At 44.1% G+C, this 60,948-nt stretch overlaps 4 protein-coding genes across 8 annotated transcripts; 2 read left to right on the top strand and 2 right to left on the bottom strand.

Annotated features, from left to right (window-relative positions):
* The first annotated feature begins 449 nt into the window (after nt 1-449).
* Nucleotides 450-7,448, top strand: haspin (histone H3 associated protein kinase). Its single transcript, XM_011612605.2, has 15 exons — nt 450-943; nt 1,200-1,349; nt 1,568-1,678; nt 1,758-3,582; nt 3,700-3,844; nt 3,978-4,129; nt 4,216-4,404; nt 5,018-5,103; nt 5,214-5,276; nt 5,365-5,456; nt 5,665-5,744; nt 6,151-6,239; nt 6,493-6,635; nt 6,718-6,820; nt 7,032-7,448. Exons 1-15 carry the CDS (start codon nt 786-788, stop codon nt 7,231-7,233), a joined length of 3,588 nt encoding a protein of 1,195 aa, XP_011610907.2. The 5' UTR covers nt 450-785; the 3' UTR covers nt 7,234-7,448.
* Nucleotides 7,449-7,893: 445 nt separating this feature from the next.
* Nucleotides 7,894-28,270, bottom strand: fam184b (family with sequence similarity 184 member B). Of its 4 annotated transcripts, none has more exons than XM_029851451.1 (19): nt 27,354-28,264; nt 23,134-23,322; nt 21,895-22,566; nt 21,022-21,157; nt 20,601-20,752; nt 19,299-19,844; nt 15,709-15,816; nt 15,331-15,629; nt 14,834-14,984; nt 13,722-13,841; nt 13,477-13,609; nt 13,073-13,203; nt 12,441-12,556; nt 12,311-12,361; nt 11,787-12,164; nt 11,599-11,713; nt 10,523-10,630; nt 9,540-9,895; nt 7,894-8,228 (listed from the first exon to the last, which is right to left on the bottom strand). In XM_029851451.1, the coding sequence occupies exons 1-19, from the start codon at nt 27,507-27,509 to the stop codon at nt 8,156-8,158; spliced, it is 3,990 nt and encodes a 1,329-aa protein (XP_029707311.1). In that variant the 5' UTR covers nt 27,510-28,264; the 3' UTR covers nt 7,894-8,155. The 4 variants fall into 4 exon arrangements, with proteins under 4 accessions (XP_029707311.1, XP_011610920.2, XP_029707312.1 ...); XM_011612618.2 differs by having other exon boundaries at nt 11,787-12,143; nt 27,354-28,261; XM_029851452.1 differs by lacking the exon at nt 23,134-23,322 and having other exon boundaries at nt 27,354-28,266.
* Nucleotides 28,271-30,565: 2,295 nt separating this feature from the next.
* Nucleotides 30,566-36,778, top strand: ncapg (non-SMC condensin I complex, subunit G). Its single transcript, XM_011612602.2, has 22 exons — nt 30,566-30,667; nt 30,858-30,970; nt 31,140-31,373; nt 31,528-31,756; nt 31,888-32,033; nt 32,125-32,209; nt 32,374-32,566; nt 32,654-32,803; nt 32,924-33,064; nt 33,152-33,275; nt 33,340-33,429; nt 33,692-33,880; nt 33,962-34,072; nt 34,201-34,320; nt 34,660-34,896; nt 34,972-35,153; nt 35,254-35,419; nt 35,556-35,723; nt 36,107-36,230; nt 36,303-36,350; nt 36,422-36,491; nt 36,562-36,778. Exons 2-22 carry the CDS (start codon nt 30,863-30,865, stop codon nt 36,686-36,688), a joined length of 3,042 nt encoding a protein of 1,013 aa, XP_011610904.1. The 5' UTR covers nt 30,566-30,667; nt 30,858-30,862; the 3' UTR covers nt 36,689-36,778.
* Nucleotides 36,779-36,846: 68 nt separating this feature from the next.
* On the bottom strand, nt 36,847-53,200 carry lcorl (ligand dependent nuclear receptor corepressor-like). 2 transcript variants are annotated; one of them, XM_011612603.2, is made up of 8 exons: nt 53,005-53,190; nt 52,199-52,264; nt 50,799-50,887; nt 49,977-50,103; nt 49,631-49,852; nt 49,446-49,518; nt 38,254-43,295; nt 36,847-38,173 (listed from the first exon to the last, which is right to left on the bottom strand). In XM_011612603.2, the coding sequence occupies exons 1-8, from the start codon at nt 53,096-53,098 to the stop codon at nt 38,166-38,168; spliced, it is 5,721 nt and encodes a 1,906-aa protein (XP_011610905.2). In that variant the 5' UTR covers nt 53,099-53,190; the 3' UTR covers nt 36,847-38,165. The 2 variants fall into 2 exon arrangements, with proteins under 2 accessions (XP_011610905.2, XP_011610906.2); XM_011612604.2 differs by lacking the exons at nt 36,847-38,173; nt 38,254-43,295 and adding an exon at nt 44,923-48,568 and having other exon boundaries at nt 53,005-53,200.
* Nucleotides 53,201-60,948: the final 7,748 nt, after the last annotated feature.

The raw sequence follows: 60,948 nt of genomic DNA, 5'->3' as shown, positions 1-60,948 counted from the left end.
ACAAGCACAAGTTAATGGAAAAGGGACAAAAGCAGTGGGAGAAAGACAGGATAAGGAGGCGGTATTATGGAAACCAGAGGAAGGTAGAGCAAAATGAGGAGTACAGGGAGAGACAGGAGGGAGGAGGAGGTGATCACAAGCATCAGGTTCGGGCATACAGGGTTAAATACAATATAGTTTAATACAGGTGATCCAAGGAACTCAGAAAGTGAAGAAATTAGAGCTGTATTAAAATCTCTGGGAGCAACTAACTTGATTGAGAGAACACATTCGTTTTTGTTGTTGAGGGGTATAGCCATTCCGATCCACACTCCTAAACAGCTGGTGGCGGTAATTTACCGAAACACTGTTGGTCAACCTTGACAAACGGAAGACAGAAGAAAATCGAAATTTATCGTGCAGTTACATCACAGACCACACGGTGGCGATCATGCACCATCATAGTCTGTTACCGCCGTAGAATCTCAAAGAAGAAGAACTTTTTGAATAAGGAGCGGTTCGAAGAAGTCAGGTTCAACTTAGACAACAATGACTAAAAAAAATTAGATATCATTTTTTAACCGAAATTACATTAAGTAGAATTCCAATGTTTGATCGAATGTTGATCTCGAGTTAAATTGACCTTGATATCTTAGAATAGTTTTAAGAATTTTGAGCTAACAGGCTAATCGGATGGATGCTACCGTTCCTATTCTAGAAGTTCGTGCTGAATATTTCTGATCTCATATGAAGCTGCTGATTTAGACTACGCTTAATAAGACGGTTATAGATTTTTTAATTGAAGAATGAAGCCATCCAAACCGCTGTTTATGAAGACCTACGGGAAGCAGATGCGCAAGATTTCAGCTTGGCTCTCCCCTGAAAACCGTAAACAGGTCTTCGATAGTTCATTCTCAACAGATGGTGATATCCCCGTCTTAGAAACATCGAATCGTTTGAAAAGGTATGTTCGAGCCGTCCAAAGCCTGTCACGGTCCTCCTCTGTTCAGTTCAGTGTATTATTGTCATTTACTTCAAAATTTTGCTGCATTAGTTCTATGTATAAGTTACTGCATATTCACCATGTTGTCAAATACTGTTGTTTTTTTTAAATGCAGGTTAAGAGACATAGATATAAGGTTGAACGTAAAGATATCCTAAATCGCCCTTCTCCTCTGTGACGTAATTTCCGTTCAGTCTCTTTCTTTCTCTGTTTACAGACAGAAAAGGTTGAAGGTGTCTGATGTCACAAATCCAGTTGGACGTCTTTCAAAGAGAAAGGCCATGCTTTGCCTGGTGGAAAAGAGCTCAAATGAAAACAGTTCCTCCTCGTCCAGTTTTGAATCTACTCAAAAAAGCAAAACCATCAGGTCTGTAAACAAATGTGCATCATAATCTCAATTATTTTTTTTAGAACAAACTGTCAAAATTGGGAGATAAAATATATCTGAAGTTATTTGCATCAAAGTTATTTGCATCCATAGATGTGCTTTCTTTGCTGAGTCACTCTTGAGACCACAAACAATTAGCTTGGTTTGATGTTGTCATGTTGTACTACTGGTGAAATGAGCTGTGGTGCCATTATTAGACATGACTGTCCACGAAAAAAGAAAGCCAAGGTTTATAAATCAAAGACCAGCAGTGATGACAGCGTTAGGAGCCCCCCAACTCTTCAAACAGCTCATCCCAGAAAGACCAGGTCTGTGCACTCCATAATTTGCTGTCAATTAATGGGGGGAAAAGCTGTTATTGGTAAATTAAAAAATCTTTTTTTTCAGTGATCATCTTCCATCTGTGGCGCGCTTTGTAACTCGACGCAGGCGCATTGCCACTGCAAAATCCAAAAATCCTAAAGCATCATTCAACTTGGTGAATTCTTCTGATGATTTTGCTTCTGAAGTCTTAGGCTGCAGGAGCATTCTCAGACCTTCTAGGAGGAGGAATGTCCCCCCAGCATTTCTTGCATCGAGCACCGAGAACTTGAATATTTCAGGGATTTCCAGTGTTGCGGCCAACACCTTGAAAGAAATTCCCTTCAATGTGCTGCCACACCAAACCCTTAGATCTCACTCAAGGAAACCCATCTTTTGCTCGACACCATCAGCAGGACATTTCGCTAACAAGCCATCTCTTAAATCCATAGCCGTCAAGGATACAAGTGATCAAATGGGTTCTCCTCAATGTCTGTCTGTAAGTTGTATTGGTGTTCCAAACCCATTTCACAGGGAGCTTGATTCACTGGGGCAGTCTCCACCACTTCCTGCACCTAACCTTCATTCTGATGAAAAATTATGCCTGAGCTTTGGAGAGCAGGAACCTTCAGGTGACTTATTTGTGAAGACCAAAAGTTCCAACGAGACAAGAAGCTGTAGCGAGGAAGCCAAAAACCATAGTGTTAACACAGAAATCCAGAATGGAGAGAATTCATTACGTGTAAATCTGGTCTCACCCAAAGACCTTGAAAGCAACATTCAGATTCTGTCAGCAACTGGAGAGCAGGAGTTGCTCATGGAGGCATTAAAGGAGAGATGTGTGCGTGTACCCTCCACTGTGCAGCTTGAGAGATTATACAGCCCCACAGTGAGTCAGCTCCGCAGCCAAACAACCTATTCGTCCTGTTTGGGACATTCAATCATGAGCAACAGCTGCCAGCCCTTGGGGTCATTTAATTTACAATTATCTGTCACTGGGAATAAAACCAATGCTTCCATACGGTCAGTAGATACTTCTAGTCAGTCACCATCAGTACAATATGTTAACACTTCCCACAATGTTGATGGCAGGAATGGGTTTCTAATGGATGGACAATTACCAGCAAACAGTCACCAACATGCTGTTGGTGAAGCTCACACTTCACAAATAAAGAGAAGATGCTTAATGATGAACTGCTCAGTCAAGATGACAAAACAGTCTGTTGCTCAAATGAATCAACAATCCAAAGACTCTAAAAAAGAACATTCAAACAAGGTTGTTGGCCTGGAAGATCACACACATTCTGGAGACAACAGTGATATAATGTCTACTTCAAAGACAGTTATTGGCCCAGAAACGGAAAACAGTCGACCACTCGCAATTAGGTTGAAGGAGGACTGTTTGACCAACAACATCATCGTTAAAATAAAGAGATTAAGTTTATCGCAGCTGAAGGGATTACAGAGTAGACACGGAAGTATTACTAAAAACCCAGAGGTGTTGGACTCATTCAGCAATGACCAGATCAAAGATCACCTCCAGACTGATGACGACAGCCACAGTAATGAGGACACTTGTGCTCCAAGAGCTGCTTTGAAAAAAATTAGTTTAACTAGTCCAGAAGACGTAATTATGTGGGACCAAGACAAAATATTGCTAAAGGATTCTAAAAAGGTTACACACAACAGAAAAAAGACATCGATAGCTGTTAGAGACAAGAAAAGGACTACGTCCACAGACCGACCTGGGACGGTCAGAAAGGCGCATGTGAGTGGCCTAAGTGTGAATCGCTGGAAAAACAAAGACGCCTCCAAGTTCCAAGTCAAAAACACAACTGCACATGCTGGGAGTACCAGTTCTGTAGACTGTAGCATCAGTGAAATGATCCCTGCAAAATCCAACCAGACCAAGGTCAGAACCATACACACTTAACCCAAGTAGACGTGCTTCATTACCAAATTGCTATTTTTGTAATTACTTGGAGAAATAACCCTGATTACAACTATAAAATATGTTTTCCGTATCTAGGAGCTGTTGGGATCAACCATTCATTTTTCCACACCTTTGAGAGTGAGTCGGCTCAACCTCTCCTCTCTGTTGGCCGACTTCACTCCAAACACACACACCTGGAGTCGCATCAAAGCTGTTCTATCTGTTCATCGCAAGGGCATGGGTAACGTAACATCCAGAACACTCTCTTGTTGCAGCATCGGTTATTTAAGAATATAAAATCTATATAAACTTTATAATCTTGTATCTTATTTCTCCTGTTGTTCATCATTTTTTTTACCCTTTGTCCTTTTAAGTGGTGCAAACCCCACCAAGTTCCTGTCAATGGACTCTGGACACTCCTAGGAGAGCGACACTGGCTAAAGTCAGCCAGGATCTTTTTGCAACACCTTCTCGTGCATCAACTGCCAAACGCCTTCCGTCGCAGCTGCTTCTCAACAGTCCGCTGGTAGAGAAGAAAGTCGGCACAGGAACAAACAGACTCATCTATTTCCTAACCTAACCTCCTTCTGCGTCTATTTCCTGCTGTTATAGGTCGAGTGTGCCAAAGGCAATCTGTCAGATGCAGAGAAAGTGTATGCCGAGTGTGGCCAGCGGTGTGCTCTACCCTGGGAGGAGTGTATTCACCCTCAGCGTATGAAAGAGTGCCTGAAAATAGGCGAGGGGACGTTTGGTGAAGTCTTCTCTGTCACCAGTGCCTCAGGAGAAACTGTAGCCCTCAAAGTACGTATGACATGACCAAACCAGTGATGGTTTTAATTCAACATGGATGATGGTACCAAACAGGTCATAAGCCCTCATAATTAAGGTACTTGTAAAGGTGATCATTAGCGTTTTGGCTCACAGGCTGAATACGGCAACATATTTTTATGCTAATTTTCTTTGGAAGGTAGTTGTTGTTTTTTTTATTCTGCATCTAAAAGGCAATCAGTGATCTGTAAGTTTTAGCTGTAATCATTTCCACAGTTTTAAAATAATCTCTGGAAGCATTGTTCTGTTGAGACAGTTGAGAAATTACGGTAGTCTTTTAAGATTTTCAGTCTGATCAGTGGATCTGTTTGATCTACAGCCACATTTGCCCTTGTAGTCAAGTTACAAACATCACTGTTATCTATTATTATCTTTCTCAAGATACCAGCAAAGCATCTTGGCTATTTTAGCATGGCTTTGTGAACAGTTGACAAAAGAAATCTTGTTTTATAGCTCCTGTGAAAATTTAGGTCATTCCAGCAGTATGAAATATTCATCAATTTGTTATTACTCCATTAAGGGATAAAGCACAGTAGATGATGGAGGGATGGATGGAAAGGTGTGACAGAAGTTGTTTTCCTAACAGGTTATTCCAGTAGAGGGCAGGGAGCAGGTGAATGGTGAAGACCAGAAGACATTTGGGGAGATCCTGCATGAGATTATTATTTCAAAGTAAGTCATAACATCACCTAATTGTTAAAACTCACACTGCTGAAGTCACTGAGATATATTATATCTTATATTAGCTGTACATGTGATCTTTTTGTTTTTCTCTTTTATAGGGAGCTCAGTGACCTGAAGGAGAAGGAGCAGAACCAGACTAATGGATTTATTGGACTCAATGAGTAGATGTTTTTTTCTAAACTGAATCATTCTGTTTATTTGTCTTCTTTCATTTTAAATAATGATTTACTTGTACTTACACCTTGTCAGCCTCCATTGTGTCCAAGGCTGCTACCCTCCTGAATTCATGGAAGCCTGGGACACTTTTGACCTGGAGAAATGTTCAGAGAACGACAGACCAGGTCAGTGAGAGCCAAGCTCCATCTGTTTAATGTCTGTTTGAGTTTTAAATTAATGTTCAGAACCTGTTTCAGTGCTTCAAACTCTGCTCACGTCAAAGGGATGATGCTGAATGTCCTAACAATTCACTTTTTGTAAAGCCAAAACCACATTTTTGAAGGTGACTGTGATATGTTTCAGGTTAACAAGTAGGTTTTCTTCTTTTGACAGATTTCTTTGAAAACGATCAAATATTCATAATCCTGGAGTTTGAGTTTGGAGGCGCTGACCTGGAGAACAGTAATGGAACAGTAAGCAAAGCCATGAGTGAATTTTCTGTAGGGGTACTCTCATCCATTAAAGCTGAGTCTAGTTACTATTTTGGCTCATCGGTGTGGTGGCTCATCTAATAACATATTTGCATATATTCATGTGTTGCTACATAACTTTACTTTGTTACATTTGCACAATCACCATATAAAGCACATTTCCTCAAACATTAATGGTGAAGAGGCTTACATTAAAATACTCATTACAAGTTAATGATAAAAGGAGGCTGCAGAAGCTGCTCGGCATTCATTTTATAAGTGCCAGGATCCTGCATTTATTAATGGAACCATGTTCTTTCTAAAGTAGCCTGGGTTAGTTTAGGGTTAGATTATGGATCCACTGTGTTGTATTTCGCTGCACATTCAACCATCTTTCCCTTTTGTCAAGCTGTCATCTGTAGGAGTGGCAAAAAGCATTCTTCATCAGGTCACTGCTGCCCTGGCTGTGGCTGAGCAGGAGCTGCATTTCGAACACAGGTTCTGTCTGTCTGTCTCTGCAAACTATTAACTTAAAAAATGTGTGCCTGTGCTGGCTTTCCTGGGAGTGGTTGTGTGTACCGTATATAGTTTTTTCCCCCCAGTGAACTGGAGTGTCACATCGTTCCTGAATCATTTAGAATCAAACGTGTTGAATTGCTGCTAATGTGCTCACAGAATGATGAATGTGGGATTTTTAAGGGGTGCGGTGTCATGTAACAGCAACTTTATTCCCTGGTTCTGTTTTTTGCAGGGACCTCCACTGGGGCAACGTGCTGGTCAAACCAACCAAGCAAAAGAAGGGGAGCTTCCTTCTAAATGGAATAGAACACTCTGTAGAAACCATGGGGGTGCTGGTCCGCATCATTGACTACTCTCTGTCCAGACTGGAAATAGGTCAGGCTTTTTAATTTAGTTTGAAATGTTGTCTTGGAAACGCAACACATAAGTACTGATGACAGTTCTCTGCTGCCCACAGATGACCTGACGGTATCCTGCGACATCTCAAATGATGAGGAGATTTTCATGGGCCAGGGGGATTATCAATTTGATATCTACAGACTGATGAGAATAGAGAACGGGTCAGTGTTTTCATTCGGTATCACTTCATGTTCCCGATAAAGAAAAGGAATCAACCAACACAGATTTATATTTTTTCAGTCAAACAGTGTCAGTTTTATTTAGTTTTCTAAGAATATTGTCAAAAATGTCATATTACACCAGTATGTGAAACTGGACCTTGCATCCGGTATGTTGTTTTGAGTGACACTGTTCCTTATTGTGTGATGTCAGGAACAACTGGTCTGACTACCACCCCCACACCAACGTGCTTTGGCTCCACTATCTGTGCTCCAAGCTGCTTTTAATGAAGTACCGCAGCTCACGAGGGAAGGGTGTCAAAAGGATGAAAGAGGCGCTCACCCATTTCAGCAACAACGTCCTCCAGTACAGTTCTGCCACAGAGGTGCTGCAGAACTGCCCCATGTTTCAGTAGTACAAGAGCACTGTGCACACCCTGTTTGCTCTGCTGTTCATGCTCATGCTGAATTAGGTGGTGATCTGTTAATATTGATGACTTCTGACACATAATGTTATTTTTGATGACCTCTATTGGCAGTCATTGATCTACTTGTCTGGGCAGTTATTAAGGTCACTTATGTACATTCATACTGTCTTTAAGTTTATTAAAACAACCAGTTTCAAATTATGTTTTCAAGCATCTTAGCATTTGTGATGATTTTTCTTTCTTGTCATAGTTTTATAATTGGATCCATTTGTCAGTTTATCAGCTCACAGAAGAGATGCTGATGCTGGGGAAACAACCAATATGGAAAGAGATTAACCTAAAAACACACAGTCCTGGGATCTTCATGACTGGACATATAATTACATGTTTCACATATAAGAAGCTTTAGTACACTGATATACAAAAACAAAATATTTTATTCAGTATTTTAAGATTATCATACAACTTTTTAAAACAAGCTTCGTTTTGGTCTGGTGAGTTATGTCTGTCCATAGTAATGAGGATCTTGGTTGAATATGTGGAATGCTTCCAAACTTGAAGGGACACATTTTTAAAAAAAATGTATGTTGGCAAGTAATCATATAATGGCAAGTTCAGAGGAAGAGATGCATTTTTGTTTTTAAAAGGAAGACCACTTGAAAATGGAGACATTTCAAACTATACAAACAAGATCCGGCAGGCTGCGGTTTTGAGAAGAGGTCAGGCATTTTTCTGAGAAGCACTTTTTGGTTGAGCTTTGAGGCAATGCTTGAGATGGCCTTGCTGGTGATGAGCCCATAACTGTGTGTGTGAGTGTGTGTGTGTGTGAGTGAGTGAGAAGCATACAGATGTGTACAAGAAGCACTGAAAAAGGATTAAATGTAGTTTGGAATTCTTTTGTTTCTTGTGCTCAGAAGGAGAAGTATTTGGTGAACCACTCCTGTTTTAACCCCTCCATCCCCTTCTGCTCCAAACATGGAGTCCTGCAAGAGAAGAAAATCAATTAATTATTAAAACTAATGAATAATACATTTTCATGTTGAGATTCAGAGCATCATGTCAGATTAGAAACCAGGGAGAGGGGTATTTAAGACAGCAGTCATAGGTAAGAGTTGTGGAAGAACGTGGGAATAAAGCTAAAAGATTAATGTAATAGTTCTGTTTTTTGACATATTGTCAGTCACATCCAATTATGATCAATGAAATGCACATATCTTATTCTGAATAGCGTAATTCTGTCTTATGGTTTCCATTTAGCTTTACTGTATATTTAAAGATTTTCTCTGATTGATTGAGACCTTAAGAGATTCAGATGTGTGAAACAGCAACAACTAAAACCAAATTAAGTTTAAATTAAAGCGAACCAAGGACGATGGTGCCACATCCATGGATCAGTGTTCTGATGTGCCTCCTCTTTGCTACTGTCTCCAGGCTAAGTTGGCTCTGACCACAGAACCTGCCATCTTGATGAACGTCTTCAGCCTGTCTTCTCCCGTCACCACCCTAAATGACCTCAGCTGCTCTTATCTTTCTAGTCCAGTTTGTGGTTGAGGTGCCGGCCCAGGTAGTTGCAACAGTCTCAACCTCCTTCCTTGAGATGGTGATTGGTCTCCTCCTCTGCCAGTAGTCAACCACCATCACCTCAGTTTTGTTAATGTCACAACACATCACAAAGCGTTCCACCTGGTTACGGTCCTCCTTACCTCCTCACCATCAATGCAGCTCACACTTGGCAATTGTTTGTGTTGTGTTGGAAATCAGAGGTGTAGACAGGGAAAAGAAAAGGTGACAGAATATTCCCTGAGGAGCTCTGGTGCTGCATATCACAACATGTGACAGCGATAATGGGATCTGATCTCCTGGGTCTGTAGATGATGGTTCCAAGGATCCAGAAGGATCCTTCCCCACTTTTCGCCTCAGCAATGGCCTCTGGATGTTTTTCTGAAGTGAATGCATCCTTCACACCCTCCTTGTGTCCAAACAGCAGTGGATCTTGGATTTGAGATGCTTCAGGAACAATCTCTCCAGGATTTTCAGTGTTAAAAATAGCCTTCCCAACCACAGCTACATGTATGTGCTCCACATTTTAGTTAATTTACTAACTCAGGCGTTTTTAGAATAGGACTAGATAATTGAAATGAATCCTATTACAACATTCGTGGTAACCACAAATTATCGTAGCTCATTTTTTAAAACCCACCGACATTTAAATAAACATATTTTCCATTTGAATACTTGTTGTTTTCTGTTTCCTATTTATGGTTTTAGATTTCAGAATCAAATCTTATTCTCACCTGACTGACTGGGCCTGCAGGTGCGCGTATGGCTCATGGCTGGAAGGTGACACATAACGGATGCCTGTAACCGAAGACGGGCAGACGGGGAGCGGGGCCGTGGGTGCTGGGGTGAGGGGGGTGCAGGAGGTCCGAGATCTAGAGGAGCGCAGGATGGAGGGGGAGTACTGCTGGTTGAGGGAGAGGGAGGTGTGCTTGTGTGGAAGAGAGGAGGTGGAGTAATGAGGGGATGTGTGAGGATGGGAGCTGGAGTGGTGGGGCAGGGTGGATGAGGAGTGCTGATGGGTGGAGGTGGTGTGTGGCAGAAAGACTCCAGTAGCAGCACTGGAACCAGGAGGGGAGTCCATCTGCTTCCTCTATCAGTGACAAAACAATATGGAGTCAGTCAGTCTGCACTGATCAAGAATTCTACCACAGAAGAGTTGAAAACCCAACAAATGACATTGAAACACAACTGACTGCAGGTGCTGTTGGGTTGTTCTCAGAAACGACGGCAATTGTGTGAAATGCTTATTTGTATAGTTATAATGCATCAATGAGAAGGTTTATGGTCATCATAAAGACAAAATGCATTGTTCAACTAGAGATATGAACAGAGTTTTAATATAATTGCAATGAGAAACAGGATGTGCTGGATTTAAATGTGGAAACGTCATGTTTATGTCATTACATCGGGAGGTTTTTGAGCCATTTTTGCTGTCTGCACAGTGTTTAAAGAATAATGTTCACTTCCTCTGCTGCTGCTTCACTCTACAATTTAAATGTTTTCAGTTTCCATGTTATGAAACAAGGTAAAAATTATTTGTTTCATCTTTCAATCATGTACTGTATGTTAGGCTGTCTTGGCTGACCGTGTGAGGGACACAGACGGATGCAGTCTGTTAGGAGAGAAGTCTGGCTCTGGCCCAATGAGCACGTCTGGCTGGAGGGAATCTGGGTTTTGATGAACGCTTCATGTGCCCCAGAAACACAGGCAAACTCACCCTCATAGTTGGCGTAATGCTCCCAGGGCGGGACTTGCTGTCACGGGACCTGAGGGTGCCGTTGTCCCCAGAAACAGGAGGGTGGAGCTGCAGCTGATGCCTCTCTTCCTGGAGGGGAGAAGGATGAAGGAAGGCTTTGATTGGCTTTTCTTCGTGGTCGGTGCTGCTGCATTAGCATGCAGACAGCGCTGACAGGAGGACACGCGCGTGTTTATACATCAGCGCTGACAAAGTTTTCAAATGAGTAAAGACACTACATTAAAATAGAGAAGAACATAAAGGTCAGTGCAGTGATCAGAACTGTCACGTCACAGCAAAAGATCCAGAGTTCCAAGGGGCTTTTTTGTGTGCATGTTCTTCCATGTCTAGTTTCTCCTGGGTAGGTTCTCCTTGGGAGGTTCTTCTGGGGAGGTTCTCCTGGGTAAGTGTTCCTGTGTATGTTCTCCTGGTCAGATTCTCCTCCATAGTTTGTCCTGGGCAGGTTCTCCTGGTTAGTTTCTCCTGGGTAGGTTCTCCACATACAATTCAAATGGTCAATTATTGACACTTAGATTGGGATGACTAGGCGTTAAACTGTAGCTCTACACAAGGACAAGAGACTTGCTACTTCAAACCTCGCTAATGCACATTTATTTCAATTCCTGACCATGGATTATTGAAACAAATGGTTGTACTTTGAAGGAATCTGAAATGTCAATTTTTGCCTTCAGGAATAACTCCTTCAACCCGAAAAACACTTCTGCAGAATCTGTTCAGAGGACTTTACACTTCCATTGAGGGCAGATGTTTCTGATTTTTCTGTTTCTTCATGTTTCAGTGTATTTATGGGTCTGTCACTAAGTTGTTATATGTAAGTTGTTGTGTTGCACATTTGTCTGAAACGAGTACAAAAAATAGGTTTCAATATCAGCTTCATTTTTACATTTGTGTGCATGTTGCATTTTGAAACAACAGTGGCCAACCCAATACATGTCCTTGTGAAAAGACTGATTATACTTCTAATCACCTTAAAGTGGAATGAGAGCAGGGAGTGCTGTAACAGCCTACAGCACCAGCAGGGCGGCGACAGTTCTTACCAATAATCGTTTAATGAGCTGGTCTCTCTCGCTCAGTCGCTCCTGAAGCCTCCCCAGCTGCTGCTCCTCAGACCAAGGCTCCCTCCTCCTGCAGCGCTCCTCCCGCTCACGCAATCTGCAGGAACACACAAACACACTTTTCTCTAACACGTCTGCCACGCCAACCACTACAATCATTTGGCACTCACTCGCTCTCCAAGGCTACGATGCGAGCCTGCAGGTGGGTCTGGGCACTGCTGTATTCGGACACCAAACTCTGCATCTCCTTTTTGTGCTCCCTCTTTATCTCCTCCACCTCCACCCTCCTCCTTTCCTCTTCCTCATTCTCCTTCCTCTTATTTTCATCCACCTCCTCGTGTTTTACTTCCTCCTCTTTCCTCTCCTCCCAGTGCTTCTGGGACTCCTCCAGTTTCTCCATCTCTACCCTCAGTTTCTCCACTTCCTCCTTTAGACGTTGTGCTTCTTCCTCCAGCTGTGCATCTCTCTTCTGCAGTTCTGTGCTTTCCTCCTCTTTCTCTTTAAGATTTTGGCTCTTTTGGGCTGATCTGTGGCAGTGAAGCAGACAACTAGAACAACCAAATGAAGACCTTTCAAATTTGTTTTTTGTTAATTCCCCATAATTTATTGTGAATTGTGAGTAATAGTTCTACAGTATAAAAGGTCTTTCAAGCACTGTAAAACTATCAATAACCTGTTATCTATTAACTCTTACTGTGGTGGATCATCAGAGATGTTTTCTGTGCTTCTTTCAATCCTATTGGAGCTAAAATCAAGAGTCAAATAAGGATAAACTGAAAACTCTGGCAACTATATTTACTGATGAACAATAAATATATTTATACTTTTCCTTCAGCTGCTTCTTCAGTGCTGCATTTTCTCTTTGCAGCTCCATGATGGAACAGCGACTCTCGTCCAGCTGCCGCTCAAACACCTGATACTGGTTCTGCTGCTTCAGATCCTACACACCCACACAAACACACACACATTAATCTTAACATTACTGAACACCAAGCACAACTCCTCCTGCACTCAGCTAGCCCATAAACATTATTTTCAGCCCAAAAGTTCAAAGCATTGAGTTGATCCACAAGTTTCAAAAAGACGATGTCGCAACATCTAAAGTTAGTAGTCATGTGAAAATTTAACATCAACTTTAACAAAGCTAATCAAATAAGGCATGATAAATCTATAACTAGTAACACATAAGTACAAGTGTTTATGTGAAGAAGTTTTTGTGAAGTGAGAGGCCTTTCTTTGGTCCTCACAACTTTAAAGTTCTCTCTGTTGGCTCACACCTGGTTTTATGGTTCATGATATAATCGGGTTCATGCTAAAGGGGTAGTGTAAAATGGATTATTTTCAATAAAAGCCCTCTCAAAGATAGTAAAAAAAAATGTGATTTGTGATTGTTTACAAGTGTAGTATTTAACCCCAACCCTGTGTGTGTTTGTGTGTGTGTATGTGTGTGTGTTACCTGTTGTAGAGCCATCATCTGTGTGTGCGCTTGTAGTTGATCCTGTAGGTCTTCAATTTGTTTCATGTGTCGCTGTGTCATCTGTTTGCTCCATTCTGTGTGCTGTTGGGTCAACTCTGCTCGCTGTTTATCTGATGTCACACACACACACACACACACACACACACACACAGGAAACAAAATTAATCTGCCTTACTGTTACATGTAGTCTTCTGCTGTTGCCATGGTGAAGTGTATCCATGGCAATAGCAACTTCAGGGTTGAATTTATAATCTGTGTGTATATTGCATGTGTCTGTATGCTCGTGTGGTAATGCAGGAATATGTGTGTTACATTACCATCAGTTTTTATGCTTTTGTTCAAGGAAATGTGTGTCTGTGTGTGTCCGTGTGTCCGTGTGTTACCCAGCTCTAGCTGGAGCATTGTCTGCAGTCTGTTCCTCTCTGACAACACATCCTCCTTTGCCTGCCTCTCCAACACCTGCAGAGCCACAGTGTGATTGTGTCTCTCTGCAGATAAAGACTGGTTTTGGGGCTCCTGACACACAAAGATTTGCTGTTAAACTAGTTGAGCCTGCAGATGAACTGTTCAGATTAACTTTATGTTACATGGATGTCTGAATATATTCAATATTGTCCTCAGAAGTTACCTGCAACAGCTCTCTTAGTTTCTTGTTTATCTCCTTGGTATCTTGCACCTCTTTTCTCAGCCTGTCAATTTCAGGGTTGCCATGGCCATCGTCTCCCTGTGCCGCCTTCTTTTTCTCTGCCTGCATTGGCCACAAGTATCCAGTGAAGGATTTTAAAAAGCTGCCAATGCAATTCTGAGGTAATAAAGTGACTGTTTGGAGTCAAATTAAGTAGAGATGCAGCTATTAGTTTTCCACTTTGCAGACATGTACAGATTTCGTTAACTAAAGTAGAGCACAGCCACCTCAGTCTGCTCAGCAGCTTAATGAACAGGCTACTTTGAAAAAGAACACTTGTCACTTTTTTTTGCTGTTGTTTGGGAAATTATGTAGCTTGGGATAAAAATATGCCCATATTTATCCTTTAGTGGCTTCAAGAGCTGTTCGTCCTTCCACACCTTTTAAACTACACATCACAGTTTGTAGCACTAATTTTTTTCACAAACATCTACCACCACAAATTTCAGCAGAGGTGAAAACCACAAGGTCGTTAGCCAGAACATTCTATGTAGGTCTCGCTGCACATTCCACAAGCACAAAGCAGAAATAATCTCAGGAGGTGTGACTCACTGAGGATCAGAGGGAAGCAGAACTTTCTTTGTTAGGTTCATTGCCAACTTTAAATATATATATATATATATATATATATATATATATATATATATATATATATATATATATATATATATAATCCTGTCACTTGTTTTTAAGCATAATGCCAAATATTTGCTTGTTCCAATTTTTCACTAAGGGATTTTTTTCTCTGTGCTGCTCTGGATTAAATTCTTCTTTTTTTTCTTGGGGGGGCGGGGGGGGGGGGGGGGGGGGGGGGGGGGGGGGGGGGGGGGACTGTCCTCTTAGCCATAACAAACACATTAAGCCATCACATCCCATTTACATTATTAGGTGTTGTTGTTTTTTCCCTCAGGTGTGGCAGCATTAAGATGTGCAGAGTATAGTAAACACCTTTTACTAACCTAAACATTCAGGACAGCCACACCCCTAACGGTGGTTATAAAAAATAAATGTTTGTTCCTTTTAAAGCTGAGCTCGGCAGTTGGAAGGACACCCACCTGGGACTGCTGCCTGCTCAGTTGGCTCTGCAACTCAGAGATCTGGCTCTGCAGCTCCTGCTCTTTGCCCTGCCATCTCTGCTCACTCTCTGCCATGGCAGCGTTCATCTCTATCCTGAACTCGGCTCTCAGACGATCTTCACACTCCGCCCTGGTGCACAGAAGCAGAGTTAACCTACATGTAGAACCCCTTTTCACTGCCTTTCCATCAGTGTTGTTGATGCTACTCTTTGATTAGAACACATTGAGTTTCACTGTCTTAACTGAAGTTATCCCTAAAACCAAATGAAGGCATCACACAAGCTGTGGTGGCATTTTGAACCAGAAACTGGTCATTTTCTGATTGTATGTGATAATGTCTGACAAAAAAACAATTACATGAAGTATCACAAAGGATCTTCAGCTCAACTTTTTGTTGCCTTTTACCCCTCTGTTTTTTCAGTAATTTCACAAAAGTGAAGACATGGTGAATATTTGCCAAAGCCTTTCTGGCAGACCTCATCTGTTCCTCGGTGTGCCGCTGGTTCTGGTCTAGAAGACTCCTCTCTGCATTTAACCGGCTCTGTTCCAGCACCTTCTCCTCCAGCCGGTGTTTGTCAGCTCTCAGGGATGTAATCTCCCGCTGCTGCCTATCACGCTGCCTCTCTGCCTCCTCTTGTATCCGGGCCAGTCGACTGCGTGACTGCTGGAGCTCATCCTCAAGCCGGGAACACTTAGGTCCACATGAGGACACAGCCTCAGAGGCCACCTTTTCTTTCCTGTCTCGCTGCTTCATCACTGACTCCAGCCTACACACCTGAGAGCACAGAGATCCTTCTCAGCTCTGAACTCAGGTGATAAAGGTGCATGTAATGAATTGCAACATGAGCTCTTACCTCATTGGTTGCATCTCTGAGGTTTGTCCTCAGCTCCTCTATCTCTTTCTCTAACCCACCACGCAGCTCCTCTCTGCTTCTTCGCTCCTCTTCCAAACGCTCACACACCTTCCAAGACATGTGATGGATCATTTCTCTTGAACACTTAAACTCAACCACACTATCACATTTTCCTTAGCAGCTCTAATTAATTAATAGTGAAGTGCACATTGGGCTACCACCTTATCGTGGTGGAGGGGTTTGCGTGTCCCAATGATCCTAGGAGCTCCGTTGTCTGGGGCTATATGCCCCTGGTAGGGCCACCCATGCCAAACAGGTCCTAGGTGAGGGATCAGACAAAGCATAGCCCAGGACCCCCTCATGATGAAAAACAACATTGGTGCCAAGTTTCCCTTGCCCAGGATGCGGGTCACCGGGGTCCCCTCCTGGAGCCAGGCCTGGGGGTGGGGCATGTTTGGCGAGCGCCTGGTGGCCGGCCCTCTGCCCATGGCACAGCCCGAAGAGGCAACATGGGACCCCCTTCCCGTGGGCTCACCACCTGCAGGAGGGGCCAAGGGGGTCAGGTGCATTGTGTTTTGGGTAGCGGCCAAAGGCAGGGACCTTGGCGGTCTGATCCCCGGCTGCATAAACTGGCTCTAGGGGAATGTCACCTCTCTGGTGGGAAAGGAGCCTGAGTTGGTGCGCGAGGTTGAGAAGGTCCGACTAGATATAGATGGCCTCACCTTGATGCACAGCAAGGGCTCTGGAAGCAGTCTTCTCGAGAGGGGTTGGACTCTCTACCACTCTGGAGTTGCCGATGGTGAGAGGCGACGGGCAGGGGTGGCAATTCTCGTTACTCCCCAGCTCAGTGCCTGTATATTGGAGTTTACCCCGGTGGATGAGAGGGTAGCCTCCCTTCGCCTTCGGGTGGGGGGACGGATCCTGACTGTTGTTTGTGCCTATGGCCCAAACAGCAGTTCAGCGTATCCACCCTTTTTGGAGTCCTTAGAGGGAGTGCTGGAGAGTGCTCCTTCTGGGGGCTCCCTCGTCCTCCTGGGTGACTTCAATGCTCACGTTGGCAATGACAGTGTGACCTGGAGGACCTGGAGGACACTCGGGTGAAGAGAGGGGCGGAGTTGTCAACTGATCACCACCTGGTGGTGAGTTGGCTCAGGTGGTGGGGAAGGATGCCGGACAGACCCGGCAGGCCCAAACGTGTTGTGAGGGTCTGCTGGGAACGCCTGGCAGAGTCTCCTGTCAGAAGGAGCTTCAACTCACACCTCCGGGAGAGCTTTGCTGTGGCACCAAAGTGGTTGGTGCCTGTCATGGCGGCAATGCCCGAACCCGCTGGTGGACACCAGCAGTGAGGGATGCCGTCAAGCTGAAGAAGGAGTCGTATCTGGCCTTACTGGCCTGTGGGACTCCTGAGGCAGCAGATAGGTACCGGCAGGCCAAGCGGAGTGTAGCTACGGCTGTTGCCGAGACAAAGACCCAGGCATGGGAAGAGTTCGGTGAGGCCATGGAGAACGACTTTCGGACGGCCTCGAAAAGGTTCTGGACCACCATCAGGCGTCTGAGGAAGGGGAAGTAGTGCACTGTCAACACTGTGTATAGTGGTGATGGTGTGCTGCTGACCTCAACTCGGGATGTTGTGGATCGGTGGAAGGTATACTTCGAGGACCTCCTCAATCCCACCAACACGCCTTCCAGTGAGGAAGTAGGACCTGGGGATAGGCTCTCATATCTCCGGGGCCTTGCCACCGAGGAGTTTTTTGACTACCTTGGCAACTTCAGCCCCGGGGGTGGATGAGATCCACCCAGAGTTCCTTAAGGCTCTGGATGCTGTAGGGCTGTCGTGGTTGACTCGATTCTGCAACATTGCGTGGACATCGGGGGCAGTGCCGCTGGATTGGATTTAAGAAGGGGGGACCGGAGGGTGTGTTCCAACTATAGGGGGATCACACTCCTCAGCCTCCCTGGTAAGGTCTATTCAGGGGTACTGGAGAGGAGGGTCCGCCAGGTAGTCGAACCTTGGATTCAGGAGGAGCAATGTGGTTTTCGTCCTGGTCGTGGAACAGTGGACCAGCTCTACACCCTCAGCAGGGTCTTCGAGGGTGCATGAGAGTTTGCCCAACCAGTCCACATGTGTTTTGTGGACTTGGAGAAGGCATTTGACCGTGTCCCTCGGGGGGTCCTGTGGGGGGTCCTCTGAGAGTATGGGGTGTCGGGCCCGCTGATACGGGCCGTCCGCTCCCTGTACGATCGGTGTCAGAGTTTGGTCCGCATTGCTGGCAGTAAGTCGAACTTGTTTCCGGTGAGGGTTGGTCTCCGCCAGGGCTTCCCTTTGTCACCGATTCTGTTCATTATTTTTATGGACAGAATTTCTAGGTGCAGTCATGGTGTGGAGGGGGTACGGTTTGGTGACCTCAGGATCGGGTCTCTGCTTTTTGCAGATGATGTGGTCCTGTTGGCGTCATCGGCCCGTGACCTCCAACTATCACTGGATCGGTTCCCCGCCGCATGTGAAGCAGCTGGGATGAAAATCAGCATGTCCAAATCCGAGGCCATGGTTCTCAACCGGAAAAAGGTGGAGTGCCTTCTCCGGGTCAAGGAGGAGATCCTGCCCCAAGTGGAGAAGTTCAAGTACCTCGGGGTCTTGTTCACAAGTGAGGGAAGAATGGAGCAGGAGATCGACAGGCGGATCGGTGCGGCGTCCGCAGTAATGTGGGCTCTGCACTGGTCCGTAGACTGGTTGATTTTCGTTCCTACCCTCACTTATGGTCATGAGCTTTGGGTAATGACCGAAAGAACAAGATCACGGGTACAAGCGGCCAAAATGAGCTTCCTCCATAGGGTGGCTGGGCTCTCCCTTAGAGATAGGGTGAGAAGCTCTGCCATCCGGGAGGAGCTCGGAGTAGAGCCGCTGCTCCTCCACGTTGAGAGGAGCCAGATGAGGTGGCTTAGGCATCTAGTTAGGATGCCCCCTGGACACCTCCCTTATGAGGTGTTCAGGGCATGTCCGTCCGGTAGGAGACCCCCGGGAAGACCCAGGACACGTTGGAGAGACTATTCCTCTCGACTGGTCTGGGAACGCCTGGGGATCCCTCTGGATGAGCTGGAAGAAGTAGCTGGGTAGAGGGAAGTCTGGGCTTCTCTTCTTAGGCTGCTGCCCCCGCGACCCGACCCCGAATAAGCGGTAGAGGATGGATGGATGGATGGACATTACAAGAAGGGCCAATAGCCAGGTAATTGGGTGATAAAAATGTCTTAATATTTCTACATTTAGTTTAATTATTCATAAAAAGTGTTCCCAAATGGCAGGGGACTAAAAGAGTCACAGCCACTCAGACATGGAATATTAATGCATTTTTCTTTTAACCTTTTTAGCTTCACACGTTCGTAGGCTATGAAGATCAAGATCAAATTTAATTAAAGTCAGATTATTTCACTATCACTGTTAGGTTTTGTCAAAATATGTAAAATTTGGTGAAATATGTGTAAAAATTTGATTGCAGGAAGGAAGCTCTCATAGTAGCTTGTCATTGTGTCCAAAGACAGTTATTAGACTCAGTACTTGTGCAGTGGCTCCTGTCCCACGCCTCAGGTCTCACCTCCTGGTTGATCTTCTTCTCAGAGCTCAGTGCTTCTTGTAGACTGTGCAGTTCAGCAGCATGTCTCCGCATCACCTCCTCTATGGCCTTCCGCACCTGCTCCTTTAAGCGTTTCCTATCCTCCTCGGCCTTCTCCACCAATCTTCTCTTCTCATCTTCCAGCTTCTGCTGTATGTTCGCTCTCTCTGCCTCAACCTGCTCGATGCTCTTGTCCAACTGGGAACGAACACGAACCCTCTCCACTTCCAGCTCCTTCCGCAGACGGTCGACCTCTTCCTCCTTTTCTTTCCGCATGCAGTGTTTGATGTCCTCCACTTCTTTGTGCATCGCTTCCTTCTCCTCCTCCCTGTCTCTGCGCAGCCTGTTTCGGTCCTTCTCAAACCGTTCCTTTTCTTGGTCTCTTTCCTTCTGTAGATGTTCTCTCTGTTTTTCCATCTCCTTGTGCAGCTTGTCTCTCTCATCATCTGCGTGTCTCTGAATGCGACGCAGCTCCTCAGTCTGGGCTCGAACCATCTCTGAGCGCAGGCTGGAGAGCGCCTCAGCGTGCTGTCAACACACAGCCATTATTCAGCAGCTCCTTGTTAAACTCACCTGACATTTCCAACATTTGAAGTGTGAAATTAAAGGTAAAGTTACTGGATTACATTCTACTGGGAACGGTTTAAATTTTACTGATGCTATAACTTCACAAAGGTCCATCTTTTATCCTCTTTATCCAAATGGAAAGATTTTATTGCTACCCCAATACAGAAAATGTTTATTGAACGACCAATAAATAATCTATATTTGGGGATTATAGACCCACTTGTGGAATAAACTTTGAAAAATGAAACTTTGAATCTCTTGTTCCAGCTCTATAGCCATAGGTTCTGAGTCCAATTCCCAGTCTGGTCCTAAATACGTCTCAGTGTGTCTGCTTCAAGAGTTGCACCCTCTAATGTGAGGTTGGCTTCCCTTCAATATTCACATGTCAGCTGTAAATGTGTAAATTGGCTTTTTGTCTGGTATACAGACAGATATACATTGCCTTAATGTACATCAGGCAGCTCAGGCCTGAATTGGTCCTCATTCAGTTGTGCACAGCATCATCAAAAACAAATACCTTAACACAAGCCGCACTCACGTGCATGCTATTTATAATGCAGAGTATGAAGATTTTGGACTGGTGTGTAATACCCCACAAAATGTCCAACTGTGCTAATCAAATGTTGCTTTCAACAATTTCATACACCTTAAATTATTTGTTGACTTGAAAATGAGAGGCTTTCTGTCAGATAAAAGTTTTATAATTTGTGTGTTGACCTGGCGGATCTGCCGGGCGTGGTCGTTGTTTCTGCCGCTGCTCTGTAGCTCCAGCTCTCTGTTCCTGCTCTGCAGACGGTTCACCTGGCTCCTCAGCTCTTCTACTTCAGCACAAACGCACAACTCACAGCTGCGGCGGCACAACAGCTCATCTAACACACACACAGATTACAAATCAAATATACATAGTCAACACAAAGCACGTGTATTTATTGATTATATATGACAGGGTTCGGGTCCAACAGATTTACCGATTAAAACAAAAATAATTATAGTGCAAAAAAAAAAAAGAGGACGATTGTTTTGTTGACAGGGGACATTGAGACTTATAATGAAGCAAAAACTTTAGAGCGAATTCTGGAAAGATAAAGTCAGGTTAATTTCACTAAGAACATCTCAGGTGGACAACAGACAGAATTACCTGCTCGGCTTTGCAGCTCATCCTCTTGCAGTAGCAACCGCTCCTTGGCCACAGCAAGCTCCTCCTCAGCGCATTTGGCAACTCCTTCTGCCTCAGACACTCTCCGCCGGTCCAACTCCAGCTCCTCCTCCAGGTCCTGGAGAGGGAGCCAAAATGTGTCACACAAGGGCAAGTAAGGAGGACAGATGCATTGTGGGTAGGCAAAAAACAGAGCAGAAGAGAAAAGACACACAAAAAAACCCTAAAGACCTGATGAAATATGTCAGAAGGTGGGAAAGAACAGAGTCAGAGGATTTCTGAGCTACTGTATCTCGCCAGCAGCAAGTATGTAATGGTGTGCTGTGAAAGCTTACGTCAGCATGGTGGCAGATCTCGTAGGATTTCTTATTGTTCAAAAGGTGGTAAAGGTGGTGGTGCAGCAAATCTATCCGACTCAAACTACTCATTAGCAGATAGTTGGCACAGGGAATAGCACTTACACAGAGCAGGCTGTGTTTAGACAAGCTAGGCCTCTTCCAACTCCCTCCTCCCCCATCAGCCCCATCATTAGCTGGTGCTGGAGACAGGAAGCTGCAACCTTTCACTGTCCTTTCAGGTAATGCAGCAGTGAAATTTCAAAATTAACCTTCATCCATTAGCAAAGTGAGGATATTTTGTGAAGTGAGGACATTTTGACTGGTCCTCACCACTTCAAAGACCTGTTTAATAGTTAAGACTCAGTTTTAATGTTGAACTTAGAATTGGGTTTTAGCCAGGGCCAGGGTCAGGCATTTATAGTTGTCATGTCATGAGTTAGGTTAAGAAGCTGAGTAATGTATTATATCTATGACAGAGTGTGTGTGAGTGTGTGTGTGTGTGTACGTGTGTGTGTACCTGTATTCGCTCCTGTAGTTTGACCGTGTTTCTCTTGCTCTCTGCCAACCTCTCTAGGTGACTTTCCACCTCTGCTTCGGCCCTCTTTACTCGCTCTCGTAGGGCGCTGTGTAAGCCTTTCTTCTCCTCCTCTTCCCTCTCCTCCCACCTCTGCTGCTCCTGCTTCCACTCAGACTCCATCCGCTTCCTCATGTCATCCTTCTCTTTGCTGATATCCCTCAGCCTCTGCTCCCATTGTTCCTTTTCTTCTCTCACAGCAATCCTCTTCTCTTCCTGTATTTGATCCCTCTCTTCTTGCAAGGCCTTCACCTCCTCAAACAGTGTTTTCAGTCTCTCTTCCCACTCTTCCCTTTCTCTCTCTACCTTCTCCTCTTTCTTGTTCTCCTCTTCTTCTCGTTGTCTCTGCTCCTCTTTATTGTGTCTCTCCTCATCAACAGCTTTCTGTAGCTCCTGACATTTGGCATGCAGCTCCTGAATCTGCTCCCCTGCTTTTTCCAGCTCTTTGCCCAGACGAAGGCTCTCCTCCTGGGCATCACTAATGTCGACCTTGGCCTCTTGAAGCTCTTCCTCTGCAGCCTGCAGCCTCTCCTCAAACTTCCTCCTCAGCTCTGCCTCGGTTTCACGCTCCCTCTCCTCTGCCTGGAGACGGAAGAACTCAAAGTCTGCCTGCACCTGGAGGCACAGAGACAAGGATGGGGAAGTGAGACCAACTTGGCATCCAAATACAGTTCACTGATTGGTTTTCTTTTTTCAGTGCGACAAATGTTAAATGTAAAAATGGCGAATGACATCTGATGCAACTTTTTTTGGACTAATTAATTACACAATAAGACCACGTTGGGACCTCTGTAGTCATTCAAACAGCCCAGCTCTAAACTGGCCATCACAGGACGGTACCTTTACTGGAAGGTGTTAATGCTTTTTTGATACCACGTTCCTCAAGGCAAATGAAGGGAGAAAAAAACCCACATTATAAAGAGAAATTATTGAGCACCTGAAGAGGGCAGAAGACTTCAAAATCAAAGTTTGTGGTTGCGTTGTGGTGTTGAAAACACAAATTCATCATGGAAACCAGAAAGAAATTATTTATCTGGAGGTGGTCAGAGGGGTCACGGCACTGTGATTTACTGATCCTGCTGGGGGTTTACACATTAGAGTTACACACAACCTGACCTTGAATGAGGTCACTTAATCAGGGGACTAGCACTCACACACACACACACACACACACACACACACCTGGGCACCAACTCGATGCTGCTCCTCCAAAGACGCCTGCAACTCTAGGAGGTGAGTTCTCAGTGCTGACCCCTCTCCTTCATGGCATGTCTCCATCAGAATGCGATGCAGCTCCTCGTGGTGGGCATAGCTCAAGGCCTCCAAGGCTGCCTCCTGCTCCTCGTTCTTCATGTTTAGAGAGTAAATTACCTGCAGGGTGTCAGCAGCAGACAGCAAAGGCAGATTTGATGTCTAGTCACATTTTCCATGAAGATTTGCTACAAAGTGTATTTTATAATCATCGAATCTTAATCTCATTTTAATAATCACTGTGTCTGTCTGTATGTCATGTCTGTCTGTCTGTAAAATAATATATAGTAATGGATTTCACTGTGTGCCCTGTGATAAGACCAACACCAACATTGTACACAGTGTGCAAACTTCAGGCATGTGGCATTGTTGTTTTTGGAACTAAAAATGTTCCATTTTTTTAATCAACCAGAGTACCGGGAGTTTACATGTCCACACTAATTTTCTTTTGAGGGGTATATTGAAGATCTGACTCTAGCACGGTGGTATGAGGTCATTTACTCAATAAGAGATCACATATATTTTGTGGCTCTTCTAAAATTTGTTTTTTTGTGATATTATTCTATCTACATTAAATGTATTATTATCCTTAACTTTTTCATATCCCCATTCATAATAATAATTTTAAAAGAATAATGATGCTTAATAATGGAAATTTTCACTAAATTAGTAATTAACTGGTATAACAGAATAGAAACAATTTAAACCAGCCTAGAGATCTCAATTTATATCAGTATTACATTCATTAGGAATTTTAATTGGATATTTAATCAAAAAAAAATTGGATATTTAATCAAAAAAATGTAGCACAGGACACAATTACAGGAAAACTGTCTCCACTGGTCCACCCATATGAACATTATAATGGGGGGATTTTACCCCCAACCACTTAAGACAAAAGTGAAGCAGACTGTAAGTGACACAATAATCCCTGAAATCCAAAACAACATCAATCACCAGAGGTTAAAAGGGTGTTTAGTGAAAAGCTCCAGCATGTTTAATGCGGCACTCTGCTGCCTGACAGCATGTGCTCCCACTTTCTCTCCTCCATCTAAAATAAAACATAACCTGAATTATGCTGCATCTCACCCAACGACTGGCTTAATTTTCTATCCATTGTGTCTGCAGGACCATCCTCCATTCTTACAGACCCTCATTTCTCACTTATCCATGCACAGAGGGAGTGCAGGTGTTTGTACGCGTAAGCATGTGCACGGTCAGAAGAGACACGGACTCCTATTTTATCCAGACCCCTCTCTGTCAGCAGGAAACAGCTGGCACACAACTGTCGGATATTGTCTCTGTGGATGTGTTTGTGAGTGTGTGCATGTCACCACACAGGCTCTTGTTTCAGCATGGATAAATATATTTTTACAATTCCATTAAGGATAAAGGTGATAACAGAGGAACTTTAAGATCTTGACCTGGACAAGATAAGACCTTGCCCACCCATGGAAGAGGATAAACTCTGTAGGGACTCTGTGGACATTCTGTCCTCAGTGAGTATGAAGGACAGTATGAGAGTGGTAGAAGGCATGCAGGTTGATATCAACTAAAGTTGTGGTCCCAAATTGACATCATGAGCATGACATTTAAGCCTTAAAGGGCCTCCACATCTTTAGTCAGGCCAGACCCTGACGTTGGACAATAAGGACTGATGTTGTGCCAGTTTATGAGGCCTCTGGAAGAGGACAAGGCTGACCTTGCAGGCCAGCTGCAGTCGCATCGTATTACATCACATTCAACATTTCATTTAGAGCCACGTTAAAAACCAGATTGTAGTAGATGGTTCTCCACACCAGGCTGAAAAGACATTTAGCTGCTCCTAATAAAACCTGAGAAAAGTAGAAACACTATTTTAAAGTAATGATAGTTACATTCCCAGCATGTTTCATCTTTGTTAGATGCACGGAGGACTGACTGAGATGCTTTCAATTATTTTTTAATTGCAGATGGTGGTTTCTATGTGCTTGAAAGCTATTATGATTTGATGTCTCAGATGTCTCATGCCAAAGACTGGTGACCTATTCAGGGTGTATTCTGTCCTGTCTCTACTAGGACGGACACATCTTGGAAACCTGATTAGGACCAAGTCTCAATTAGCAGAAAGGGAATATTTGAGTTAGCAAACCTAGTCCAAGATTATGATCTGCAGGAAAGAAAAAAGCAAGAAACTGGCTTTCAGACAGCAGCTTGCATCATTAATCAGCAGGTGTTGTGTATCTTCATCCTTTCAGAGGGGGTAGGTGTCGATGTCTAAGTCATTTATGGATGTAAATCCCTAACCTCTTACCCCAGCAGCTTGGGGAGAAACTGGCTGTCTTGCAACTGTAAATCCTGTCTTAAGATTCCCACATTGATCGTGCCAGTCAATGATGTTATTCAATGTCACCTGTGAGAGCCAACTGCCTGTGTTTATTGACACTAACTTCACAGTCAGCAAAGCATGAAATTAATATTCTGTCTACATTACAAAGGACCTGGGAAGAGGCTTTTGAAACACAAGTGAGATATCCAGTGAATGCTGGCTGCACACATGAGAGGCAAAGAGACATGCACACACACTTCCACACATATCCAAGAGTGTGTGCTGGGTGTGCTGAACTGCAAAGAAGGGAACATGTGACAGCGTAAAATAAGAACAGGAAATCAGACAGCCAGAATTAGAGCTGCCAGTCAACGGTACACATCTACACAAACGCTCCTGATGACCACAGAATAGGTTAGCTCTCTCCTTGCTGCAAGTGCGCATGGCCGTGACTGTGTGCGCGCACGCTGGAGGTGCATAACTGTTCACGTGCAATCTTACGTGAACAACAGTTGGGCAGGTCAGCTTCCTCCCACTGTCTGCTTCTGCCATGTAAACACACAGCGACGTGGTACTGGTTTATATTAAGCAACATCCATTCAACCATCACAACCACTCACACATGAAGAGAAGGGGGGGGGGGAATCTAGGGCAGCGGTGTAAGTCAAGCAGTTGGGCAAGTACAGCTGGAAGAAAAGAAGAAAATGTATTTCTTCCAAATATGACCTTTAGTGCTGACCCCAGTGTACCACCCCCAGAGCAAAGGCTGTGGCTAAAGAACACTTTTGACCACTCTCAGATTTCATCGGGGCGCCTGTGTTCAGATCTGTTTCTTGCATTCCCCAAACATCTAAAACAGGCTGACTGGGGCTGCATAAAGTTTCAGGCGCAACCAGCAAGTGCAGACTTCTCTTTCACTGGGATGGAAGCAGCAGAGGCGTTTGAGCGGTAGTGAGACTATGTGCTGGCAAATTTCCCGAACAAGCACGGACACAAGAGCTGACCCCCCCATTCGCGTCATCTTGGTTTTTGCCTGCCTGTACACACAGAAGAATGCCTCCAAACCACTCATGCAAATTCAAGTTAAAGCATACTTTTTAATTAGACTTGTTTAGACTCTTGTATTTAAATCCTTCTTGCTTTGCTGCTTTGGTGTTATTAGTTCAGCAGCAAAACAAAATTCTGGTACGTGCAAACTTGGTGGTAGAGCCAAATTTTGAGCTGAATTCTATTGTGAAATGCAGCACAAGCAGAGGTGATGCCACAACGAAAGGGGGAGGAAGTGCGCAGTCATCAAAAAGGGTCATGCCCTGCCACTGTAAGCACTATTGTGCACCCAAGAGAGGAAGAATCCCCCCGAACACCAACTCTCAGTGTAGGAAAACCAGAAATGCTCCTGATGCTGCTGCAGCTGTCAAACAGCTCTGTGCACAGACCAAGCTGCTGCTGCTGCTGAAAACACCGTTTTATGTCATATGAAATCAAATATCACCGATTTGAAAGCAAATGATGCTTATTACAGTAGATGCATTTAAGATGGACTCACAAATATAATCCTTAGTATATGTAAACGTGTATGGATGTGTCATTTCAGCTTGGTTTGATTGTTGGATCTGCTGAGATCAGTTAGATCTAATTACCATGTTGCTGGTGTGTGTGTGTGTGTGTGTGTGTGTGTGTGTGTGTGTGTGTGTGTGTGTGTGTGTGTGTGTGTGTGTGTGTGTGTGTGTGTGTGTGTGAATCACATCGGAATCCCATCTTATTGTGTGATTGCAGGCAGCGAAGCGGCCATCAGCCACTCCAAGGAGCAGCGGCCGGCTGGTGGCCCCTGCCTCGGTCTTACCTTGGTGAGCTGAGCGATCTTTTTGCACATCTTGTTGTGCATCTGATAGTCGTACAGCTCCTGATCGATGCTCGGAAAGTCTGCCGCAGTCCCGTTAACAGCGGAGCCCGCCAGCCCGGGGGGCTGTGCAGCCTTACTGGTGCCTGAAGCCATCATGAAGCTCCTCCACAGGGAACTTCTCGCACCGGAGGAGAATCGCCGATGATCCCACCGCCCGCTCTCTCTCTGGGTCTCTCCCTCCCTCTCTCTCTTTCTTTCTCTCTCTCTCAGACGAAAAATCCCACAGAAATTCACGTCAACTTTTCACTCGTGCCCGTCATTCCTCTGTCGGCGGACCTTCTCCTTCCGTGATATGCATTTGTCGGACGATCGGCGGGGCTCTGCTGGTGCGGTCCGGCCGTGGCCCACCTCTCCGGCTAGGCGCCCGGTGATCGTGGAGATCACACGCTGGAAGTCCATCGGAGACGCGCTGGCGCCAATCTGGACTAAGCGACCCTTCCCTGGCGTCAATAGATATTTCTATAAGAGGGAGCGTCCGACCTACGGTCCGACCACCTGTCTCTCGGCAGGGGCGGAGGGGGGCGTGAGAATCCTATGGAACATTCCCGGAGATAGCTCGAAAAGCGCACTGCTGCAGTAGCGCCCCGCCCCTCCCACCGCGGCTGGATCAGTACCGTTCACCGTGGTGGGGGGGTCCATGGGGGTCAAGGCGTTTGATTTTACTCCATCAGCAAGATACCGTAAAAATAGTATTTCCATCCCATCATAATGGAGTCAACGGAACAGCACTGCAATTAGAAGGTGGAAAGAGGAAAAAACACCTTTACCTCAGAGGACGTGCACGAACCCAACTCTCTATGTCCTCGGAGATAGAGCAGATCACTTTTGTATCACAGCAATTTCTGCAGCTCTTGGAGCTAAATAATATTTAGCTCTGTTAGTTACAGCAAAACAGAATATGGGCAGCAGGGTTGGTGTGGATCTGGTGGAGAGCATCTTCTCCCCATGTGGACTTCCTCCCACAGGCTAAGGAGGTGTGTTTGGAGGATGGATGGATGGATGGATGGATCTATAGATGGATGGATAGATGATGGATGTTCGTGAATTTTTTCAAAAGGAAACTGCCGATTTCACAACTGTCAGAAATTAGGAGCAAAGCTTGTCTGGAGCAAATTCACTTTGTCAAATTATATATTGAGATAAAATATTTACTTGGGTTTTCTGTTTGATCAGTCAAGTGACAATAAGCTTTTTAAACAAATATTCTCTTTGATTATTCTCTAACGTTACAACTGTGGAAGCATGGAGAGCACTCTGGGTGGTACAAGTGATGCGTTCATTTATACACACATTCATCCCATTCTGGACTCTGCTTCTTCAACCCAATACATTAAAGAAGGAAGAGCATTTCCTTTGTAAATATGAGCCCGTATGTTTTTCTTAAAGCCAGTTGAACACCATAATCAGACAAGACTAAATTGTGAGGCCGGATACAGAATGAAGGAAACCGGGGAAAAAAAATCATGCTAGAGTCAGTAAATGTGAGTTGGGACAGGCAGGCAGGCAGGCAGGCAGACAGACAGGCAGGCAGGCAGGCAGGCAGGCAGACAGACAGACAGACAGACAGGCAGGCAGGCAGGCAGACAGACAGACAGACAGACAGACAGACAGGCAGACAGACAGGCTGGGAGGGCAACAAAATGTCTGTCAGGGAGACAAGAGCAGGAGGGTGAGGTGTGGCACTGACACAGACATGAGTAATTATCTCGGACTGGAGGGAAGTCAGACCAGCCTTTTAAAGAGAGGTGATGATTGGCTGCAACCAAGGTGAGCGTAAAGAGGGTGACAGAGGGAGGGGGGGGGGGGGTATACAAGGTTCCGGATATACAGCAAAGCCAGGACCACAACAAGAAACTCACCCCAACTACAGAGTTCTGCTCTTGTCTTCTTTACGTGTCTTCCATGTTCAATTCAATTTAATTTAACTTTATTTATATAGGATGTGTTCAGGTTTGTCTCTAGATGCTGACAGAAACCCATGACCCTGACCTCTGAACAAGCAACAGTCACAAAAAACTCTCTTTTACCAGGAAGGAATCCTGAGCAGGACCAGGCTCATATGGGGGGATCCTTCACTATCGGCAAAACCGGAGAAGGAAGACGAGGATAGGAGAGAAAGACCGAAAGAGAAAAAAAAGACAAAATAATTTTCATTTTCTGAAATGAGGGTTCTATATTTTGCCTGTGGAACTTTAAACACACCAACAGTCTCATTGGCTCATGAGAAGCAGCAGCTGGCGCTCTGGTAATGGATACTTTAGCCACTATACAGTATCCACTGGCATAAATATTTCATATTAATACACTTTGCAAATAATACTGCGACCACATACTGGAGGATTCTGAGCAGCAGCCAGAGAGAAAGTCCTCTTTTCTGAATTGATTTTCAGAGGTAGATGGCTGCTGTAAGATAACAAGACACCATGTCAGCTTGTGACATGATTTCTCATGCAGCCATTAACCTCTTTACAAAGGCGCTGCACACTACAGTCTTTATTGCTCTGCAGAAACTGAATAATCAATATTCTTTTAAAAATGTTCCCACAGCCAACAGATCACAAAACTGCTGCTTTGACCACTGTCATGTAGCAAAGGCCATTCTGTTCAAAACTAATTCAACAGGCAACTACAATAAATTTACAACTGTAAATATGTGGATAGTAAATGGACAAATTAATCAAAAAACCCATTAAGAGTCAATATGGTTTTTATAACCTGCAATCATTGATTTATAGAAAAATCAAGTTTCAATAGTGAAGCATATTGCATTACATCTGTAGTATAGTGTCAAATATACACAATAGTAGGTTGCATTATCATCAAAGCCAGATCAAAGAATAATATGCCTCAAATCACCAAATTTGAACATCTGTTCCTTCGCTCATCATTAACGTCATGTAATTAAAATATGATGATATTTTTTGAGTTATGTTCACAGATTTGCAGACAGACGGACAGACAGACATCAGCTGTCACATAGCCTCCTTGTCAAAGCAAATACTGATTCAATAAAATACACATTACACTATTTTCAAATATAATTATAATGTAGGGTGGTGGTTGCTGTCGGGAACAGAGCCGAGAAGAGGAGGGTAGTAGATCGGGTGTACGTTCTTCCGTACAGCAGGGGGCAGTGTGGGGCATTAAATTGATATCAAAATTCACCGATACAAACGGAAGAGTTCTCGCGAGATCAGACGGCAGTTGAATTTGAAAACAGGCGGTTTATCGCAGCGAAGTCAAGTAGCATAAAGGTACATTTCCAAAATTTATTTCCAAAAAGACTAATGTTTTCACCGTGTCTGGGGAGCTGATTTCTACATCGCAAGTTATGTTGAGTTTGCTTTCGTGTTCTTATGTTTCGTTTCGCTGACGATGCGACAGAGACCTGAAGGTTCTGGTTCTTCTGATTCAATCGTGTTTGTAATTGTGTTTACTTGGAAGGTAACATGACTGCAGACAATGAGATCGACATTAAAGAGGCGTTTCAACGAGCTCAGAAGGGCCACAATAACAAAGCAAAGCTTGTGGCCAGCCTGAAGAGCCGATACAATAAGGTCAGATCAGCCTTGGAATCACAACTTTACTGGTTTTCATACATCAGCAGACCAATTAGGTTCTATGTACTCATTGACTACCTTACAAGGTTTTTATTTTCTAAAGTGAAACATTTGAAATAATGAAATGCTTAAAACATTTTAAATATCCGCTCATCTCATCCTTCAGCTGGAGGACAAGACACAGTTCCATGAGGAGTTTGTCCACTACTTGAAGTACGCCATGATCGTCTACAGGCGCGAACCTGCTGTCGAAAATGTCATGGAGTTTGTTGCAAGGTTTTCCACGTGTTTCCAATCTGCACCAAAAGCAGAGGAAGAGGAGCAGCAGGAGGATGTGGAGGAGGAAGAAGAAGAGGACGATCATCCATTTTTGAGTTTCATCTTCAACTTCTTGTTGGAGGTAAAATACTGAAGAACATTATTTCTTTTTTATAAATTATCACAAGCTGCTACTTTTGAAATTGTTATATTTGTAACAATATTGTGTTTGTTATTCTCAAAAGCTTTCCAACAATAAAATAGCCTGTTTGTTTTTTTGTTTTTTTACATTTCAGTCTCATAAAGTCAGCAGCCATGCTGTGCGTTTTCGTTCATGTCAGCTGATCAACAAGTTGCTGGGCAGTATGGCAGAGAATGCCCAGATCGATGATGACCTTTTCGATCAAATCCACCAAGCCATGCTTGTCCGTGTCACAGACAAATTTCCTAACGTCAGGATTCAGGCTGCGCTGGCCATGACGCGACTGCAGCAGCCGAAGGATCCAGACTGTCCAACAATCAATGGTATGTTTTTTTTAAATTTACATCAACTCATTGCTAAACGTGTGAGTGTTGTGGCTCTTCTGAGCTTCTCTCCAGAACAACCCCAAGCTGTGTGATCCATTAATCTAATATTCTTCTTCTCTGTTTTGTAGCATACTTGTTGATTCTGGAAAACGATAGTAATGCTGAGGTGCGGCGTGCTGTCCTTTCTTGCATCGCAATGTCGCCTCGCACTCTCCCCAAAGTTATCAAACGCACTCGTGACATTAAAGAGAACGTACGGAAGCTAGCCTACCAGGTATCTACACGCACTTCTACGGCTGCTGTATAGGTGGACATTTACATAACCATAACATAAATGTATTTATATTTGTGTTTTCTGTTTTGAGGTTCTGGCAGACAAAGTTCATATTAAAGCCTTGACGATTGCTCAGAGAGTCAGTCTGCTGCAGCAGGGTCTTCGTGACACTTCCGGTAACTAACGTTTATGTTCACAGCTGATTTGAAGATGAATAATACTGTTTTTCATGTACAGTTAATGTGATGTGTTCTCTTGACTGTTTATTCTATTAAATGTCTTAACTGTTGATAAACTGTAGCTTCTGATTTTAATTTTATTAGCTGATTGTGTGTTGTAGAAGCAGTGAGGGAACTGGTTTGTTCTCGTCTTCTGCCAGCGTGGCTGCTTCGACTGGATGGCAACATCATAGAGCTTCTCCACAGATTAGATGTGGAAAACTGTGCTGAAACAGCTCTGGACATGCTGAAGGCCATCTTTAAAGCAACACTGCCTGAAGAACTGCAGCAGAACAAAGTGCAGCTTGATAGCAGGTCCGCTACAAACTACTGATGTCCAGTTGTTGCATATAACACTCCTGGATAAAAGTCTGAGGTTCTAGATTGTGTTTTTCCTGACAGGAGGCTGATCCCTGTGGACTCTCTGTCCTGTGAGAACGTGTTATACTGGAGAGCTCTGTGTGAGTTCATCAAGGCTAAAGGAGACGATGGCGAGGAGATGCTGGAGCAGGTGTTACCAGATGCTGCAACTTATGCTGATTACCTTTATGGGTGAGATATAAAACCGTTTGAGTTCAGGTAGAAGTTGAAGCTTGACTTGATCAGGTCCGTTCAGATGTTGCACCAACAGGTCAATGTTGACTGATCTGCCTGGTCTCCTCACTGATGCAGGTATCTGAAGTCTGTGCCAGTCCTGTCAGAGGAGCAGAGGGCAGACTTTAACCAGCTGGAGCTGGTCATGACAAAGGAGTTCATCTCCCAACAGCTCATCCACCTCATTGGGTGTCTGGACACCAAGGAGGAGGGCGGCAGGTATAGTGCAGCAGCCAAATAAATTCTGATGGAATTTATTCACAGCAGCTGTTTTGATTGACACTAATTGTGTTGTGTGTTTTGTAGGAAACGTGTGTTGTCAGTGTTGCAGGAGATGCTGGGTCTCCCACAGACTCCGCCCTCTTTGGTCTTCCTCCTCACTGAAAAACTTCTCTCCCTCATCCCTGATGATCATCGGTGCATCCAGACTGTAGGTTGCATTTTACACCAAACACTTTTCTGCAGCTCAATTTGATTCCGTCCATCTTTCCCAGGTGGCAGAGATCATCTCAGAGGTGAGGGAGCCAATAACGGGGTCCAGTCAGCCAGTGGACGAGAACGAGAGCCGCCGGCAGCAGGTCCAGGTGGGTCGTTAATGTTCACATCCAGAAAATTACATTTCAAGAAAAGATTGAATATCTTCTGATATTCAATCTTGATTGAATTTGTCAATTTACACTCCTTCATCCTCGTGATACTCCAGCTGAGCTGGAGGGTGAATGTTATGCCAAGGAACCTCAGGAGGGTTGCCTGTGTTATTGCGGAGTCTCAGCTGTTGTTGGAGGTGCTACAACAGTCCTGGGAGAGTTGTAAATCAAGAATACAACCTGTTTATGTCCCATCCAGCTTGCAGAGGTCAAGGTTCGTATCCTGGAGGCCAAGCAAACTTTGGAGGAGTGTATTTCCGCTCAGGATTTCACTCGCGCTGCAAAAATCAAGGACTCTATCACAGAACTGGAGAAGCAAAGGGACCAAATCCTCCAGGAAATTGAAGAGAGCAGTCAGGGAGATGACAAGGAGGCACACACTGAAAAGGTACACAACACCAGGAGAACCATCATTTCTGTGCTTTTTTCAGATAGAATTAAAAAGTTAACAAAATTCTTTTTTTACCAGAATGACCCAGAAACTCTCCTAAGATGTCTGACAATGTGCGCGGAACTGTTGAAGCAGCTGAGCATGAAGACTAGAAGCGGTCCCACCATCAGCGCTCTCATGTCCTCACTGGTATGACCACTCTGAACAGAATCTCTATGTAGTTCATTAATGCTGCGGACCGCAGCCTTCATCTTCTTCATCATTTTGGTTAACGCAGTCAGAGTGGAGCTAAAGTTGTTCTTATTCTTCCTGAACAGGTTCTGCCCAGTATAGCCAACGCTCACCCTGCTGTTCGTAACATGGCTGTCGTTTGCCTGGGAACGTGCACTCTGCACAGTAAAGAAGTGGCCAAAACCCACCTGGTCCTGCTGTTACAGGTGAATACCATCGTTTAGTCAGCCGTGTGTAAAAAAACAGTCATTACTCAATGAATGATAATAATTTAATTCCCAGATAATTTAAAATTATCTGGGAATTGCAACAGTTGAAAGTCTGTTACAATCAAGTCTGTATGGTTCTCTTCTTGGTTTTGGGTTATTTACAATAATAAACACTTCGACAGAGCATTTTGAATTTTGTTGATAAGAAACAACCAGGTGAAGAAATAAAACTATGGCATGAGCATTGACCAATAGTTACAGGAGGTAAAGTGTATTAAATGTAATCCAGGTATGAAACATACAGAATAACTAAAGTTCTATGGTGTTTGTGTCTAGATCGCACAGCTGGATGAAGTGAAGATCCGCATCAGCGCCCTGCGAGCCATCATAGACCTGCTGTTGCTCTTCGGTTTCCAGCTTCTTTCCGAAGCAGCTGCCACTCAAGCCGCCCCTTCATCCCAGTCACCAGACCGGCAGGAAGTGGAGGTGGCGGCCACAGAGCAGAAGGCAGATGTGCCCGAGGACGGCGCCCAGAGTGTTCTTGTGATGCTTTCAGAGTTCTTGGACAGCGAGGTAGGAAGAAGGTGAAAAGCTGATGTTTTCTTTTGGATGCCTATGAAGCAGCTGAAGGCCGTTGGTTGTTTTTAGGTGTCCGACCTGCGCACGGAGACGGCGGAGGGCCTGGCCAAGCTAATGTACACCGGACGCATAAGCAGCGCAAAGATTTTCTCCCGTTTGGTGTTGCTGTGGTACAATCCTGTTACGGAGGACGACACTAGACTCCGGCACTGTCTAGGCGTTTTCTTTCAGCTCTACGCCAGAGAAAGCAGGTACCTGGTCTCTTTTGTTCCAGATGTTTCCATTAGTGGTTGTTGACCTTCTCTGGTGAAATGATGGGCAGCTCAGTCAGAGAAAATCTTTATGTTTTAGGGTTCACCAGGAGGTTGTGGAAGAGAGTTTCCTGCCAACTGTTCGGACACTGATGAACGCTCCTGCCACCTCTCCACTGGCTGAGGTGGACATTAACAATGTGGTGGAGCTGCTTGTGGAGCTGACCCGACCAAGCGCACTTATTAAACCCTCACCTAACACAGGGGTAAGACACATCCGTGGTCCATCACTTACAGGCTTATTACGTCTGTATTTATGTTGACCGACAGCGCGTAGTGCTCAAACTTTTAGGTTCACAGGCGGTAATTTTCTTAAATATTGAGTCTCTTGTGTGTCTTTAGGAGGTGTGTGTTCATGACTACTTGGCAGTGCGCATGTGTGGTGAGATGTTAAAGGACGCCACAGCTCCAGAGGTCCGTCTCTACGCCAAGACTCTAAGCAACCTGGAGCTGAGCAGTGACGAGACCGTCAGGACAGACCTGCAGACGCTGCTGCAGCAGCTCGTGCAGGTGCCGATGCATTTAATAGATGTGAAACAGCAAAAACTGTGAGGATCATGGCTATGTGGAGCTCAGACCAGTGCATCAGTATACCAGTGTGCTTATCTATCCAGGCAGAACTGATTTACCATTTCTTAATTAGTACTAAACACAAGATTGGAATTGTTTTTGCAGGGGTTTAGTGTTTGTAGCCTGTGATAAATGGTGGATTTGTGTCTGGCTAAAGTGAAAATAAATAAGCGTTATTTATCACAGTTCTTTCAGCGGCTGTTGAGAATTTTAAATGTGCTGCATTTCGTTGTTCCAACAAAGAGATTATTTCTACATCCACCTGTGGGTGGCTCAGGAAACAACTGTGTCAGCACTTCAGTGCTAGTTTTTCTTTTCTTCAGGTGGTGAAGGATCGCGTCTGTCTCCGTGCTCTCGAGAAGATTATCTCCCAACTGGCAGACTTGAAAGAACAGGCGGAGATCCTCAGTGCTACTGCGCTACAGCCAGTGGATGTCAATGCTGACGGTACACCCACGTGCACACACACACACACTTTATTTTAAAAAGTTGATTTACACTTCTTTTTTTTTCCTCCAGAGTTTGCAACAGATGATTTATCTAAATCTGCCAAGAAACCGAAAAGAGGTAACACATTATTAACACTCTTCAGAATCAAATGGAAATCTATTCTGTAACAGTGTTTTGGGAACACTCAGGTCAGAAAAAAGCCTCCACGGCCAAAGGAGGAAGAAAGCAGAGCAGGAGGACGGAGTCGTCTGAGGAGAGGTAACGGTTCAGTCGACACAACTGTGTTTGAACGTCCCAGCGGTTCTTACATCAGTCTTGTTTTTCTCAGTGATGGAGAGAATGTTCCAGAGTCACTTCCTGTGATGCGTCCCTCCCGCAGGGCCAAGACTGCAGCTTTAGAAAAGACAAAGCTGGACCTCAACCCTCTCATTTTCCAGGAGGCCAACGTGTCTTAAACGTCCATTTATCAACCATATCTTGTCACATCTTTTATCAACTCATTATTTACAGTGGTTTTAATGATTAAAATGTTGGTTAACCTTTGAGTGTGACTTTTACGTGAACGCTACACACAAGTTGTCTCAGAAAAAAGGAAACCTCATATACAAAATAATTACTTGCTTAGAAAACTTTATTTAGCTTTCTGATGCCTCTTTAATGCATCTGTAATGGACAGTATAAAAACAAATAAAAACAGATGTAGCACCGGGTTCTTCTACACTTAACTAGAAAGCATGAGCTTCAACACATTTGTTCCAACCTGCAGCCTTAGATCAGTGGGACTGATTAGTGTTTTAGGTGATCGGGGGCTCTGCAGCGGAGTGTTGCCTGCAGACATGCAGCTTCAGAAAACCAGGACTCAACATGACACCTGTGCTCAGCTAAGAAGTGCTCAGAACATTAATGTTAAAGTAATAACCATCAGCTGTAGCTTCACTGATACTAATGCAGGTGGTTTAGAGGGAAAAAGTATTGCAACAATCACATGACTGGAAACGACTGCAATAACGTCTCAGGACGTCTGTACTTACATCATTCACCTGTCACCAACAACAAAACAACTATATATACCTATAAATCTTTTGGGTTTGTATTGCACCAAATACTCTAGTTTTACAGTAAGGTTTGAAGCATGGGTGTGCAAAATGGGTGGGGGGAATCTCAGATGTAACAGTGCAACAAGCAGATGTGAAATCAACATTCAATACAGGGAGAACACGTCCAACAAACCAGTTCATGTCCTTTTCAACACCACGGCTAATTTGACATTTCGAATCTGTGGTGTGTGCCGACTTTGCATTCTTCTTAGGTCAGCAAATAAACAGCTACTGAGAGAAGAGAGAACTTTTTATAATTATAACTGGCAGCGGCGGGGGTAGAAGTGGCAGAATAAAAAATAAAATAAAAATAATGCAAACATTCAGCTAAAGTCAATGCAATAGACTTTCAAAGGAAACTAATCATTAAATTAGCATTTTAAACAGTGCCAAAACAACTATAAATATATATTAAAAGGTATTTAGAGCTGTACATTTCAGGGGGATGTAATAAATTACAACATTAATATTTAAAGTTCCAGGTTAAAAGAATAGACTAAGGAATGATGGTCCTCATAAAGATATAAGTTTTGGGGACATGGCACTGTTTCAAGAAGTCTTGCCAGGACTCAAAAACAAAAAAGATTCTTGCCATTTAAACTTTGATGTGCTGATTTGATCATCAAGAAACTGAAGCTAAGCTGAAAATAGAACCATTCTGTACATATACAGTATATTCATGGATCATAGTGCAATATCAAGCTTTTGTTAAATTAGACCGCTACATAACTGCTGAGTGGAAGACGAACCAGCGGGATGGTCGGTCAACCGGTCAGCTTATCACAAAGGCACCTTGAAGAACCACAGTTCCTTTCCCAGGTCAGAGGGGCTCCATTTAGTTTTCTACAACAACAAAAATAGGGGAGTGACTACTGTCATTTGTAAAAACTCCATGAAAATATTTAGGAAAAGAAAATAGTTACCGAACACAAAGTCGCACCATCTCGGCCCTGTCAGGCCCTTCATCCGCGATTGTCTCAACAGCTTCGCTGGTGGCGGCTGAGGTGATTCGGTAGAGACGCCCCCCGGGAACTTGTTATCGCCCCTCTGCCTCTTCGTTGGAACCTCACTCCGCTCCGGGGCCGTTCCGGTGGCAGAACCTGCTTCCTTCCTCTGAGCGGGCCTGTTCGAGCTCATTTTTCTCACAGCTTTAACCACTTCATCCAGTTCTCTCTGCCGCCCAGCAACGAGGTCTGCGGAAGGCGACCCATCATCCAGGGTGACTGTGCAGGAGTCCCACTCCTCCTCTGCCAACTCGCTGTCTGGAGAGTTGATCTTCCTCAGAAACACTCGACACTCTTTTAGGCTTTCAGGACTCCAAGCTTGACAGCAGAGTTTCTGCTCTTTGGGGACGTCCACAGCGTGCCCATCTTCAACCACATAACTGGTGGCACAGCGGTTGGCCAAATGCCGATAATGCTTTGATGTGCGTAATGTCTTCCGTCTGGGGTCTGATCCCAGTGCTAGCTGGTCATCGGATTGATTGCTGGCATCAGCAATGTCTTTCTGGCTCCTCCGCCTCTGCCACATGATCCTGTCCCTCTGGTTTAAGAACCTGGTCCTGGCTCTACGTAGAGTGGCCCGGTATTTGCTGAAGACTCTGTTACTTTCCCATTTGGCTACTTGTTTGTCTTCTGTGACCTCAGAAGGGAAAAGGTTTCTCTTAAAAGCATGTGTTGAGTGTTGCGAGTCCCTCCTCATCCTTCTTTGCTTTAGTCGGTGTTCCAGAGGACTTTTTGGCACGATTTTCGCAAACTTCTTGACGTGTTTGCGGAGTCGCTCGGTCTGAGGGCTGTGGCAGATGCTTTTGTCACCGCCGGAACGAGGGAAATGCATCACTTCGTAAGGGTTCCGTGAACTTGTTTTCTTCACAATTGCTAGAGAACGGGTTTCTGTGGTTTTCATAAACCAGGAGCAGAGCTGCTGCATGCTACAGGACCTGGGTTTATTAGGAGAACAGTCAAACAAGGCTCGGACCACCGACGGGGGTCTGCTCTTCTTGTCACATTTACCACTCAGTTTAGAGTTTAAAGCAGTTTCTTTTCCCTGGTTCCCCACCATGTCTGAAACCCAAGTGTCAGAGATGAGTCTTATTCGTCTTGCAAGCTCCCGGTTCATGGTCTTTTCCTCGGCTGATGCAGCCCACCATTTTAGTGCCTCTTTTGGGCTGAAGATGGAGTCGACAGTCATCCCTGCCATTCTGCTGAGCTCTTCATCGATGTCCTGCTTCCTGAGTCCACAGATCCTGTCCTCCCCACTAACCTCTGTGTTGCTCACATGCTCCGCCTGTTTCCTTTCATTGCTAACCTTGTTGAGCAGAAGTTGCTTGGATCGGCGTAGCAGCGCATTGCTGCGGCTGTATGATCTATAGGCAGAGGTGGCCACAGCATGCAGAAAGTGGACGGAGGGCTTCCGCACCCTTGCTGAGTGACGCACTGCCACTCTGTCTTTACCTTCATCCTTTGTTTCTGCCCTGATGTCCGTGGGAGCGACTCTGCCGGCTGGTTTACAGTGCATTGCCAAAGGCCCTTTAGTGGCTTTAAATTGTGGGGAACACACTTTTGTACGAATCAGTGTTTCAGGAGCTTGTCTGTTATTTTTTCTAATCTGAATTTTACGTTGTCTCGGAGACACGGTGGTTACCGTGACAGAGATCCCAGAGATTTTAACCTTTGCAGGTCTTCCTGGTTTCCTTATTGGTGCAGAGTCGTCCCGCTTCTGACATTTGATGTTACTGCTCGACTGCGTCGCAGACTCTTTCGGGGGGCTGACGAAATTTAAGATCTCCAGTGGTTCCATGGATGATTGGAGGCTACCTGAGCAGGGGTTCGAGCTGTGCATTAAAATTCCCAAGTCACCTTTAAGACCTGCGGCTTGACAAGCATCACGGAATTCCGTTTGCAGTTGGTCAAAGCCCTCTGACACGGTGCGTTTGTTTCTCCTGGAGCGGCCGTACACTACCGTTATTTTTAGGTTCTTGTTGGCGTTGTCTTCATCATCAGAGGGTTTATCAGAGTTTCCATTTGACTTTTTGGCACCTGTGACTGAATTTGCATCTTTCTGCTTGCGTGGACGACCTATTGGCCTCTTCACTTTTTGCTCCAGCTGTGGTCTCAGCTTTTTTGGCCGACCTGGACGCCTTTTCTGAGGAGTTGATTCAACAAAAGGCAACATGTCACACAGAAGTTTAGTAGGAGTACCTTCGCCTGATCTTCTTGGCGATATTTTAGGTGAGGAGGAAGCTGACCTCAGTGACTTGGCTGGCGAAGACGGCGACTTTCTCGGAGAGGAACCGGATTTAAGTGCTGTGGAGGCGAGTTTGGCTGGGGAGGAGGACAATTTGGATGGAGATAAAGGGGAAGACCTGGTTGGTGGTGAGGAAGTAGCCTTAAACGGTTGTGAAACAGCCCTGAATGGTGAGGCAGTTCTGGGTGATGGTGAGGTAACAGTCTTGATTGGGGAAGCTACAGATTTTACCTGTGGAGTAGTTAACTCGGTGACCTGGCTGTTGTGTTTCCGAGATGTTCCACTCCAGGAGGACTCTTCACATGGGTCAAAGGGATCCTCTGCCTGACCATTGCAACCAGGGCCTGCTGCTTTAAGACTGTACCTGACTCCTTCCTCATTCTGTACTGGAGATACAAACATGAGTTTAATGGGACTAGTGAACGGCAGCTGACAGTTTGAGGTGATATGGACAGAGGTAGCAGATGTAGTGGAGTCAGATATATTTGCTGCGGCTTCTGAGGTGAACTTTAAATCCTGCAATCTTTTGGAAGTTGATCGTAGCCTTCCGAGAATTTCGGCACCCTGGCTGGCGCAACCTGCTCCGTCTGGACAAACCTTTGTTGGGCTCTTGTCTTGGACAGAGGAAGGATTGCGGGATGCTTTCCAATCTGCACATTCTTCATGTGCAGATTCTAGCGGATGCTGAGCCGAGGTGGTGAGAGGATTCTCACTTGTGGATTTCAAGTTTGATTCTTCACTATCTAGTTCCTGGAATAATGCAGGGTCCTTTTCTACTTCCTTGTTGAAGATATTTTCAGAAAAACATGCAACAAAGAACATTTTCTTGGACTCTGTTACAAAAGATGAGAACCGCTGAGGTGGGACTATTTTTCTCCCAGATCTCCTTGCATCCTTGGCAGTCCCATCTTTGCCGTGAGTTGATCTACTGTTGCCATCAGGCCCTGATAAGGATTCCTGGTTGATCCCATCACTTCCTGCACTGTGACTCAGACCTCTTTTACGGGGTCTGCCCACCTTACGAGGTTGTTCTGCTGAAGTTGAAGTCGTGCTTGTCTCCGTCTGAAAACCACCTTCTCTTGAACCTTTATTTACACAAATGCTCTGCAGCTCAAGGCTCATTGTTTGATTTTCTACATGAGCATCTGTAGTTTCCTCCTGTGATATTAACATTTCTTCTGTCTCCGATTTACCATTTAAGACCTCCTCTGTTATAACAACAGCCTTGATCTCCTCTTTAACTTCATCCTCGCCACACTCGGCCACTGCGAACTTCAGCGATCCATCGCTACTTCCGTTATTCTTGGTAGGTTCCAGCTCAGTGTCCGTTTCCTGTTTAGGTCCATCTGTAACTGAGTGAGCAGTTGATTTAGCCCTCTTTAATAGGGGAGCCTTTCTTCTGGTATGAGACGGGTCCAACATAGCAAGCTCTCGTTTGATTTGTAAAGTATGTCTCCTATTGTAGGCGTCATGAGTAGGCGTTGCCATAGCTGCAAGGACTTCTTGACGACGGCGAGAGCGTGTATTGGGTGACTTGGGATCTTTGCTGTCCTGGTAGTTGAACAATTCGTTGAGATTATAGTCGCTAGCGCTACCTGTGTGAAGCACCGTGGTGATAATTTCAGTTAAATGAGCGTCGGCATGAAAATGCACCTTTTGGCTGGTTGAAGGGGATGGTGGAGGTTCGTTTTCAGAAACGCACATGACTGTAGAATCCAGTGATGGATCTTTCTCTGCTGGTCTGATTGTCTCCAGCTTCTCACTGAAGCGGTTCATCACATCCTGCAGAATGGTCACACTTGGATTTGGGTCAGATTGACTATTTGTTGGTGGATGACGGTCTTGTTCTTGTTTGGTTCCCATACACATACTCGCTTCCTGGTGACTTGAATTCAAACTGTCATCTTCCCCCTGGCTATGGGGAAGGAGGGAGGGTGGCTTCTCATCACATTTCTTACTCACATCTGATGGTATAGGAGACAGAGGGGGTGGGGACGGGCTTTGCTCTCTCTTCAGGACGGGACAGGGAGGATCTGCATCTCTAACCCCTTGTGCAGTTTTGTTCTCACCCACATGAAAAGAGTTTGAATAACAGTGGCAGGCATGGAGCTTTTGCTGGTTACAGCAGGCTGTCGAGGAGGGATGTAAGCTACTGGAGACGGTACAAAGGGAAGAGGGTTTTGATGTTGATGCCAATGGACACATTAAGTTGTTGGAGTTACATACAGCCAGGCTGGGGCATGAAATGACGTGCAACCTCTTGGGACAAAGAAGAGTGTATGTTTCCACCCCAGTGGTCTGCAAGCAGCAGCAGCAGCCTGAGGCTTGATGAGCACCGGCTTTACAGTTTGTAAAATGGTAAAGATGGAGGCTGCCATTTGGCTTGAAGACCATGGGATTGTGTGTTATGCTGCTCAGTTGTCCTGGGCCATTACAATTATTAAAGGGGTTGTATGAGCAGCAGCTTTGGGATTTATGGAAGGGGGCAACATTAGGGGCAACCTTCTCTTCTGTTTTTTTGCCACAGTAACAGTGTCGACCAGCATGTCTGCCATTTAGAAATAACAACAACTTTTCCTGTTGTGCCAGCTTCAGAATCTGGTAGAGTAAAGACCGGTGCGATGGGCAAAGTGAGCTCAGAAGAGCATCCAGTGCAGTGCTCTGATGACACCTACGCTCTGGCTGTCCCAATTCTTCAGCAGGCAACGGCAGCAGGCAGCTACATGTAAAAATAAGAAGAATAAAGGTTTATTATGTCAACATGTGCTAATAATACAGGAAGGATTATGTTATAAATCATTTGATACCAAATACAAGGAAATATTGTTTCAGACAGGATCATTTAGTGGGTGCATACTTACTGTACACCTGCAGCCCACTTACATTTATCATTACTAATCATGTGTGATAAATGTAAGACAGACAAAAAGAAAACCACCCAGTCACTAGTCTGAGATAAGGCTTTTCAATGTGAAGAAACAGCTGCTCAGATTAGAAAGACAGTGGGTGATGAAACCCTGATTTAACCCTGATTTAACCTTGATTGCTAAAGAAAGCATGTCCTTGAGAATCCCTTGAAAGGAAACATTTCCTAAACTTTAAAAGAGTGCCAAAGAAATGATGTGACAAGTGAACAGAGAAGGGTTTTATTGATGAGTTGCTAAATGATAACACTCAGCAAAATGCCGAAGGAACGATTGTAGAAACGCATCAACCAAATTTAGCTTAACAGAACATTCACCAATAGGAGCCGTCACAAAACCTCCAGTGTTCAAACTGACAATTTGTTGCCCACAAATGATTTGTGACTTAAATATCATAAAAAATGCTTAGATCATAAGTACTGTACATGTCCATACCTGTGTATATGGGCTGAATGCAGAGTATTACATTCCATTAATCATGGTAGGATATCCAAATATACCGTATTTTCGCGACTATAAGGCGCACCTAAAACACTGAGATTTTCTCAAAAATCGACGCCTTATACTATGGAGCGCCTTGTGTGTGGACTGAGTTCCAAAATCTGCTGTGTGCTTATGGTAGGTGCACTACGGTAAACGCTCCGCCAATCGATTAGCGGCACACCTACGCATAAGGATCCCCTAAATGGCGCCGGTCAAGCGAGACGCGTATGAATGAGGCGTACTTTAAACTGCAGGCCATCGAATATGTGGCTGAAAATGGCAATCGAGCAATCTTAGTGTTTTCGCTTAATGAGGAGGCGGCATCTTTCCATACGCGCAAGGACAACTGTTGCGCAGCGGCTGCCCGCGGATTACCAGGAGAGGGCGGCCATCTTCCGCACCTACTGCCGCGACAAGATAACCGCGCCCAGCCACATTACCAACATGGATGAGATCCCTCTGACTTTTAACATCCCATTGACCCACAAAGTGGAGAAAAAGGGACCAGCACGGTGGCGATACGCACAACGGGGCACGAGAAGTCGTCGTGGTTCTCGGCTGCCACGGAAACGGACAGAGCGCTGGATGATGGAAGGCAAACACTCCTTCACAAAGACTATGAGGCAGCGGCGGGCAAGTTATGCCACCAGTGCGGGTGGATTGTAGACGCATGGGCTATGATACCGTCTTCATGTATTGGAAGAGCTTTCACAAAATCAACGCTGAACCGGAACCGGTCGGTGAGTCCGATTCAGATGATTAAGAAGAGGAATTTGGGATGTTGGACATTGAAATAGTGCAGCTGTTTAATTCAGATACAGAAGATAAAAACTTTTGATGGTTTTGTGGCGGAAGAATGAATATTTTGTTCAATAAATGTGTTGAAACTCACTGTTTTACTTCCGTTGTCATTTTTACTGTATGTTTCAGCATGCGCCTAATAATACGGTGCACCTTATTTATGTTTTAAATGCAGAAATAGCACCCATAACTGAGACTGTGCCTTTTAATACAGTGCGCCTTATGGTCGTGAAAATACAGTAAATAAATATATATTTTATCACCTAAATAATTCCACATCAACATTAACACTAAGCATCCACAATAGTCAAGGGCATCATTAAGAACTAAATAAATTAAATTCCCACATTTAAAAGCTTTCATGCGATTGTAGCAACAACAAATTTCACCTTGAATCAAAGTGACTCGTCACAAAAAAGACCTACGACAATCAAATAATCACAATTCTGCAGCACAATCGATAAATAAATAAATTCATTTAAAAAAAATCATAGTGCACTAAATTACTTGTGAGCAAACAAAAGATCCCTGTAGTACAAATGAGAAGTTTATCTGAAATTCTCTCATGCGTAAAAATATGCTCTTAAATAACTTTGTTGCAAATGTTTACTATTATATAGTAACTTGGATGTTTAGGTTTGTTAGTCAACTCAAAACATTGCTTTAAAAAGGAGACTAAAAGTTGCAAACACACAAAGAAAAAATAAATAATAACAAATGTTTGGATCAAGAAAATTTCTGTTCCTTGATCCACAAGAAAAACTTGCAATTAATGCATCAATGGTGGCAAAAAAGATGAAGAAATCTGCACCAAAAAGTCCTGATGTGGGATGTCGTACAGAAAATGTACTCCTCATCCTCCAAAATATCAACCTTATTGTCCACCAAAAGTTAAGAACGTATGCCTGCCAACATTGAAGTAGTTATCAATTATCAGATCAGTCTAAAGATTAGACATGCTTCCAAATGAAATCCACTAATGTATGACACATGTGGTGATATACCCGTAATTTTGGATTCATTAGTGTACACTAGAAAAAAGGTGTGGAGTCCATCTTTGTTTATGTCAGTGGTGACAATGTATGTACATTTGGGTGGTGTTCAGCCCAGTAGGTGCTCTTAAGCTAATTGGGACTCAGACCCCAGAAAGTTGAGCAGAACATCACAGGGTCAGGCAGATACACTTCAGAGGTATATGTAAAAGAGCACGAGTGACAGACACATCACAGTAAAATAAAGAGAAGCAGCTTTGTGTGGGTAACCCTGAACTGCTGCTTTGGTAGTAGCACTGTAAAAGAAAGCATCCACTTGAACATAGGCGCAATATTCAACGTTTTCTCATCCAAAGAAGCATGTAAGTAGAACAGCACTGAGTCTCTCCACTCACAACAGCAGGCTGCAATATTCACACAGCAACAGTTCACCACCATATATATCCTTACGTCCTCTACTGTACATTACATTCCAGTAAAAATTAACCTTGCTGTGGCTGTACTGGTGAAAGTCCAGTACCATAAAAGGCTGAGCAGCAGTCATGCATGAGGTTCAAAACAAAGCTGTGTTAAAATGCGCCGGCAGAACTCAGCTGCAGTCACCTTGACTCAATCTAAGCCTTCTGTAAAAGAGCTGTTCTGCCAAATACAGCCTCATCTTTACACAAATGTATCCATCAAATTTTACCAAAAACTATCAGAAACCCAACAAAAAGCACGTAGAGCTGAGTTGAGGTGTACCGACCAACGGCAACAGCACAATACGGCTACAATAGCCAGATTTCAAAGCATCAGCGATAACAGAATATTTTACAGAACATACACAGGAACAAACATTACCCAAGCTTATCAGTGCACATTTAAAAACATGCTGCATGGTTGCTTTTCAACTACTCTCAAGATAATGTTCAGACTAGCTTGCACAAATACACGGAAAAACTACATAGACACAAAATGGCTTTTTTTTCTTTTCTTTTTCTTTTAAAGATAATCTCTTTTAAAAAGTCAAAGGTGTAGCCACCACAGCAGTTTGCAGTGTACAATCTCCCTGTTTGTTGAGGTGTCCACCAGTGAGTATTGATTCGGTTGTAATGGCTCTAAGTCACTTGAGTAGCCTGGGTGAAATACCCAGAGATAGAAAGCTGTAAATGACAATCATTGGTCCATTAACATGGAGCTTTAAGAATTTCTTCAAACCTGAATAACCTAATAAACCTAACAGCTAGCAAATGTGACAGTCACACTTTATGTTTTTGCCATTTCTCATGTTTGATCCTGGACCGTCTGAAAATTGAGAATCAACCTCAGTGTTTTCTTAAAGGAAAATAAACTAAGCACATAATCAAGTTCTTCCTGAAACTCTTTTAAGGACAATGCTGGTGTAATTTCATTTTCTTGACATCCACTAATGTACTAATGAGACAATCAGCAGCAGAGGATCAACCGTTTAAACCACAGAAACTGAAGTAGCGTGTGTGTATAATGTGCTGCACGGTCATGAGGAGTTATGATCCCTTTGAAAAGTAGTGGATAAATATTCTGATCAAGGTTTCAGATATATAATCTTCCCAAGACTCTGGCCTCCACATCAATGAAACACCAGAAAAGTCCAGGACTGAGAAACACGACAGAGTATGACTACCACATTACGGACGCACCGAGACCTGAATATCAAGTTCCACATATATTCTAAAGGCATGTGTTGTGTTTTTATCTTGTGAGAGAAGAGTTCAAGTGTTGAGGAGTTCTGGAGGCATTTTGAGGTCTAGAACACCTTTGACAGAGCAGCCGAGGTGTGAGTCCCTGAGTTAACAGAACTGGTTCCAGAACCAACCAAGTTGGAATTGGCAGGTTTCTTCTTAGGAGGGTTCTTCAATGTCCCAGTACGCTCCTTGACTTTATATTCTAGCGTGCTATGGGGGATCCCGTAAACCCCCTGGGCTTTGGAGACACTCATCCGACCAGCCATCACCATGCTGATGGCTTCCTCCAACAGGTCATGGTCATACTGGCGGTATCTTCCACGTTTCTTCCTTGGTTGCTTGTCCTTATCCCGACCACCTGTGCCGTCTTCTGAATCCTCCTGCGAGGACCCCCGTCGCCCCACTCGAAGACATGCCTGAATAGCACTGGTGGGACAGGTGTTCGGCAAGTACAGAGGTTTTAGTTTAAAGAGAGATGAAGGTCTACCGCTAACAGTTGATGGGCTAACGGACGCTTCTGTCGATGAGGTGCGTTGGTATGCATTTTTAGATGTGCTGCTGTTCTCAGCTGGAATAGATCTGCTGTGGTCAGACATGGACCGGACCTGAGGAATTCGGAGGGATGTGGGTGGTTCCGCACTGTGGGTGGGGCTTGGCGAGAGCTGGAGAGCATCCCTGAGCTGGGGAAATGACCGTGAGATGGTTTTCTGTTGACCTTTAGGTTGATGCAAAGACAGAGGTGATGAAGAGAAACCCGACACTTCAGTATCCTCAGCTTCTTCTCCAACCTCTGCTTGTTCTGCCCAGGCTGCCACCTTCTGCAAAACGAGTCGGGCTTCCCCACCAAGCGTCGATGACATCAGCTTGTACGAGGTCATTTCATCCCTGAAATCTGGGCTCACTGGTGCAAGTTGAGGCCAATCGTCCAGACCTTGCTTCAGCGTGTGAAGAGGTATTCCATAAAGTAATGCTGCCCGCTGCTCCTGCAGCCTCCCTGAACGAATGTCCTTCAAGGCCTTGGACAGCAGCCCCTCAGACAGCTCCAAGCTCCTCTCAAAGTACTCCACCTTCTTCTGCCTGCACTGCCTCCTAAGGATGGGAGGACCAAATAGCAGGGTCAGGATGGAGGTGATGGGGGGGATTTGATTTTGGCATATGGGATTGGGGGGGGGGGTCCACTCCTTTATGCCTTGTGTTGGTAACATCACTCTGACTGCTATCTTTCATGTATTTGTTTCTGCACTCTCACACACGCTGATGTGTGTTGTACATGCACACACATTCTTTCTGGGTAGCAAAGCCTCTTCACGTCCACGAGGGACAGTCTGTGAATGGCTGGGGTTACTTTGATGCTCACACAGTCCCTGCTGTTGTGTGATATCCTTCTGTTAGAGTCCTAAATCTTGGAGGCTGAATAATCAAACTCATGAAAAAGGAGGTGAAATGACTGTTAAGTACTGCAGTTTTCTCCTTAATGTGCACTCCTGTGTTGTTGGAAAATGTTATAAAACGGTGCATTTGCTGTGACGTTACCGCTCAAGAGATAAAAGAGTCAACCCCACTGAATCAAATCACCCACACCAGCTAGAAGACTAACAGTGAACTGAGCCGAACCTTCACCAAACACAGACTACACATCATCTCTGAAGTACAGTAGTTGTTTTGAACAATTGTGACTTGATCAATGCACGGTAAAATGGCAGGAGTATAACATTAGTGCCAATAATACAGCCATGCTATACACTCAAAAATAACAGTGTACAGTACACAATGGTGCTGAACGTGGAAATGAAGACTTCCTCACATACAAACTCATGATTCAGTCATCAGTGGGTTTGCAATGTCATTTCTTTTATGTATTATAGCAAGGTGGTCAATGGGTTGTCGCCCTCATGCATTCTGTAAACAATACTGAGCAACAATCAAACGTAACAACATAATACAAGTAATGAAACTAAAGTCTTACCCTGAAGCCTTCTGTGTGGATGAGAACATTGACGAAGCTGCAGAGTTCCTGTTGGAAAGGTCGAGCACGGCATCTGAAAGATAAACAAAAAAAACAAAAACAGTTGATTAAAACCAGTTCAGATCCCAGTAACAAAAACATTTGATTAAAAATAAAAAAACTATCAATATGATGTATTTTCCTACCAGGTTCACTTTGAGCGTCCTTCTCATGGGTTCGGCTTACTGTGAGGTCCAGAGGGCCGTCTGCTGTTGCTGACAGCGGTGATGAGGTCCTTGTTGTTACACCATTAGCACTGGTGTTGAGCAGGCACTTGCATGCGTACTCCAAGGCAAACTGACGTACCATCTTTTTCATCAGCTCCTGAGCAACCAGAGGGATGTTGGAATCACAGCCAATGTGCACGTCTGTCAAGACAAACCCAACTTTCATTGATAGAACTCTTTTTATTTTACTTTGAACTTCTGAAAACATGGGCTCTGTATATCTGCTACCACCATGATAACCTTAACTTGGGATCTATTTGCTGACCTTTGTTGTGAAACACAGCCTGGAGGAATCTGTGTGCAGACTGGTGGCTTTCAGAGATGGTTGGAGCTTGACCGTTAGAATAATCAGAAGGAGAAGAGAGGGGTGACCTGGATGAGGGTGCTTGATCCTACAATCAACCAAGCAGACAGATTGTCATACACAACAGAACATGACTTTGATAATGATTGAAACCTGATAGATCTAACAGTGAAACTGTAGAAAACGACTGTGATTCAAAGATGAACTCCAGCCATAGAGTCACTTTCCTGCCTGGCTTCAGCTCCTACTGAAGTTCAGCGCTGCACCCAGTTATTTTAGTACCTAAAGCTAATTTTAACCTGTACATTAATGTATGACTGGATCTTCCTCAAGTTTCCACCACTGTAGGGTGTGTGGGACAGATGGTGAGAGCGGTGACGTGTGAGCTAGACATGTGACCAGTGCAAAGAGCTTGTGCATGTGCGGGAGAAAAGTGGTGCTCAGAGGTGATGCTTGTCTGTCGATGGCAGGTGGTCGTCTTGCTCTGCCTGAGCTGAACTACAGGTGTTCTGACAGAGGTTCACCACAAAGGCTGTAACAGTTGTGAAATGGTGACGACCAGGAAGCCCATCATTAAAACACCTTAAACAAGCCCTTCACATGTGGAGCCCACAGTTTCCTTTCAACAATTCATCGTTAAATGCCGAATGTGACGGTAAAATCATGCACGTTCAATTTCTATTGACGATAAATTTGAAATCATATGCCCAGAAAACAGATAATAAAAGCCGCCAAAAGACAGAGACGGAAAACAGATAATTTCCTTGTTTAAACTTTACTCACAGCCAGTTTATCCAGGGGTAAGTTGCAGAATGAACACTGAGTAACACTTGCAGCTGGGATCCAGTCATCTACCTCTTCAGGTTGACAACCTGAAAGATGCATTGTCCCAGAATCCAGATTAATAACAAAGAAAACGGTTCTAAAATTGTTGTCACGTTTATTTATTCAAAACTAAAGCCACTGATGTCTCTGGATGCTAACAATTCTGTTGTGCAGGCCAGGTGGAGTTTAGGCATTTGGCGTCACACATGAACCCTTGAAATGATGTTTATTCATTTTGGTAAGAGATAGAACATCAGCCCAAAATACATTAAATACACAATATACAAGTTATAAAAAGCGCATTTCATTGAGTGAAACAAGTATGTGATCCCCTGTAACTCTCACAGATTAGCTGGTGTCCAAGTGGTTGAGTACAATCAGCACTTAACAAAAACTCCTGAGCTCAACTGCTCAGCTGTACTTTTTAGGAATCAATTTCTTTCCAATCTCTGTAGCATGGGCAAGAGACTGTAGACCGGCACGAGGCTGCAAGGCCACACAAAAGGACAATCATTTGGTCTGCAGGTGCATGCACGATCTTGCCTGATGGAGTGAGGACGATCACGAGGATAATAAAAAACTAAAACTATACAGCAGGAGCATTACCGATCTGAAGCCAACTGTGACCTCAATCACCAATAAACAGATGGTGACTGGTTACACTGGGAAACAATGAACTGAAGTCTTGCTCAAGGTGGTGCATGAAGAGGCCGCCTTCAGTTTGCCATTGAACAGTGATTCAGAGTGGGCTTGAGAGAAGGTGCTGTGTTCTGATGGAACCAAATTTGAGCTATTGGTATCAACTAGAATCGCCCAGTTATTTTTAGGAAGTGCCGGACATACACTGCTAAGAATGAGGAGCTATATGCACAGAACATCAGTGATGACTTCCTCTTAAATACGAGACTGTCTGTGAACCGTTGGCTTGATATGTTACTTCTTGTTGTGGTGGCCTTAAACCAGAAAAATCATATAGCTTCAGCAAAAAACATCATTTTAATTGTTATAAATTAATTAGAAAAAGGTAAAAAAGTTGTTTACATTACAGCATCGTTAGAGGGAAAACAGGTTCCTTGGGGTACATATTCAGTAAAATTTAAGCTAGCCATTAGTTTTCCCTTCACGGTCACCAACATACACACAAGGCATGCTTCGTCTTAAAAAATAAGCATTCATGCATATATTCTATTGTCTCCAGATCCAATATGCATGTAGTGTCATAAACAAATATTCCAGCTGTTTCAGTAAATGAAACTGAGCTTTTGTCAAAGCAAAAATAATTTTTAAGAATAAATATGTATTAGAAGACATATGAAACAAAGTAATTACATGGCTCATTTAATGAGCATAAAACCCACCATCATGCAATGTGAGGTCTCCAAGCAACATCTGGCCGCAGATTCCCTCCAGAATGCTTTCAAATCCTGCAAACACGCACATAAAGCAGTTGTCAATTTTTGTTTCAGGTCTCCTCAGCGTCACAGGTTCTGACAGAACCGAGCCGCTAATGACAACATGCATAGTATAGAGTCCTTACGATCCCACGGTGATTAGATTTTGAATATTTGAAAATGCTCCTATTGTTTCGTCAATCTGACGGTTGTTTACGCCGAGAGACAGCTGTGGCTGAGACCGCGGGGGATATCGGATAAAGCCTGAAATGTTTAAAATAGCAGGTCTGAAAACCGAGCCCACCGGTAGGACGGCGATGCCTTTCTGATGCTAAAGTGACATTAGCCATCTTCTGCACCCCGGAAAATAACAGCCAAGGTGTTCGTTTGTTAGCTCCGGTTTTTAGCAAGGTGTAGCCAACAATTCTCCAGAAACAGACACGACATCGAGTATTAATTTAAAATATGCACCAATATTGCTTACAGCAACCTTCCTTTTCTCAAAAAAATCTTCTCTAAAAGCAGGTACCGGCGAGTCATAAGATAGCTTGGTGGGACAAAGAAACAGGCGGTTCAATGGCTAGCCAGCTGGTAAATATTAGCTTGCCAGTTTAACTTAACCGCTAAAGCTGGCCACCTATGGTGCCAGGTTACTAGCTAGCTAGCATTAGCTATCCAAGATAGCTCCGAGTAACGATGGATCTGTATTCGGATGCAGAATGTTCGACACTGGACATATTTTGATAGAACGTGAAAATTAACATGAATCATACCGACACAGTGTATCAATTTGTGTCGCCAAGAATCAAGTTCCCGACGAAACCCCTTTCGTTCTGCCGTGCACTTGGAGCACTGCACGGTGGCCATTCTGTGTTCTTCCTCCCTCTCTCCCCCTCTGCTGAACGTCAGGAAGCGTCTCAGCTACGCTGCGGCTCAGCGTCTTCTTCTACTCACTAGCGCACGGCCAGCGGATAAGCACTAGCGCCACATGCAAGCCAACCGCAGAACTACGATCAGTTTCACGTCGGCCTACCATGGTTAATAGAAGGAATAGTGATGTTTAAAGGTATATTTGACACACCATCCGCCCAGACACATAGCAAACAGCCAGATTCTCAAGCAAAAGAAGCCAATGTTCTATAACTGGCTTAGTGTTGTGTTTGAAGGTGTGGAGGGGGTTACAGCCCAACAGGCTTACAGTTACAGTTGACGAGGCTAGTGATCAAAAACTCTAACCAACCTCATCTAATAGATTTTATGGAATCTTCTTTCCTCTCCATCTATGTACCACAGAGTATTTCATTGCCAAGTAATGCAAAGGAACAGGAAGCTTTTAAGCTTTAACAGCAATTAATATCAGAGTGACATTATCAAATGTCGCAAATTAACGGAGGACAAACTACATTTTATTCATTTATTCATATTCCCGATGTTTGTGATGATGAGAAAAAAGAAGAAGACGTAAATAGATGTTCCGCTACAGTTTGACCGCACGGGGACAGCAGAGATCTTTTCTTCTGATTTTTTTTTCTTTTTACAACTTCGCCGTAAATTATGAATAAATGACTCCAATCTCTAGTGTAATTTTATTAATAAAGTTAGTATAATTTGCTGTATGTGAAGGTTGCAGTTAATCTCTGTGGTGTCTTTCAGGTGTCAGTAGTGAAAATGCTTGTTGCGAAATGTTCTCCATCCTCCATATTTTCTTGTCTACTTCTCAGTTTGATTCCACTGAGTAATACGCTGCAGTTCTTGGGACGATAAGGATGAAAATGTAATCGAAATCATGAATTTTCATCAGTTGGCTTGTCCTTAGACACGTTCCCTGAGAGGGGAAAAGGAAGGTTTCAACAGGGGCTCCTTGAGCCTTTTGATTAGGTAGTCTAATTATCTAACTAGTGATAAAGAATCCCCAATAGAAAAATGGATCATGGTAAGTGAGTGATAGGAGCAAAAGCCTCAGAGAACATGTGAACCAGAGGTCCCTCTCCTTCTCCCTCTCCTCTCCTCTCCTCTCCTCTCCTCTCCTCTCCTCTCCTCTCCTCTCCTCTCCTCTCCTCTCCTCTCCTCTCCTCTCCTCTCCTCTCCTCTCCTCTCCTCTCCTCTCCTCTCCTCTCCTCTCCTCTCCTCTCCCTCTACCCGGCCGGCCATCAGCAGGAGGGTCCCCCTACATGAGCCTGGTCCTGCTCAAGGTTTCTTCCTGTTAAAGGGGAGTTTTTCCTTGCCACTGTTGCTTGTCTGGGGTTAGGCCCTGGGATTCTTGAAAGCACCTTGAAACAATTTTGATTGTAAAAGATGCTATATAAATAAAGATTGATTTGATTTGATTTAAAGACCTGTGACTGCATGGTGAACTGAAAGGAGGCAGTTAGTGTCCCAGGACCAGGTGGAATTTGTTGTTACGGTGACTTAGTGTGCGGTTACCGTGGAGATGAAAGAAGGTAATCTGGTGAAAAAGCACTTGTGAGCCATGGTGTAACCAACAGTGTGTAGGATGGGAGGGGCACATCAACGTTTAAATACGAGTGTGTTCATGTTGAGGAACCACACAGCTGACCTGCGTGACGACAGCAGAGCTGCTGATCATGAAATGAGCGACAGCTTAACACCGAGGTGCTGGTCCCGCTGCAGCAGCCCAGAGGAACTTCTCACACCTCAACCAACATATCCCATTACCACAACAGCACAAACAGCGACAGACGTCTGTGTGTGTGTGTGTGTGTGTGTGTGTGTGTGTGTGACACACCTGGATCTCGTTATGTAGTTCAGAAGAGCTTCTCAGCAGCTACACATTTTCACTTCCCTGAGCGTTGCTGCCTCAGTAAGTCCAAACACAACGGCTAAGAAGCCACAGTTCACCAACCTTCACGAAGACCGCAACCGAAACATGAACCCGTCTAAGCAGCTCCTCCTTTCTGCTCTTCCGTCTCCACCAAAAGTCAACCAGAACGTCATCTCCTCAGCTTCCTGCTCTGCTTCCTAGAGTGGACACTGGCAGTGCTTGTTAAGAGGATTTCAGTCAATTATATTTACAGGTGTCTTCCATTAGGCCTTTTTTTAGGAGGGGGGGGGGGGGGTAGGCGATTAGAACCAGTTCTCATGGACCCTTCATGCCATAAAAGAAACACTTGACATATTTAATATAAACAGGATTTAGCTGGCATTAGTACGGTTTCATTGTTCACACAAACAATCTGTAAGGCCTGGCACGATCACATGGTATGAAGTCACCCCTCTCGCCCTCTATGCCCTATGCACCGACGGCTGTGCCTGTTTCCTGTAGCTTTTCTCATCTTTCATCTCATCTTGAGCTCGAAACATCTTGCTGAGTTGGAGGGATGAAGGGCAAAACATCAGAGATTTGTGTGTGTAGAAAGATCAGAGATCATTTTCATCTAACGGCCTGTGAGCACAAGAGAGGGGGCTCAACGAGAGGGGCGATAAATTAGGATACCATTTCCTTACGCTCTTATTTATAAGACATGGCGATTGATGACCTGAGTGCTGTTTGTGCTAATTCTTGGACCCAACATGTTTAATCTTTTGCAACATTCAATGAATGAAAATGAGACTGTGGCCGGGGTGAAACCGCAGACGCGCCAGAGTGGGAGGGTCCCAATCTGGCTGATACTTTGGCAGCAGCCTCTCTTATAATCCTTGACGGCACAGATGCCCACCACATTTGAGCAGAGCCTTCAAATGGAATTTAACACTTACTTAACCCACTCTGAGAGAGTTGGTGTTGTTTTATGAAGACACATGAAGGGCAACAGGGATGTGAACATAAAGAAAGTAAATGTGGAAGTGATTACGTTGGTGTTTTTGGAGCGTGTGTGCTTGAGCGTCGATGTATGCATAGCAAACATACTGTACTTCAGTGTTTGAGGTTACAGTCCTGGACATCAGTGTTATGGTTGGAACTTTGCCACTGGGATTACTACAGAGGTACAGAATTCCCTTCCCCACAGAATACAGCATAAACCTTCACTTTACCTCCCCATGTCCACATTTTTTTAATGCTAAGATGTAAAATTCCTGCCTATAAATGAGAGAAGTTGGTCATTTCGTGACATGGTGACAGTTCCAGCGATGAAGAGGAGAGGGGAAACCTTCATGAGCTGCATGCAGACAAAGAATTCGAGCCAGCGTCTTTAAGGAGCTCTCTCCAGCTGGTTCCAACTGACCCCATCACTCTCTCATTCTGACTGAGCTGTCTGTCTTCTGTACACCTGGTTAAGTCTTTAGATAAGACAGGAGATGTGTGGAGGCAAAGGGGCCTTCAAGGGTTCCTGTACTGCAGGCGCACTGCAGAGGATTACCATTAATTCTGCAGACAACGATCCGCTTGACTTTGATGACAAATGTCCATGACTACGTGCACAGACACACTCCCTCTCTCTCTCTCTCTCTCTCTCTCTCTCTCACACACACACACACACACACACACACACACACACACACACACACACACACACACACACACACACACACACGAACACACCACTCTGGGAGGGGGAGGGTTTTGGTGCAGGGAGGACTGAAGGTGGAGGGTCACTTTAAGAGGGCCAAATCTTGCCCCAGGGAGCTTGGAGGGGGGGTAGATGAGGGAGGAAGAAGAGGAAATAGCCTAAACTAAAACCACATGGAAGGTCAAGTGTATTCCTTCATTTAGCATATATTGGAGGAAATAGCCACAAAAGAGACGTGTTGTTGAAACGGATCATGTCCGTCTGCTTCTCTCTACATCGGTCTGTGACCTTGTTGCCTTTGCCCAGAGGTGAAGGAAGGATCTGTTAGTAATGTGGTGGTGAACAGGATTTCAGACACGCATGTGTGGTCGCTTCCATTTTCTCAGTTTCAAGTCTTTAATGTCAATATGATCAAGTCCTTATTGTTGTGTGGGTCTGTAGAGTCCACACACACACACACACACTGGAATTTCTATTCTTGTAAGGACATTTATAACCATTGTGCATTCCTAAGCCTCTTACTCCAACTCTAACAATCTGGTCCTGCTTAAGGTTTCATCCTGTTAAAGGGAATATTTCCTGCTACTGTTGATTGTTGGGGGCAAGGCTCTGGGTTTCTGTAAAGCACCTAGAGGCAATTTTGAGCATGACAGGCTGTATATAATTAATAAAATAAAATAATATAAGTAAAGATAAATTGAACTGAACAGTTCTAACTAAATGCCTACCCTTGACCCTCTAACCTCAAACCGTACCAGAACCCTCAAACAGTCCTGGACCAACCAGTCCTTTCAATAATAATAATAATAATCACTGAAGACAATAAAATGCCAGAGCAGAGACATCACAGAGGCTCTCTCCACCAACCTGTAGGTCCAAATATGTCTCATTCACCTGCCAACCATTTTAAAACAGTTGTCCACAATGAGGATGAGGATTCCCTCCATATATGCTGCTGGTTTTACTGGTATATGATTAGAAATGCAACATAATTTGTCCTGAATACTCAATTGATTTATCAAAGCTGGTGTTGATTTCATTCACTTTGAGGAACGGAGACACTGCCCACTGTTGGCTCATTGCTTTTTTATGCAACCTAATACCTGGCTGTTGCCGCAGCAACCAACGGCTTTGTTCAGCTTCATTCTGTCCATCCTTGTTTGATCAGGTAAATAGCATCAAAAAGAGAAAAATACATTTTTTTATTGCCCATGTTATTATAAGCTATGTCACTATTAGCTGTTTAAATTATGCTATTGATATTAAATGAAATGATGCTGCCTTTTTTTGCACAATCACTGGAATACAAACAGGTCATATGGACACAGACATGGAGCTGCATTTAATGAGAAATATACTAGTCAAAGGACCTTAGCAGTGGTGCAAGAAATACTGCTCAGCACATTCAGTCATGTTCATACATGTTCATACATGAAGGTAACAATAACCATATTTGTATGTATTTTTTTTGCTACAGCTTTTCCACTAGCTCAGGACACGTGTCAGAATTATGACTAATAAAATCTAATATAAGCATGTGTAAATGTACAGATCACTCTCAGCTTTGAAACACAAAGCACATGTAGGATTTAACAATAATAAGAACCCTGCAGATACTATAAAAAAAAATGTGTTAAAGAATTTTAGTAACCGTTAATGAGGGAAATTCCATCATAAAGAGTCTGTTTGACTTTAGCAAATCCAAATCATTGAGCTCTCTGGGAAAAGTCAGATCAGAACACCAAGAGGTAAAAAAAATAAGGAAAAAGCAGCAGAATAGAGATCAGCTGATTACAAAAGAACCAAAGAACCAGTGACAATAAGATAATCAGGAGAGGAGGGAGAGATAGAAACACAGACAATGAGCAATAAGTCAAGAGTAAAACCAAAGGTGGAGAGAATAATCAAATACAGTAGATCTGGACAGTTGGTGACTCTGAAGCTTCTGGCTGGCTGCTTCTGCTGAGAGGTGATGTGGTATTCTCTGGTCATTTGAGGGTCTTAGCTGATCTGCTGAGCTTATCCTCCGATTGACTGAAGAGATTCAATAAGGGATTTAATGCCTTCATCGTCTCCATGAGCTGTAATGCAGCTGTACTTTTAATAAACAACTGCTCCCATGACTCTTTTCTGTGGGCGCTCACATCCAGGTTTAGTGACGTCTGTCAGCAAATATTTTTTTCATTTTCAAATCTAGCAACCTGTCTCTCTGCATTACCTCACTCTCACATCGTTTCTCAGCATTGTTTTATGAGACAATTTAACAGTATGAGACACATCATCAGACAGCTGGGAGACAAATTTCAACATAGCTGGTGGCTGGATTCATATAAAGAACTGGATGTGTTGGTGATAATGATGAAAGGAGAAATGATGGAAACAGTATTTAATATAAGTGTCATGGTGCACCTCCAGCACATGCATGTGCCTCCAAACTGACTTGGCCAAAAATGTCCTCACATACTCACTTTGTGCCCTCAGTCCATGAAAATGGGGTTAATTTTTGCCTTTAGATTTGTGATAGGTGTGCGTCCTGTGAGGGGCAGCTGACCTGGGCAGGGTGCATTTCTGTCTCCCATCCAGTGACTGCAGTGATCCCCTCCACTGTGACCCCGATTAGGATTAAGCATCATTGCCAGACAATTGATGTATTGATTTAACTGGGTTGTTTCTCTTCCAGAAGGAGGTCTCTGGATTCTGAATCTTTTATAAGTTGAGCTGGTCAGGCCAAAATGGTTCCATTAATGTCCATTTTGAACTGGTTACCTGGTTATTGAACCAAGGAATACAACTTTTTAACATGATAACATCCCCAAATATCCCATGATATTGATTTACAAATGTGGATGTTAGGATTTGGAGTTCAGATTTGTTTTTCTTTGTTCCCCTGCCTTGTTTCTTTTGTGCTCCTTTCCCTCATCTGTGCAGGGTGGGTGTGGCAGGCAGATTTCTCCGGCCCCTCTTCTTTAGTTTCTCACCTGCTGCTTGTCAACTCATCATGTATTTATCTCTGGCTCATCCTATCATGCTCTGCCAGTTTGACACTTAAATGTTGAGTGGTAACTGTCTACTGGCTCCTGTGCTCGTTCTTGAGAGAAGCTAGTGTTTGGATTTCTGTTTCCCTAATCACCTGTCACACTCAGCCTCATTTCCTGGATCCTGCTTGCTCTCATTTGGACTACACCTGCAAGTTTTGCTTGGTATTCTTTTTGTTTTGAATAAGCCTTTTTTCAGAAAAGGACATTTCTGGTCATGGTCTGCATTCTGGGTTCAGTGTCCTGTTGGGCTTCTGCCATAACAATGGATGCTTGTTGAAATGCAAGGTGGGCTTCCATTTATCTCTGCTCTATGAGCACACTCTAGAGTCTAAAGGCTCTGTTCACTAACTCATTGATTTCTCTCCAGCACAATCAAACATCGTTGTCTTAACATGAGAGTAGCGGCTGAAGCAAGCGTACACTGTCCTTGTTGCTGCACATTGAGTGATCCACAACTATTACACGTAGAGTTTCACTGAAAACTGGTTGTTACAGCAGATTATGGGATCTGATGACTGCAGTTCATGAAACACAGCATAAATGATAAAGGTTATTAATCTGGTTTGCATACGACCGCAACAATCATACATCTTTTTCCATACACATGAATTACCTCATTCAGGTATGAAGGTTCAATTAAGATTTCAAAAATCAGTAGGCACCTAGTAGTAATGTGCTCATAGCTAATGAGCCACATCTGTACAATGTAAAGCTCTTCTTGGGCAGCCCTGGTAAGAGGATGTTACAGTAGTTGAGCCTGGATGTAGCGAAGGCCTATATAAGGACTTCAGTAGCTTTCCACACATTACCTGTTTCACTTGCAAAGCAAATGAAAGACAACACCAAGATCCTGTCATGTGTATGGTGTAGTTGTCTGAATATTGAGGGTCCACTGGCTATCAGGACCTCACGGAAATCAAATGAACTGTTAGGATCGACAGACACACAGGACTGAATAGATTTGACCAGTCCAGACTTTACTGAGACGTGGCAGTAGAATTCCACAATGAAACAAACTTAGAAAAACTCTTCGTTGGAACAGGCCGAGAAGCACCCAAAGTACCAAAGTTGGAAAACTCTCCTTTAGAGCAGGCTGGATGGCACAAACAGACATCTTAATGAGCAGGCACAGAGGGTTGAGTAACAAATTAGCAAGGATGGACTTGGGAGCAATCCTTTTAACAACAGGCAGGTGTAGATGATTAACTGG

This window comes from Takifugu rubripes, chromosome 17 (genome assembly GCF_901000725.2).
Source record: "Takifugu rubripes chromosome 17, fTakRub1.2, whole genome shotgun sequence".
Taxonomy (NCBI): domain Eukaryota; kingdom Metazoa; phylum Chordata; class Actinopteri; order Tetraodontiformes; family Tetraodontidae; genus Takifugu; species Takifugu rubripes.
This window is presented reverse-complemented; position numbering and strand designations above follow the sequence as displayed.

Coding starts and splice junctions, on each gene's coding strand:
- haspin (XM_011612605.2), top strand. CDS start 786: ATGAAGCCATCCAAACCGCTGTTTATGAAGACCTACGGGAAGCAGATG. Junction 5,457..5,664: donor TTCAGAGAACGACAGACCAG/GTCAGTGAGAGC, acceptor TTCTTTTGACAG/ATTTCTTTGAAAACGATCAA. Junction 6,821..7,031: donor CTGATGAGAATAGAGAACGG/GTCAGTGTTTTC, acceptor GTGTGATGTCAG/GAACAACTGGTCTGACTACC.
- fam184b (XM_029851451.1), bottom strand. CDS start 27,509: ATGATGGCTTCAGGCACCAGTAAGGCTGCACAGCCCCCCGGGCTGGCG. Junction 22,567..23,133: donor AGCATCGAGTTGGTGCCCAG/GTGTGTGTGTGT, acceptor CTGTGCCTCCAG/GTGCAGGCAGACTTTGAGTT. Junction 14,985..15,330: donor CACACCGAGGAACAGATGAG/GTCTGCCAGAAA, acceptor TCTGTGCACCAG/GGCGGAGTGTGAAGATCGTC.
- lcorl (XM_011612603.2), bottom strand. CDS start 53,098: ATGGCCACCGTGCAGTGCTCCAAGTGCACGGCAGAACGAAAGGGGTTT. Junction 52,265..53,004: donor CAAATTGATACACTGTGTCG/GTATGATTCATG, acceptor GCGTGTTTGCAG/GATTTGAAAGCATTCTGGAG. Junction 50,104..50,798: donor TACCCCTGGATAAACTGGCT/GTGAGTAAAGTT, acceptor GGTTGATTGTAG/GATCAAGCACCCTCATCCAG.
- ncapg (XM_011612602.2), top strand. CDS start 30,863: ATGACTGCAGACAATGAGATCGACATTAAAGAGGCGTTTCAACGAGCT. Junction 32,210..32,373: donor GGGTCTTCGTGACACTTCCG/GTAACTAACGTT, acceptor TGTGTGTTGTAG/AAGCAGTGAGGGAACTGGTT. Junction 33,065..33,151: donor ACCAAGGAGGAGGGCGGCAG/GTATAGTGCAGC, acceptor TGTGTTTTGTAG/GAAACGTGTGTTGTCAGTGT.